The sequence below is a fragment of the Coregonus clupeaformis genome, chromosome 16 (genome assembly GCF_020615455.1).
Source record: "Coregonus clupeaformis isolate EN_2021a chromosome 16, ASM2061545v1, whole genome shotgun sequence".
NCBI classification, from domain to species: Eukaryota; Metazoa; Chordata; class Actinopteri; order Salmoniformes; family Salmonidae; genus Coregonus; species Coregonus clupeaformis.
In genome coordinates, this window is record NC_059207.1 from 41984045 (window position 1) to 42035832 (window position 51788).

General features: G+C 45.2%; 2 protein-coding genes across 3 annotated transcripts; one reads left to right on the forward strand and one right to left on the reverse strand.

The window, feature by feature from the left end:
• The first annotated feature begins 26953 nt into the window (after positions 1–26953).
• LOC121584701 (tubulin beta-1 chain) lies at positions 26954–29667 on the forward strand. Its single transcript, XM_041900753.2, has 4 exons — positions 26954–27090; positions 28019–28127; positions 28239–28349; positions 28447–29667. Exons 1-4 carry the CDS (start codon positions 27034–27036, stop codon positions 29505–29507), a joined length of 1338 nt encoding a protein of 445 aa, XP_041756687.1. The 5' UTR covers positions 26954–27033; the 3' UTR covers positions 29508–29667.
• A 2348-nt stretch (positions 29668–32015) lies between these two features.
• bcl2l16 (BCL2 like 16) lies at positions 32016–33882 on the reverse strand. 2 transcript variants are annotated; one of them, XM_041900751.1, is made up of 3 exons: positions 33726–33881; positions 32789–33424; positions 32016–32222 (listed from the first exon to the last, which is right to left on the reverse strand). In XM_041900751.1, the coding sequence occupies exons 2-3, from the start codon at positions 33266–33268 to the stop codon at positions 32067–32069; spliced, it is 636 nt and encodes a 211-aa protein (XP_041756685.1). In that variant the 5' UTR covers positions 33269–33424; positions 33726–33881; the 3' UTR covers positions 32016–32066. The 2 variants fall into 2 exon arrangements, with proteins under 2 accessions (XP_041756685.1, XP_041756686.1); XM_041900752.1 differs by having other exon boundaries at positions 32131–32218; positions 33726–33882.
• Between the last annotated feature and the right edge of the window lie 17906 nt (positions 33883–51788).

The window sequence follows — 51788 nt, forward strand, 5'->3', positions numbered from 1 at the left end:
AAACACATTGGAAGGGTGTTAGGTTAGTGGAGGAGTGGCGGAGAGAGTTCTGAGCATATTCTGCCCATGGCAGGAACACCGACCACTCCCCCGGCCGGTCCTGACAGTAGGTCCGCAGGAACCTACCTACATCTTGAGTCACCCTTTCCACCTGCCCATTACTCTCGGGGTGAAATCCAGAGGTCAGGCTGACCAAGACCCCCAGATGTTCCATGAACGCCTTCCAGACTCTAGACGTGAACTGGGGACCTCGGTCGGACACTATATACTCTGGTAACCCGTAGTGCCGGAAGACATGAGTAAACAGAGCCTCCGCAGTTTGTAGGGCCGTGGGGAGACCGGGCAGAGGAAGGAGGCGGCAGGACTTCGAAAAGCGATCCACAACAACCAGGATAGTGGTGTTACCTCGGGAGAGGGGAAGATCAGTAAGAAAATCAATACTAAGGTGAGACCATGGTCGTTGTGGAACTGGTAAAGGTTGTAGCTTACCCGCTGGGAGGTACCTAGGTGCCTTACTCTGGGTGCACACTGAGCAGGAGGAAACATACACCCTCACATCCTTAGCCAAGGTTGGCCACCAGTACTTCTCAGTCAGGCAGTGCATTGTACGACCGATACCTGGATGACCAGAGGAGGGTGACGTGTGTGCCCAGTAGATCAGACGATCACGGATAAGCGCAGGCACGTACTGCAGCCAAGCTGGACACTGCGGTGGAGATGGATCTGTGCATAATGCCTGCACTATATCCGCGTCCATCGCCCATACTACCGGCGCCACAATGCATGAGGCCAGGAGTATGGGGGTGTTGTCTCTGGGCCTCTCCTCTGTGTCATACAGCCGAGACAGTGCATCTGCCTTCACGTTCTTCGTACCCGGAATGTATGAGAGTGTGAAATCAAACCGGGTGAAGAAGAGGGCCCACCTGGCCTGGCGAGGATTCAGCCTCCTCGCTGCCCGAATGTAGGTTACGGTGGTCTGTCCAGACGAGGAAAGGGTGTTTCGCCCCTTAGAGCCAATGCCTCCACACCGTCAAAGCTCGGATAACAGCCAGCAGCTCCCTATCACCAACGCCGTGGTTCTGCTCCGCCGAGCTGAGCTTCTTCGAAAAGAAGGCACAGGGGCGGAGCTTGGGTGGCGTGCCCGAGCGTTGGGTTAAGACAGCGCCTATCCCTACCTCGGACGCATCCACCTCCACTACGAACGGTAGTGATGGATCTGGGTGAGCCAGTACCGGGGCGGAGGTGAACAGACCCCGCAATCTACTGAAGGCCAAATCAGCCTCAGCAGACCAGCGGAGCCGGGACGGCGCATCCTTCAACAAGGAGGTAATGGGAACTGCGACCTTGCCAAAGCCCCGAATAATCCTCCGATAGTAGTTGGCAAAGCCAAGGAAGCGCTGCACCTCCTTCACCATGGTAGGAGTCGGCCAATTACGCACGGCTGAAATGCGATCTCCCTCCATCTCCACACCTGTGGTAGTAATGCGGTATCCGAGGAAGGAGATTGTCTGCTGGAAAAACTCACACTTCTCTGCCTTGGCATAAAGATCATTTTCCAGCAGTTGGACCAGTACCTTGCAAACCAGGGACACATGCTCGGCGCGCGTAGAGGAATACACCAGGATGTCATCGATGTAGACCACCACACCGCGACCAAGCATGTCCCGAAACACAAAGGACTGGAAAACGGATGGAGCATTCATCAAACCGTAGGGCATCACCAGGTATTCATAATGCCCCGATGTTGTGCTGAATGCTGTTTTCCACTCATCCCCTTCCAGAATACGCACCAGGTTGTAGGCACTCCTGAGGTCTAATTTGGTGAAAAAACGGGCCCCATGCATTGACTCAATCACTGAAGGAATGAGGGGAAGAGGATAACTAAATCGTACCGTCACCTTATTCAGTGGTTGATAATCAATGTACGGGCGTAAACCGCCATCTTTCTTCTTCACAAAGAAGAAACTCGAGGAAGCAGGTGAAATGGAGGGACGTATATACTCCTGCTGCAGGGACTCGGTGACGTATGTTTCCATAGCCTCCGTCTCAGCCTGCGACAGGGGATACACATAGCAAGCACCAGTTAGCCTTGAGCTAGCCTGCTAGCTCCCTGCTAGCTGTGCTGAAGCACCAATTTGAACTGCTCTCGGACTCACATATTGCTGTTCACTGGACCTTATGATCACTCAGCTGCACAGCTGATGCCTGCTGGACTGTTCCTTTACACGGTACTCTGTCCTGTTTTTTCTGTTTAGTCTTAGCCCAAACGTTATCGCTATTTCCAGTTGTGTCTTAGCTCTCTCTAATAACACGTGACTGCTTTATGCCTCTCTCCTATGTCAATTATGCCTTGCCTATTGCTGTTTGGGTTAGTTCTTATTATACAATTTCAATGTAGAACCCCTAGTCCCTCTCAAACTGTCTCATATAGTTCCTTTGTTCCCCCCCATACACGCCGAGACCGGCTCAATCGATGCCTCCAATGATGCTATCTCTTTCATTGTTACCCAACACTTAGGATTACCTGAACTGTACTCATATCCTTCCATATCCTTTTCTGTACATAATGCCCTGAATCTTTTCTACAACGCCCGGAGAACTGCCCCCTTTATTCTATGTACCCAACGCACTAGAAGACCAGTTCTTAAAGCCTTTAGTCGTATCCTTATTCTACTCCTCCTCTGTTCCTCTGGTGATGTAGAGGCTAACCCAGGCCCTGCAGCCCCCAGTATCACTCCTACTCCCCAGGAGCTATCATTTATTGACTTCTGTAACCGTAAAAGTCTTGGTTTTCTGCACATAAATATCAGAAGCCTCCTTCCTAAGTTTGAGTTATTCACTGCGTTAGCACACTCCGCCAACCCTGATGTTCTAGCAGTGTCTGAATCCTGGCTTAGGAAGGCCACCAAAAATTCTGAAATTTCCATCCCCAACTATAACATTTTCCGTCTAGATAGAACTGCCAAAGGGGGTGGAGTTGCAATCTACTGTAGAGATAGCCTGCAGAGCTCCATCATACTATCCAGGTCTGTGCCCAAACAGTTTGAGCTTTTAGTTCTAAAAATCCACCTTTCCAGAAATAAATCTCTCACTGTTGCCGCTTGCTACAGACCCCCCTCAGCCCCCAGCTGTGCCCTGGACACCATATGTGAACTGATTGCCCCCCATCTATCCTCAGAGTTCGTACTGCTTGGTGACCTAAATTGGGATATGCTTAATACCCCAGCCATCCTACAATCCAAGCTAGATGCCCTCAACCTCACGCAAATTATCAACGAACCTACCAGGTACAACCCTAAATCCGTAAACATGGGTACCCTCATAGATATCATCCTGACTAACTTACCCTCTAAATACACCTCCGCTGTCTTCAACCAGGATCTCAGCGATCACTGCCTTATTGCCTGCGTCCGTACGGGTCCGCGGTCAAACGACCACCCCTCATCACTGTCAAACGCTCCCAAAAACACTTCAGCGAGCAGGCCTTCCTAATTGACCTGGCCCAGGTATCCTGGATGGATATAGATCTCATTCCGTCAGTAGAGGATGCCTGGTTGTTCTTTAAAAGTAATTTCCTCTCAATCTTAAATAGACATGCCCCATTCAAAAAATACAGAACTAAGAACAGATATAGCCCCTGGTTCTCCTCAGACTTGACTGCCCTTGACCAGCACAAAAACATCCTGTGGCGTACTGCATTAGCATCAAATAGCCCCCGTGATATGCAACTTTTCAGGGAAGTTAGGAACCAATATACACAAGCAGTTAGGAAAGCAAAGGCTAACTTTTTCAAACAGAAATTTGCATCCTGTAGCACTAACTCCAAAAGTTTTGGGACACTGTAAAGTCCATGGAAAATAAGAGCACTTCCTCCCAGCTGCCCACTGCACTGAGGCTAGGAAACACTATCACCACCGATAAATCTACAATAATCGAGAATTTCAACAAGCATTTTGCTACGGCTGGCCATGCTTTCCACCTGGCTACCACTACCCCGGCCACCAGCTCTGCACCCTCCGCTGCAACTTGCCCATGCCCCCCGCTTCTCCTTCACACAAATCCAGACAGCTGATGTTCTAAAAGAGCTGCAAAATCTGGACCCCTACAAATCATCTGGACTAGACAATCTGGACCCTTTCTTTCTAAAACTAGCCGCCGAAATTGTCGCAACCCCTATTACTAGCCTGTTCAACCTCTCTTTCGTAACGTCTGAGATCCCCAGAGATTGGAAAGCTGCCGCGGTCATCCCCCTCTTCAAAGGGGGTGACACTCTAGATCCAAACTGTTACAGACCCATATCCATCCTGCCCTGCCTTTCAAAAGTTTTTGAAAGCCAAGTCAACAAACAGATCACCAACCATTTTCGAATCCCACCGTACCTTCTCTGCTATGCAATCCGGTTTCCGAGCTGGTCATGGGTGCACTTCAGCCACGCTCAAGGTCCTAAATGATATTATAACCGCGATCGATAATAGACAGTACTGTGCAGCCGTTTTCATTGACCTGGCCAAGGCTTTCGACTCTGTCAACCACCGCATTCTTATTGGCAGACTAAATAGCCTTGGTTTCTCTAATGACTGCCTCGCCTGGTTCACCAACTACTTCTCAGATAGAGTTCAATGTGTCAAATCGGAGGGCCTGTTGTCTGGACCTATGGCAGTCTCTATGGGGGTGCCACAGGGTTCAATTCTTGGGCCAACTCTTTTCTCTGTGTATATCAATGACGTCGCTCTTGCTGCTGGTGACTCTCAGATCCACCTCTACGCAGACGACACCATTTTGTATACATCTGGCCCTTCATTGGACACTGTGTTAACAAACCTCCAAACGAGCTTCAATTCCATACAACACTCCTTCAGTAGCCTCCAACTGCTCTTAAACACTAGTAAAACAAAATGCATGCTCTTCAACCGAACGCTGCTTGCACCCGCCCACCCGACTAGAATCACTACTCTAGACGGGTCTGACCTAGAGTACGTGGACAACTACAAATATCTAGGTGTCTGGTTAGACTGTAAACTCTCCTTCCAGACTCACATTAAGAATCTCCAATCCAAAGTTAAATCTAGAATCGGTTTCCTATTTTGCAACAAAGCCTCCTTCACTCATGCTGCCAAACATGCCCTTGTAAAACTGACTATCCTACCGATCCTTGACTTCGGCGATGTCATTTACAAAATAGCCTCCAACACTCTACTCAGCAAATTGGATGTTGTCTATCACAGTGCCATCCGTTTTGTCTCCAAAGCCCCATATAATACCCACCACTGTGACCTGTACGCTCTTGTTGGCTGGTCCTCACTACATATTCGTCGCCAAACCCACTGGCTCCAGGCCATCTATAAATCACTGCTAGGCAAATCCCCGCCTTATCTTAGCTCATTGGTCACCATAGCAACACCCACCCGTGAGTCTGCGCTCCAGCGGGTATATCTCACTGGTCATCCCCAAAGCCAACACCTCCTTTGGCCGCAATTCCTTCCAGTTCTCTGCTGCCAATGACTGGAACAAACTGCAAAAATCTCTGAAGCTGGAGACGCTTATCTCCCTCACTAACTTTAGGCATCAGTTGTCAGAGCACCTTACCGATCACTGCACCTGTACACAGCCCATCTGAAATTAGCCCGCCCAACTACCTCATCCCTATATTGTTATTTATTTTGCTCATCTGTACCCCAGTATCTCTATTTGCACATCATCTCTTGCACATCATTCCAGTGTTAATACTAAATTGTAATTATTTTGCACTATAGCCTATTTTATTGCCTTACCTCCATAACTTGCTAAATTTGCACACTGTATATTAATTGTATTTCTGTTGTATTTTTTGATTTTTGTTTTGTTTTACCCCATATGTAACTCTGTGTTGTTGTTTTTATCGCACTGCTATGCTTTATCTTGGCCAGGTCGCAGTTGTAAATGAGAACTTGTTCTCAACTGGTTTACCTGGTTAAATAAAGGTGAAATAAATAAATAAATAAAAAAATAAACACATGACTCCTGGGAGGTACAGCGTCTACCTCAAGAATTTCCCTGTATTTAGCGCCATCCATCATTCCTTCAATTCTGACCAATTTCCCAGTCCCTGCCAATGAAAAACATCCCTACAGCATGATGCTGCTGCCACCATGCTTCACTGTGAGTTTTCTTGGGGTGATGAGAGGTGTTGGGTTTGCGCCAGACATAGCATTTTCCTTGATGGCCAAAAAGCACAATTTTAGTCTCATCTGACCAGAGTACCTTCTTCCATATGTTTGGGGAGTCTCCCACATGCCTTTTGGCGAACACCAAAACGTGTTTGCTTATTTTTTTCTTTAAGCAATGGCTTTTTTTCTGGCCACTCTTCCATAAAGCCCAACTCTGTGGAGTGTACGGCTTAAAGTGGACAGATACTCCAATCTCCGCTGTGGAGCTTTGCAGCTCCTTCAGGGTTATCTTTGGTCTCTTTGTTGCCTCTCTGATTAATGCCCTCCTTGCCTGGTCCGTGAGTTTTGGTTGGCGGCCCTCTCTTGGCAGGTTTGTTGTGGTGCCATATTCTTTCAATTTTTTAATAATGGATTGAATGGTGCTCCGTGGGATGTTCAAAGTTTCTGATATTTTTTTATAACCCAACCCTGATCTGTACTTCTCCACAACTTTGTCCCTGACCTGTTTGGAGAGCTCATTGGTCTTCATGGTGTCTCTTGCTTGGTGCTGCCCCTTGCTTAGTGGTGTTGCAGACTCTGGGGCCTTTTAGAACAGGTGTAGATATACAGTGGGGGAAAAAAGTACTTAGTCAGCCACCAATTGTGCAAGTTCTCCTACTTAAAAAGATGAGAGAAGCCTGTAATTTTCATCATATGTACACGTCAACTATGACAGACAAAATGAGAAAATTTTTTCCAGAAAATCACATTGTAGGATTTTTTATGAATTTATTTGCAAATTATGGTGGAAAATAAGTATTTGGTCAATAACAAAAGTTTCTCAATACTTTGTTATATACCCTTTGTTGGCAATGACACAGGTCAAATGTTTTCTGTAAGTCTTCACAAGGTTTTCACACACTGTTGCTGGTATTTTGGCCCATTCCTCCATGCAGATCTCCTCTAGAGCAGTGATGTTTTGGGGCTGTCGCTGGGCAACATGGACTTTCAACTCCCTCCAAAGATTTTCTATGGGGTTCCTTCGTTGCCCGGGCGGTGTGTTTGGGATCATTGTCATGCTGAAAGACCCAGCCACGTTTCATCTTCAATGCCCTTGCTGATGGAAGGAGGTTTTCACTCAAAATCTCACGATACATGGCCCCATTCATTCTTTCCTTTACACGGATCAGTCGTCCTGGTCCCTTTGCAGAAAAACAGCCCCAAAGCATGATGTTTCCACCCCCATGCATCACAGTAGGTATGGTGTTCTTTGGATGCAACTCAGCATTCTTTGTCCTCCAAACACGACGAGTTGAGTTTTTACCAAAAAGTTATATTTTGGTTCCATCTGACCATATGACATTCTCCCAATCCTCTTCTGGATCATCCAAATGCACTCTAGCAAACTTCAGACGGGCCTGGACATGTACTGGCTTAAGCCGGGGGACACGTCTGGCACTGCAGGATTTGAGTCCCTGGCGGCGTAGTTTGTTACTGATGGTAGGCTTTGTTACTTTGGTCCCAGCACTCTGTAGGTCATTCACTAGGTCCCCCCGTGTGGTTCTGGGATTTTTGCTCACCGTTCTTGTGATCATTTTGACCCCACGGGGTGAGATCTTGCCTGGAGCCCCAGATCGAGGGAGATTATCAGTGGTCTTGTATGTCTTCCATTTCCTAATAATTGCTCCCACAGTTGATTTCTTCAAACCAAGCTGCTTACCTATTGCAGATTCAGTCTTCCCAGCCTGGTGCAGGTCTACAATTTTGTTTCTGGTGTCCTTTGACAGCTCTTTGGTCTTGGCCATAGTGGAGTTTGGAGTGTGACTGTTTGAGGTTGTGGACAGGTGTCTTTTATACTGATAACAAGTTCAAACAGGTGCCATTAATACAGGTAAAGAGTGGAGGACAGAGGAGCCTCTTAAAGAAGAAGTTACAGGTCTGTGAGAGCCAGACATCTTGCTTGTTTGTAGGTGACCAAATACTTACTTTCCACCATAATTTGCAAATAAATGAATTAAAAATCCTACAATGTGACTTTCTGGAAAAAAAATTCTCAATTTGTCTGTCATAGTTGACGTGTACCTATGATGAAAATTACAGGCCTCTCTCATCTTTTTAAGTGGGAGAACTTGCACAATTGGTGGCTGACTAAATACTTTTTTCCCCCACTGTATATACAGAACACAGGAAACTCACATTGTAAGTAGGCCTCCTGTAGGCCTCCTGTAGCTCAGTTGGTAGAGCATGGCGCTTGCAACGCCAGGGTTGTGGGTTCGATTCCCACGGGGGACCAGTATGAGAAAAAATATATAATAATAATAATGTATGTCGCTCTGGACAAGAGCGTCTGCTAAGTGTGTGTGTGTGTGTGTGTGTGTGTGTGCTTGTAGGGTTGGGTAGGTTACTTTCTAAATGTAATCCGTTACAGTTACTAGTGACCTGTCCAAAATTGTAATCAGTATTGTAATTTTTGGATTAGCCAATCTCAGTAACATAATCTGATTACTTTGTTACTTTTGGATTATTTTCCCCTTAAAGAGCAATGAATAACCTTTGCAAACGGCATATGTGGCATCGATATGAGTCAGAAACAGTTATTCTAGTGTCAAGATTGACTACAAAGTGTAAATAGGATAATTCTGGTCATAAAGTCAGTCTTGTCAAAGATTTCCCAGTTCCGAGTTTCCAATTGTTTTGAACACTATCCTGTGTTACTGGGTTTTGTAATGTGGGGGGAGAAATGTCACCCTGATTTGTACATTGTCCTACACTATTGATTAAAGTGTGTATGTATTTAGTAATGTATTGATTATAACCTGAATATGTTTATTGTATTTCATGCCTGTATTTGAACCTGCTAATTGATAATTGGTTAATAATGGTATGGTCCACATTGAACCTGCTAATTGCAACATAACAGCGCCGGAAGAAGATGGCTGCCGTTTTACAGCCCTCTAACCAATTGTACTATTATGTGTGTTTTTCCGCGTTATTTGTAATTTATTTTGTACATAATGTTTCTGCCATCGTCTCTTATAACCAAAGAGAGCTTCTGGATATCAGGACAGCGATTACTCACCTCGCGTTGGACGAACACTTTTTCTTCAACGAGGCGTTCGCGAAGGATATTCTACAGACTCCCGACAAGGCCCAGATCCCCGTCATTCGCGTGAGGAAGAGACGGAGATATCGTGGGCGCAGATCCGGGTGCCTTGTAAGGATACGACGGCGAACGAGTAAACTGCCTCTCCCATCAATCCTATTAGCCAACGTTCAAGCTTTGGAGAATAAAATGGACGATTTAAGATTACGGTTATCCTACCAACGGGACATTAAAAACTGTAATATCTTATGTTTCACGGAGTCGTGGCTGAACGAGCGACAATGATAACATTCAGCTAGCAGGCTATACGCTACATCGGCAGGACAGAACGGCAGACTCGGGTAAGACGAGGGGTGGCGGTCTCTGTATATTTGTAAACAACAGCTGGTGCACAAAATCAAATACTAAGGAAGTCTCAAGGTTTTGCTCGCCTGAGGTAGAGTATCTTATGATAAGCTGTAGACCACACTATTTACCAAGAGAGTTTTCATCTATATTTTTCATAGCTGTCTATTTACCACCACAAACCAATGCTGGCATTAAGATTGCACTGAATGAGTTGTACAAGGCCATTAATCAACAGGAAAACGCTCATCCAGATGCAGCGCTCCTAGTAGCAGGGGACTTTAATGCAGGGAAACTTAAATCCGTTCTACCTAATTTCTACCAGCATGTTAAATGTGCAACCAGAGGGGAAAAAACTCTAGACCACCTTTACTCCACACACAGAGATGCATACAAAGCTCTCCCTCGCCCTCCATTTGGCAAATCTGACCATAACTCTATCCTCCTGATTCCTGCTTATAAGCAAAAACTGAAGCAGGAAGCACCAGTGATTCGGCTAATAAAAAAGTGGTCAGATGACGCAGATGCTAAGCTACAGGACTGTTTTGCTAGCACAGACTGGAACATGTTCCTGACTGAGTCCCTGACAACATGTCCCTGACTGAGTCTGTAATACCAACATGTTTCAAGCAGACCACCATAGTCCCCGTGCCCAAGAACTCTAAGATAACCTGCCTAAATGACTACCGACCCGTGGCACTGACGTCTGTAGCCATGAAGTGCTTTGAAAGACTGGTCATGGCTCACATCAACAGCATAATCCCAGAAACCCTAGACCCACTCCAATTTGCATACCGCCCCAACAGATCCACAGATGATGCAATCTCTATCGCACTCCACACTGCCCTTTCCCACCTGGACAAGAGGAACACCTACGTGAGAATGCTATTCATTGACTACAGCTCAGCATTCAACACCATAGTGCCCTCAAAGCTCATCACTAAGCTAAGGATCCTGGGACTAAACACCTCCCTCTGCAACTGGATCCTGGACTTCCTGACGGGCCGCCCCAGGTGGTAAGGGTAGGTAACAACACATCTGCCACACTGATCCTCAACACGGGGGCCCCTCAGGGGTGCGTGCTCAGTCCCCTCCTGTACTCTCTGTTCACCCATGACTGCATGGCCAGGCACGACTCCAACACCATCATTAAGTTTGCCGACGACACAACAGTGGTAGGCCTGATCACCGACAACGATGAGACAGCCTATAGGGAGGAGGTCAGAGATCTGGCCGTGTGGTGCCAGGACAACAACCTCTCCCTCAACGTGACCAAGACAAAGGAGATGATTGTGGACTACAGGGAAAAAAAAAGAGGACTGAGCACGCCCCCATTCTCATCGACGGGGCTGTAGTGGAACAGGTTGAGAGCTTCAAGTTCCTTGGTGTCCACATCACCAACGAACTATCATGGTCCAAACACACCAAGACAGTCGTGAAGAGGGCACGACAAAGCCTATTCCCCCTCAGGAGACTAAAAAGATTTGGCATGGGTCCTCAGATCCTCAAAAAATTCTACAGCTGCACCATCGAGAGCATCCTGACTGGTTGCATCACCGCCTGGTATGGCAACTGCTTGGCCTCTGACCGCAAGGCACTACAGAGGGTAGTGCGTACGGCCCAGTACATCACAGGGGCAAAGCTCCCTGCCATCCAGGACCTCTATACCAGGCGGTGTCAGAGGAAGGCCCTCAAAATTGTCAAAGACTCCAGTCACCCTAGTCATAGACTGTTCTCTCTGCTACCGCACGGCCAGCGGTACCGGAGTGCCAAGTCTAGGTCCAAAGACTTCTCAACAGCTTCTACCCCCAAGCCATAAGACTCCTGAACAGCTAATCATGGCTACCCGGACTATTTGCACTGCCCCCCACCCCATACTTTTTACGCTGCTGCTACTCTGTTAAGTATTTATGCATAGTCACTTTAACTCTACCCACATGTACATATTACCTCAACTACCTCAACTAGCCGGTGCCCCCGCACATTGACTATGCAACGGTACCCCCCTGTATATATAGCCTCCCTACTGTCACTTTATTCTATTGTATATATAGCCTCCCTACTGTCACTTTATTTTTACTTCTGCTCTTTTTTTCTCAACACTTTTTTGTTGTTGTTTTATTCTTACTTTTTTGTTTAAAATAAATGCACTGTTGGTCAAGGGCTGTAAGTAAGCATTTCACTGTAATGTCTGCACCTGTTGTATTCGGCGCATGTGACCAATAAAATTTGATTTGATTTGATTTGATTTGATTTGATTTGATTGGTTAATAATGGTATTGTCCACTTTGAGGGTTCTCAGGAATTGTATTTAAGCCTTGTCATTTCTGTATAGGCGGGGCAGGGGACAGGTATTAATGATGCCTGTTTTGTTTGAGTGCAACGGTCATGGGATTTAGCCCCAGTTCATGTTCCTATTGCAACCTTCAGCTTGTTACTTTTCTTGTTAAATGGCTTACAGAGACGAAAAAACAAAATGTAGACCTATCATTGCTCCACAATGTTCTAATTAATTGCATGGCTTCAATAGCATTCACACTGATATAGGGGCTAGGCCTACTTTAAACTGCATTATGGCTGAGCATGGTCATGCCAAGTATTATCATTAAGCAAGATTAAATTAATTATTGATAAGGCCTAAAAAGAGAATTAATAATTTTTATCAAATTCTAAACAAAACGAAACTTGTTTTAAATAGGCTTATGTCACACTTACAGGCACCATCATTTCTCCCCATAGGCATATAATATTATAACAATCGCAGTTGTCTAATCACAGTTGTGTCTGTGACTGAAACCCCCAGTTAGTTTTAAAATATAATTTGTATGAACAAGTACAAGGTTGCTGCAGTTTGACAGGGTTTTCATCCTCCCTATAGGGCCAGGAGTTTTTCCAGGAGTTTAAAAGTGTGACCTGACTGGAAAAACTGTTCTCATCAAAGCTCATATAAAAACGTTTTACAACTGATTAATCACTGTCATACCCCACACAGAGAAATGGGAAAATATTTATTTACACACAGAAATGCCATAACTTGTCGGTCTCTTAATAAAACAACAGTGAGGAAGTGGAAAAATCTGTTTTACTGGCCTGCTCCATCGGATGGAACTCATAGGCCTAACTTTTTTCAGAGCAAAATTTTAGTGTGAGCGCGCCGGCTCCAGGAGAGACTTGCGCTGCTACAGTGTAAGATTTCAACAAGCAGCTCACACCTGATGGGGCATTTACCCTTGAGATGGCATCAAGAGGGTAGCCCTTTCCTGCAGTCAAATGATCAAATCGCCCTCTAGTATCGTCATGGGTGGAATGTTACTAAGATTTTCCATAATTTCATAATTAATAAACATTATCTCTAAAAAAAACTGCTGAAAAATGTGTTCCTATGTCAAACGGTTTTGCTATATTTCAGTCTTCTGTGATGTACAGTTGAAGTCGGAAGTTTACATACACCTTAGCCAAATACATTTAAACTCAGTTTTTCACAATTCCTGACATACACTGCTCAAAAAATAAAGGGAACACTAAAATAACACATCCTAGATCTGAATGAATGAAATAATCTTATTAAATACTTTTTTTCTTTACATAGTTGAATGTGCTGACAACAAAATCACACAAAAATTATCAATGGAATCAAATGTATCAACCCATGGAGGTCTGGATTTGGAGTCACCCTCAAAATTAAAGTGGAAAACCACACTACAGGCTGATCCAACTTTGATGTAATGTCCTTAAAACAAGTCAAAATGACGCTCAGTAGTGTGTGTGGCCTCCACGTGCCTGTATGACCTCCCTACAACGCCTGGGCATGCTCCTGATGAGGTGGCGGATGGTCTCCTGAGGGATCTCCTCCCAGACCTGGACTAAAGCATCCGCCAACTCCTGGACAGTCTGTGGTGCAACGTGGCGTTGGTGGATGGAGCGAGACATGATGTCCCAGATGTGCTCAATTGGATTCAGGTCTGGGGAACAGGCGGGCCAGTCCATAGCATCAATGCCTTCCTCTTGCAGGAACTGCTGACACACTCCAGCCACATGAGGTCTAGCATTGTCTTGCATTAGGAGGAACCCAGGGCCAACCGCACCAGCATATGGTCTCACAAGGGGTCTGAGGATCTTATCTCAGTACCTAATGGCAGTCAGGCTACCTCTGGCGAGCACATGGAGGGCTGTGCGGCCCCCCAAAGAAATGCCACCCCACACCATGACTGACCCACCGCCAAACCGGTCATGCTGGAGGATGTTGCAGGCAGCAGAACGTTCTCCACGGCGTCTCCAGACTCTGTCACGTCTGTCACCTGTGCTCAGTGTGAACCTGCTTTCATCTGTGAAGAGCACAGGGCGCCAGTGGCGAATTTGCCAATCTTGGTGTTCTCTGGCAAATGCCAAACGTCCTGCACGGTGTTGGGCTGTAAGCACAACCCCCACCTGTGGACGTCTGGCCCTCATACCACCCTCATGGAGTCTGTTTCTGACCGTTTGAGCAGACACATGCACATTTGTGGCCTGCTGGAGGTCATTTTGCAGGGCTCTGGCAGTGCTCCTCCTGCTCCTCCTTGCACAAAGGCGGAGGTAGCAGTCCTGCTGCTGGGTTGTTGCCCTCCTACGGCCTCCTCCACGTCTCCTGATGTACTGGCCTGTCTCCTGGTAGCGCCTCCATGCTCTGGACACTACGCTGACAGACACAGCAAACCTTCTTGCCACAGCTCGCATTGATGTGCCATCCTGGATGAGCTGCACTACCTGAGCCACTTGTGTGGGTTGTAGACTCCATCTAATGCTACCACTAGAGTTCAAAAGTGTTCAAAAGTGACCAAAACATCAGCCAGGAAGCATAGGAACTGAGAAGTGGTCTGTGGTCACCACCTGCAAAACCAGTCCTTTATTGGGGGTGTCTTGCTAATTGCCTATAATTTCCACCTGTTGTCTATTCCATTTGCACAACAGCATGTGAAATTTATTGTCAATCAGTGTTGCTTCCTAAGTGGACAGTTTGATTTCACAGAAGTGTGATTGACTTGGAGTTACATTGTGTTGTTTAAGTGTTCCCTTTATTTTTTTGAGCAGTGTACTTATTATGGACACAGTATGCTTTACATTAGTTATCTTGTTGTTATTAGTTGTTGTTAGTTGTTATTAGTCCCATCCTTCAACTCCATTCAACACCTCCCATCTATCTCTTAACACCATCCATATTGAATTTCTATTTGCCATATATTTTTCAACTGTACTGTGATGTTTTACAAAAGTTCTGAACCCTTCTATTGTCATTGTTTCTACAGATTGTAAATTGAAAATAAACATTTTTGCTAAAAGTATTATTATATTATTGATCGATTGACTATGACTTTTCAGATCACCCAGTAGTGCTATCTGCAAGGTTAGCCTCAGGTAAATATTGCAATCCTTTAGCCATTACTGGACCTGTGTCCAAAAACAAGCTACAAATGGACAGAACCAAAACAAAGGATCTAATGATTCTGTGTCTTTGCAGCAAAATCTGCAGAGCTGGGAAGATTGTTTCCCCCATATACAGTGGGGAGAACAAGTATTTGATACACTGCCGATTTTGCAGGTTTTCCTACTTACAAAGCATGTAGAAGTCTGTCATTTTTAACATAGGTACACTTCAACTGTGAGAGACGGAATCTAAAACAAAAATCAAGAAAATCACATTGTATGATTTTTAAGTAATTAATTTGCATTTTATTGCATGACATAAGTATTTGATACATCAGCAAAGCAGATCTTAATATTTGGTACAGAAACCTTTGTTTGCAATTACAGAGATCATACGTTTCCTGTAGGTCTTGACCAGGTTTGCACACAATGCAGCAGGGATTTTGGCCCACTCCTCCATACAGACCTTCTCCAGATCCTTCAGGTTTCGGGGCTGTCGCTGGGCAATACGGACTTTCAGCTCCCTCCAAATATTTTCTATTGGGTTTCTAGTCTGGAGACTAGCTAGGCCACTCCAGGACCTTGAGATGCTTCTTACGGAGCCACTCCTTAGTTGCCCTGGCTGTGTGTTTCGGGTCGTTGTCATTCTGGAAGAACCATCCATGACCCATCTTCAATGCTCTTACTGAGGGAAGGAGGTTGTTGGCCAAGATCTCGCAATACATAGCCCCATCCATCCTCCCCTCAATACGGTGCAGTCGTCCTGTCCCCTTTGCAGAAAAGCATCCCCAAAGAATGATGTTTCCACCTCCATGCTTCACAGTTGGGATGGTGTTCTTGAGGTTGTACTCATCCTTCTTCTTCCTCCAAACACGGCGAGTGGAGTTTAGACCAAAAGCTCTATTTTTGTCTCATCAGACCACATGACCTTCTCCCATTCCTCCTCTGGATCATCCAGATGGTCATTGGCAAACTTCAGATGGGCCTGGACATGCGCTGGCTTGAGCAGGGGGACCTTGCGTGCGCTGCAGGATTTTAATCCATGACGGCATAGTGTGTTACTAATGGTTTTCTTTGAGACTGTGGTCCCAGCTCTCTTCAGGTCATTGACCAGGTCCTGCCATGTAGTTCTGGGCTGATCCCTCACCTTCCTCATGATGCCCCACAAGGTGAGATCTTGCATGGAGCCCCAGACAGAGGGTGATTGACCGTCATCTTGAACTTCTTCCATTTTCTAATAATTGCGGCAACAGTTGTTGCCTTCTCGCCAAGCTGCTTGCCTATTGTCCTGTAGCCCATCCCAGCCTTGTGCAGGTCTACAATTTTATCGCTGATGTCCTTACACAGCTCTCTGGTCTTGGCCATTGTGGAGAGGTTGGAGTCTGTTTGATTGAGTGTGTGGACAGGTGTCTTTTATACAGGTAACGAGTTCAAACAGGTGCAGTTAATACAGGTAATGAGTGGAGAACAGGAGGGCTTCTTAAAGAAAAACTAACAGGTCTGTGAGAGCCGGAATTCTTACTGGTTGGTAGGTGATCAATTACTTATGTCATGCAATAAAATGCAAATGAATTACTTAAAAATCATACAATGTGATTTTCTGGATTTTTGTTTTAGATTCTGTCTCTCACAGTTGAAGTGTACCTATGATAAAAATTACAGACCTCTACATGCTTTGTAAGTAGGAAAACCTGCAAAATCGGCAGTGTATCAAATACTTGTTCTCCCCACTGTATATAACATTCTATTGGTAGCAAGAATTTTGTATAATAATTTAAATTGAAAATGTATAGGTTTTGAATCCGGCGTCGTTTTGCGTATCAGTTCATAAACACTATGCCATGGAATCGGTACGTCAAAAATCTCTTCCCAACTATTTTGCAATCTATATGGGACGGCTGTCAATCCTTTGGTCCTTAAATTAAACTGGTATACTTTTTTATTTATCACAATTTTCTTTAACCAATTATATTCTTTAATGCAGGGCCGACAGACAAATTCCTTACTTTTTCCGCCTTCCACTTTCCTCTTCCATTTTTGTGGTAATGCTGCAATTATTTGGTTGTAATTTTGGGTAGAGCAGACATTTCCATATGTTTTTGTTAGCTGCATGTGCAACATAACTCCACCAGTCTTACCTATGATATCATTTACGAAGATTATAGCTTTTTTTTTTTTTTATTGTTGCGTGCTCAGTCCCCTCCTGTACTCCCTGTTCACTCATGACTGCATGGCCAGGCACGACGACAACACCATCATTAAGTTTGCCGATGACACAACAGTGGTAGGCCTGATCACCGACAACGACGAGACAGCCTATAGGGAGGAGGTCAGAGACCTGGCCGTGTGGTGCCAGGTCAACAACCTCTCCCTCAATGTGATCAAGACAAAAGGAGATGATTGTGGACTACAGGAAAAAGAAAAGGATGCCCCCATTCTCATCGAAAGGGGTTGTAGTGGAGCTGGTTGAGAGCTTCAAGTTCCTTGGTGTCCACATCACCAACAAACTAACATGGTCCAAGCACACCAAGACAGTCGTGAAGAGTGCACGACAAAACCTATTCCCCCCTCAAAAGGTTCTACAGCTGCACCATCGAGAGCATCCTGACTGGTTGCATCACTGCATAGTATGGCAACTGCATACGGCCCAGTACATCACTGGGGCCAAGCTTCCTGCCATCCAGGACCTCTATACCAGGCGGTGTCAGAGGAAGGCCCTAAAAATGGTCAAAGACTCCAGCCACCATAGTCATAGACTGTTCTCTCTGCTACCGTACAGCAAGTGGTACCGGAGCGCCAAGTCTAGGTCCAAGAGGCTTCTAAACAGCTTCTACCCCCAAGCCATAAGACTCCTGAACATCAAATGGGATTGTAAGTAAGCATTTCACTGTTGTATTCAGTGCATGTGACAAATACAATTTGATTTGATTTGTCTCTGACTGGGCCACTCCAGAAGGCGTATTTTCTTCTGTTGAAGCCATTCTGTTGTTGATTTACTTCTGTGTTTTGGGTTGTTGTCCTGTTGCATCATCCAACTTCTGTTGAGCTTGAATTGGCAGACAGATAGCCTTACATTCTCCTGCAAAATGTCTTGATAAACATGGGAATTCATTTTTCCGTCGATGATAGCAAGCTGTCCAGGCCCTGAGGCAGCAAAGCAGCCCCAAACCATGATGCTTCCTCCACCATACTTTACAGTTGGGATGAGGATTTGATGTTGGTGTGCTGTGCCTTTTTTTCTCCACACAAACAGTGAGGGAAAAAAGTATTTGATCCCCTGCTGATTTTGTACGTTTGCCCACTGACAAAAAATTGATCTATAATTTTAATGGTAGGTTTATTTGAACAGTGAGAGACAGAATAAACAACAACAAAATCCAGAAAAACGCATGTCATAAATGTTATAAATTGAATTGCATTTTAATGAGGGAAATAAGTATTTGACCCCCTCTCAATCAGAAAGATGTCTGGCTCCCAGGTGTCTTTTATACAGGTAACGAGCTGAGATTAGGAGCACACTCTTAAAGGGAGTGCTCCTAATCTCAGCTTGTTACCTGTATAAAAGACACCTGTCCACAGAAGCAATCAATCAATCAGATTCCAAACTCTCCATCATGGCCAAGACGAAAGAGCTCTCCAAGGATGTCAGGGACAATATTGTAGACCTACACAAGGCTGGAATGGGCTACAAGACCATCGCCAAGCAGCTTGGTGAGAAGGTGACAACAGTTGGTGCGATTATTCGCAAATGAAAGAAACACAAAATAACTGTCAATCTCCCACGGCCTGGGGCTCCATGCAAGATCTCACCTCATGGAGTTACAATGATCATGAGAATGGTGAGGAATCAGCCCACACCTACACGGGAGGATCTTGTCAATGAACTCAAGGCAGTTGGGACCATAGTCACCAAGAAAACAATTGGTAACACACTACGCCGTGAAGGACTGAAATCCTGCAGCGCCCCGCAAGGTCCCCCTGCTCAAGAAAGCACATATACAGGGCCGTCTGAAGTTTGCCAATGAACATCTAAATGATTCAAAGGAGAACTGGGTGAAAGTGTTGTGGTCAGATGAGACCAAAATTTAGCTCTTTGGCATCAACTCAACTCGCCGTGTTTGGAGGAGGAGGAATGTTGCCTATGACCCCAAGAACCCCATCCCCACCGCCAAACATGGAGGTGGAAACATTATGCTTTGGGGGTGTTTTTCTGCTAAGGGGGCAGGACAACTTCACCACATCAAAGGGACGATGGACGGGGCCATGTAATGTCAAATCTTGGGTGAGAACCTCCTTCCCTCAGCCAGGGCATTGAAAATGGGTCGTGGGTGGGTATTCCAGCATGACAATGACCCAAAACACACGGCCAAGGCAACAAAGGAGTGGCTCAAGAAGAAGCACATTAAGGTCCTGGAGTGGCCTAGCCAGTCTCCAGACCTTAATCCCATAGAAAATCTGTAGAGGGAGCTGAAGGTTCGAGTTGCCAAACGTCAGCCTCAAAAGCTTAATGACTTGGAGAATATCTGCAAAGAGGAGTGGAACAAAATCCCTACTGAGATGTGTGCAAACCTGGTGGCCAACTACAAGAAACGTCTGACCTCTGTGATTGCCAACAAGGGTTTTGCCACCAAGTACTAAGTCATGTTTTGCAGAGGGGTCAAATACTTATTTCCCTCATTAAAATGCAAATCAATGTATAACATTTTGGACAGCGGTTTTTCTGGATTTTTGTTGTTGTTATTCTGTCTCTCACTGTTCAAATAAACCTACCATTAAAATTATAGACTGATCATGTCTTTGTCAGTGGGCAAACGTACAAAATCAGCAGGGGATCAAATACTTTTTTCCCTCACTGTAGTGTTGTGTGTTCCTTCCAAACAACTCAACTTTAGTTTCATCTGTCTACAGAATATTTTGCCAGTAGCGCTGTGGAACATCCAGGTGCTCTTTTGCGAACTTCAGACATGCAGCAATGTTTTTTTTGGACAGCAGTGGCTTCTTCCGTGGTGTCCTCCCATGAACACCATTCTTGTTTAGTGTGTTACGTATCCTAGAGTCGTCAACAGAGATGTTAGTATGGTCCAGAGATTTCTGTAAGTCTTTAGCTGACACTCTAGGATTCTTCTTAACCTCATTGAGCATTCTGTGCTGTGCTCTTGCAGTCATCTTTGCAGGGTGGCCACTCCTAGGGAGAGTAGCAACAGTGCTGAACTTTCTCCATTTATAGACAATTTGTCTTACCGTGGACTGATGTACATCAAGGCTTTTAGAGATACATTTGTAACATTTTCCAGCTTCATGCAAGTCAACAATTCTTAATCTTAGGTCTTCTGAGGTCTGGCAATCAGGCAATGCTTCTTGTGAATAGCAAACTCAAATTTTGTGAGTGTTTTTATAGGGCAGGGCAGCTCTAACCAACATCTCCAATCTCGTCTCATTGATTGGACTACAGGTTAGCTGACTCCTGACTCCAATTAGCTTTTGGAGAAGTCATTAGTTCACATACCTTTTCCAACCTACACTGTGAATGTTTAAATGATGTATTCAATATAGACAAGAAAACTACAATAATTTGTGTTATTAGTTTAAGCACACTGTGTTTGTCTATTGTTGTGAATTAGATGAAGATCAGATCAAATTTTATGACCAATTTATGCAGAAATCCAGGTAATTCCGAAGCGTTCACATACTTTTTATTGCCACTGTATCTCTCAGATATAGGACAGACACTTCAGAATCAACCTTCTTTATTGGGGGACTATCTGTTTTTCCATGTAGTGAATCTGTTATTCAATGCATTTGTATGGGCTAATAGCAGTAAGGCCAAAAATGATTTAATAATATTAAATTGTTTTTTCATATATATATATATATATTTTAATTCAAAATCAGATAGCTAAATTATCCTTGGTATGACCTTCTTAAAACAATTCCATATAGCATTTGCATTTTTTCAATTCAAAATCAATGATCTACTCCTGAATTGAATATCACCATGCCATTCATGCTCTGTTACAGATGTTACGGTAAAGAGTCCTAGGGAACAGCGTCGGTATGCATGCTGCTCTTGCACAGGCTAAATCTACTAACCCCTTATTCCCATGTCAGCAGGCTCATGCATCACCATTCTCTGTTGTCTCTTTCCAGTGTAACAAAAGGCTGTGCATTGTCAGGTGGTGGTGGTTGCAAGAAGAACAACTCTGGTTCAGGCACCTCTACCCAACCACCTCGCACCAAGACAACATGCACTCAGCTATAGGAGCCATAATTATCAGTCTTCTACTTTCTGCATGTCGGACCCTCATCGTTGATCATGTTGGTCTGCAGCTACTCCACTACACAACAGGCCTACCAATCAACACAAATCATTCCCAATCACCTTCACTGTAAAAACGAATGATCTTGTCCTTGTGTTTTATCTTTATGACAAATAGGTACTGTTTAGTATATTCTAAATAGAAAATAAAGGTTTGCTTTTGCTTTATAAGACATCTGTGTTGAAATGTAATGTCGTCATAAGATAAACATACAATATTCACTATTGAGACAGTTGGAGTTTAGTTCACTCAAAACCAATATGATAGTCACTAGGCAACAAGATGATAGTCACTAGGCAACAACATTATAGTCACTAGGCTACAAGATGATAGTCAATAGGAAACAGGGACACTGCTAGTCAGAGAAACAGGATGTAAAACCCTACATCTAACATATTCAAATGATTCAGCATGCTCATACTCATGGTCTGTTCTGCTTTCTATGACCATTATCTGGGACACTTGGATAGTCAATTACATGAAAGAGGAGGATTGTTAACAGATATCTTCCACTTCTTCAGGTAAATAGAGAAACAACACAATGTTAGACAAAGCAAGTCCAACACACTGGAATTCTTGCATGTTCTTCAATTTTTCATCATAGTTTTTAATAGACCTTCATCAGGGTTTGTTCTGATGAACCAAAACACCCTAATGAGGGTCTATTGGAAATTGTGAATTCATACAAGATCGGCAGTGTCCTGGGACGTATTCTTCCAATAATCAATGAACATGACACTGGTTTTCAATACAGCCAGAAGATGGCAGTAGATGATTGGAATGTGATTGCTCTCTGGAAGTGTTGGGAGTTGGCCTGTAATAAGGGAGGGGTATTGAGTCGAACACACAGTGGACTGCTTAGCAGCTGCCGCCAGTGGCAGGCCTCTGAAAGAGATCATCATACCAAATGAGCATCTGTTTGGATGCTGTCCCAGAGATTGTAATCTTTTGGTAACAGTTTTAAGTCTGCTTTACCCATATCCCATTACCCACTGTGTCATTATGGGTGACTGTAGTAGTGTCCAATATGGTTCAATAAAACACTATACATTTATTTATTGAAATCATTGATTGATTGATTAAAATCAATGTCCCTACTACAGAGCTCATTTAAACCATTTAGAGATAATATCTGCCCTTAGAAAAAGGAAAGAACACCACAGAGAAAAACATGTGATTGGTAAACCAAATTCATTTGATTAAAGAATCACTTGAAAGAGTGCAAATGTAATTTATTAATGAATGGACACTCCCACAACGTCTCATAAATATCTCAAAATATGCTCTGTCACAACCAACCATACACCAGATATGAGCCTGTTGCTAAGTGCCGTCTAGTGGGACAGTATTTATTACAAGAGATCTTGAAAATGTATTTACATTGTCTTTGGGAAAGAACGCATCTACTCTAATCTCAAAATCCCTAAATTAGTGATGCAGTAGTATTACATCACCCACCTCCAGAAGGCTATAAATCCAAATTGATCCAGTGACTCATCCTTAATCAATATAAACCCATCCCCCATTTTGTTCTACCATCACCACACCCATTACCTTCCATCTCAGCCGCCATCATTATCCCACTCAGTCATTCAGCCAGTGGCAGTGATAGCCCACTACATAACCAGCATAGTATATTGTCTGTGATGTGATGCCTGTTTTGATAAGTGTCACAGCAGAAGTCTGGACTTCCCCGGGCCACAGCTGACCGTATGTTCTCTGTGTATGTATCAACATCATCATCAGTAAGCTCAGTGGATGTGCCGCATAGTATGGAGCTGAGTGTCTGGCAGCGTTAGCATCAGCTGTGCTTCCTGACTGACTGTTCTCCCAGGGGACCAGCCATGGAGACAGAGGGAGAAGAGAGAAAAGCAGAGAAGGCTAGCATGCATGGCCAATCTCAGGAAAATCTATGGAAGAATGATGCATTCCCTCTCTGCATCTGGGCACTGTTCTATTATTCACACTGTAGCCTAGCCTACTCCACCACCACTGAAGGAGTGCCCCTCCCCCTCTCTCTCTTACAATAATGAATCTCACCCATTCACACACAGATTGTTACGCTTTATTAGGGACAGATATGGTGATACACAGCTTACTACGCTATGAGAGATAGGAATCAGACACAACCATTTCTTGTAACAGCATTCCAGAGTAAATGTAAATACTGAGGAAAGTAACCTGATATGTCTAAATCACTGGGCTCCATCAGCAGACATACTGTACAGTACATAATCAGCGTGAGACACAGCTGTTCATGTCCCACACCTGGCCTGCATTATTAACCCCACCCCCATTCCACCCGCTCACCCACAATTCTACTGTATAGGCCAGGCCAGGGAAGACCACCTTTGATTTCTGCTGTTCTCCAATTAAACTTTACAAAATGTCAGATATTCACTGGAAAAATTTAATGTTACCCAAATGTTGCCCAAATAATTGTTGGGAGAACCCTCTTGTAGCGAGTAGACATCTGTCTGTACCAATATGCTGGCTAGCTGAGCAGGACTGGGCGTGACAAGTACTTTACAGTTCTTTAGAATTCTACTGTCAAGCTGTTGCAAATCAGCATCCATTTATAAATTGACTTGTGTGTACTTGTTCCACACTGGTAGAAAACACAGTGCTTGAATAGCATCACGATATGCCCACTGCAACACAGTAACTATTGTAGCCTACACTAGCTAGCATTTGCATTCTGCAGAGAGTATTTTTTGCATGGTCATGGTCTCTTTGTTATGTAACGTGAATGTGGAGCTAACTCTTCCTCACACTCCACCCTGAGAATAGTGTAGTCAAGTCATAGAGATACAGTATAATACTGATTCTGTTATATCTACAGTTGTAATCCTTTTTCTCTGGGTGTAGTGTATCACTGTCTGCCACACTATCTGGCAGTACAGAGAAGATGAAGTAGTCTACTGCAGATGTAGGGAAGATGCCAAGTCAGGACAGCGCAATTTAACCATCAACCTTCTGGGGAGCTCTAGTCTAGTGGGACAGCCAAGCTGCATGTTACTGTAAGCATATAATGAGGTAACATTATGTCCATAAATGAGTCCATAAAGAGCCGAGGCCAGCAAATGCCCTCAATTCGACTCGGAGGTGCTTTTATGCTGATGTGCAGTAGACACGCTCAGGCTCACTCAGCTTCACATGACATCACACCACTTAGTCAGACTCTATTCCCCTCCAAAGTTAGATGAATAATTCATTTACTGCAGAGGGATAAAAATGGGTTGAATCAAAAGGAAATCTCACACCTCCAGCCCTGTCTTGAGGCTGTCTATTGTTGGATAGGCCCAGCCCTTGTCTTTCTGCTACTTTTAATTTATATTAAATTCAGCTTTCTAAGGCTGAGATAGAAATAGAATGGGGATGTGTGTGCACAGACAGAGGATGATATGGGAAAGGTGTTGTGTGAAACCATAATGAGCTGCTTCCACTGTATAGGATGTTACTCATGGAAATGTATTTGTGATTGATTTCTTTTGTCTCTCCTCAGGCTCTCCTTCTGCCAGTTCTCACAAGAAAGCCCCACTCTCTCCCCTTTTGTTACTGTTAACCCACCCACTTCTTCCCTGTCCTCTGTGACTGGACACTACCGTGGAGGAAAAATGCAGGGGCCATGAAATTATAGTTGAAAGCACACTGTGGTTAAGATTCATATGAAATACTATGCTTTGGACATATTTGTCACCAGCCCAACTGAACAGCTCCCACGGTCATAGGCATATGTATAGACTAGTATTCTGTATATACACTGAGTGTACAAAACATTAGGAACACCTGCTCTTCAACTCAATATTAGGAAGGCGTTCCTAATGTTTTGTACACTCAGTGTATGTATACATTGAAGTGTACACACTGGGGGCACCACAGGGAATGTCATTGTGTGCTATATCAAACTGAGAGTACACTGTATGATGACCCAGTTATAGAGTGAACACAGCAGCGATGTCTCTGCAAAGGCAGCCTACGCTGTGAGAATGGACTGTATGCACTATGCTGTAATGAGATTGAAACTAGGCCCTTTGTTTCTGAGTATGGCTATTCATTCAGCACACAGAGCTCTTATCCCTACTCCCTGACTTCTCTATAGTCTTAATCTACATGAAAATGCATGTTATGGATACAGTGGTAAGAGCTGAATGGGCATTGATCACCAGACTCAAGGTAAAGCCCCTATAGGTCCTCCATAAAGGTCTGTTCAATGGATATCGGTCCTAACTAACAGAGAAACAGCTGGGTGTCTCTCCTCTGTCCTCCAGCGCACAGCTACTGTGCCCATGCAGGAGGTGAGCGCTGGCGTCTCGGACACATTCTCCTCCTGGCACACATTTTAACTATTAATAAGCCCCCTACCCTCATTCCAGCCCTCTCTGTCTTTAAAACAGACATGCACTGCTCCCCTCCCAAGCCCACTCTCTCACTCTCTCCTGCTGCTGCACCCCTCCCTGTTTTGTTCATCCTTCCAGACAGTGTCTGTCTCTGGTGTTGAGATCGATAGCCCAACCTCCCTGTCTCATGCTAAACTGTATTTGAGCTGTTTCATTGCACCATTTAAGTGTTGTTTCATATTATATAATGAAGACTATGCCAATACAAAGATTAATTTAACATAGCAGATTAAACATTTTATTGGACTGTCTGTCACTTCATGACTGGACCTATGTTGTGATCAGAAATACATACCAAGGAGCTGGTTACAATGGGGCCCCAGGTCAGAGTCGTCCGTTGGCAATTGTAATACATAGACTAATCAGACATGTATTCATTCACAACAATAGGCTATGTATATGCAGGATTTCTTCGAGATATAGTTTACTTATGATAATCCTGTGGTGAAGTTCTCACTGTGGCCTGTAAGGGCAAAGGAGCAGCCAAGCAGTCTGTCTGTAAAGCCCCTGACACAGCCCAGGCAGCCATGTTTTACAATGCGCAAAAAGGGAGGCACCCATATTCAGACATATGTAACAACAACGCAGAGAATTAGGGATATAAATGACACTGGGTACATATAATCTAATCGAAGGTTTCCGGCCCAGTACGAAAGGCTGTAGACTATGTTGTGTTATGATAACAAAACAACTGAAATATTTTCGATGACATATTAGATCCCTTTCTTGACAGAAAACATGTGACATGATGTTGGATACATTTCATGTGACAAAATGTACATCGAGAAACGAAATAGCTACGTTTCACCCCCAAGAAGCTGAAAGAATTCTGCCAGGAATGGTTACAAAGTAACAATGAGCCACGTGGACTTCGAATAAATTGGTGAGGTTGTTCGTAGTTCTACCATTTTATTTGAAAAGGTTTCACATATTTTAAAGAGTCAACAGGTGCTTCTCTTAATCATGTACTCTGTGAGGTTTATTGGATCAAAATATGGTGAAGAAAATATAGTTTAAAATGAGATATGATTTTAGCCGGCATAAAGTAAGCAGGACAAATCTTCAAGATTATGTGAGGATCACACGTTTTCGTTTAATTTGATTGATAGACAGAAGAGGCCAATGAAAATCATTCTTTGTGAATTTGATAGGTCTAGAAGTGTGTCAATAACTGGGTCTGATAAATATTAGCCAATAGATTTGTCAGATTTGGTGACATAGATGTAAGGGGCGGGCACCAAGTCCTTCTTATATAGTCAGGGAGCCCATTCTTATCGCGCACTCTAAGAAAGGAAGCCACTGGTTCGTGTTGGTATAAGAGTTGTTCTACCGCCAAAGTAAAAATGAGGGAAATCGTGCATCTTCAAGCTGGACAGTGTGGAAACCAGATCGGAGCTAAGGTTAGTCATCTGTTTTATTAATATGGTACAAATCGAGCGATAAATAACTGTGCGTAATATCGCCGTTTCTTTGTATGCGTGTCCAGTTAACCACACCCAAAGAACTGTATTGTTAATGGAAATGCAAGCAAAGAATATTCCTAACCTATATTGGTTGACGTTATTGTTTGATGGGGGAGAAAATTAAAAAAGTGTTGGTCTTTTTTATGCACTACTGTATATTTTTATTGGACCGGTTTTATTTGGTTTGGAAATTATCCTTACACTGTAGCCTACTGGTGAGTGAGACAATATACATGAGAATGGGTATTAAGAAATTGTTTTATTAAATATGTACAAATCCATTAAATGTGAATATGGGTATGGATTACAACAATTTACTCGACCTACTGCAATGCGCAAAAGGGGAAGTAGGCCTAAGAGATGTCAAATTAAATGGCCATATTCCAAGTAATCTATTAAGTAGTGAATACAAATCGGTTATTGTTTTAAAACAAAAAAAAATCCCGAAAAAAAAAGGGAAATTTGTTTAATCCCATATTATGACCTAAATTCGTCTCATTGATAGCGCGCCGCCCCCGGTTTTTTGGCAGATGTGGGCGGTGTTTCAGCAAGTGACGTTTTCGACATTTTCAAAACCATTGCTGATGGGTTTCAGCCAATCGGAGGTCATGCCGCGCGCGCGGAATTTTACAGGAGGGACATTTTCATTCCAGATACCTAACCATAAGTGTGTACCTATAATGAACCTTGCAATATAGTCGATTTGATCCATTGACGTGATAAAATGGGAATATTGAAACAATCTAATAACTGCATAGGCCTACCATGTATTTGATTAACGGATCACACTTTGAATGGCATATTAGCCTACCTGTTATGAATTCCATTTTGCGCTGTAAACTAAAACCGACTGCTCTTCTTCCAGTTCTGGGAGGTGATCAGTGACGAACATGGCATTGACCCAACTGGTACATACCATGGGGACAGTGACCTCCAGCTCGACAGGATCAACGTCTACTACAATGAAGCCTCAGGTAAGCCTTGTTTGTCTAATGTATAACCACATTTATCAAATTCCTTATCCTTCTCAATTGAATATATGTGTGGTTCTGACATTGACCTTTATTTTCCTCCTGGTTGTCTAGGTGGTAAATACGTGCCTCGTGCAGTGCTTGTCGACTTGGAGCCAGGGACCATGGACTCTGTGAGATCTGGACCCTTCGGCCAGATCTTCAGACCTGACAACTTTGTGTTCGGTAGGTCCCTCTGCTTCATATTTCAATATGATAAAAATACTGTACATAATGTCGCCAAAGAAAGGCGAGAGGATTTATCCAATCTCTTGTTTTGCAGGCCAGAGTGGTGCTGGAAACAACTGGGCCAAGGGCCACTACACAGAGGGAGCTGAGCTGGTGGACTCCGTCCTGGATGTTGTGAGGAAGGAGGCTGAGAGCTGTGACTGTCTGCAGGGCTTCCAGCTCACCCACTCCCTGGGAGGTGGAACCGGCTCTGGCATGGGCACCCTGCTCATCAGCAAGATCCGTGAAGAGTACCCCGACCGCATCATGAACACCTTCAGCGTGGTGCCCTCACCCAAAGTATCAGACACTGTGGTGGAGCCCTACAACGCCACCCTCTCAGTCCACCAGCTAGTGGAGAACACTGATGAGACCTTCTGTATTGACAACGAGGCTCTCTATGACATCTGCTTCCGTACCCTCAAACTCACTACTCCCTCCTACGGCGACCTCAACCACCTGGTGTCGGCAACAATGAGCGGTGTCACAACCTGCCTGCGATTCCCAGGACAGCTCAACGCTGACCTCCGCAAGCTGGCCGTCAACATGGTGCCCTTCCCCCGTCTCCACTTCTTCATGCCTGGCTTCGCCCCCCTCACCAGCAGGGGAAGCCAGCAGTACCGCTCCCTCACTGTGCCCGAGCTCACCCAGCAGATGTTCGATGCCAAGAACATGATGGCCGCCTGCGACCCCCGCCACGGCCGCTACCTTACAGTGGCTGCCATCTTCCGCGGACGCATGTCCATGAAGGAGGTGGATGAGCAGATGCTGAACGTGCAGAACAAGAACAGCAGCTACTTCGTTGAATGGATCCCCAACAATGTCAAGACCGCCGTCTGCGACATTCCTCCCCGTGGCCTCAAGATGGCTGCTACCTTCATCGGCAACAGCACAGCCATCCAGGAGCTGTTCAAGCGTATCTCGGAGCAGTTCACAGCCATGTTCAGGCGTAAGGCTTTCCTCCATTGGTACACCGGAGAGGGTATGGACGAGATGGAGTTCACTGAGGCTGAGAGCAACATGAATGACCTGGTGTCTGAGTACCAGCAGTACCAGGATGCCACCGCTGAGGAGGAGGGAGAGTTTGAAGAGGAGGGAGAAGAGGAGCTGGCCTAAATGTTTGTAATTGTGCACATCCAAGCTGTATAATTCACTGACATGTCAGTCTCGACCTTTCCAGTGTTCCATTACCTGTCCTTTTTTGTTTTGTCACCTCTGCTATTCCTGTCATTTCTTGTCTGTACAGAAACATGTCAATAAAAGTTCTTTTGTTTAATGTGCTGTATCCCTCGATTTAATGGTTGCTTCAATAAACTATGGTTGGGCTTCAATAATAGCCAGATCAGTTGTCACGTCACACCATTATTCTTACAACCACCAGTTCTTCAACTAGGCAATAGGTTTCAGTGGTGAAATCATCATTCAAATGACATGAGTATTTATTGTATTGTAACCAGTTTTTTATATATATAATTGTAGTGCAGCTGTTCCTGGTGGTGCATTTATGAAATCATTCCTGTATGTTTTCTATACATAGTACGAAGAAGGGCTACACTGTTGCCCAGCACAGTCATGTGCTAGTTTTCTGAGGCATAGCTCAGGGGTTTACATGTTTTGGCGTGCCTCTGAAATCTGATTAGTGAGCTAAGCTCATGGTAAATCTGTTTTGCAGGTGAGTGATTTTAGCCACTCAAGCTATGATTTAGTCTGACAACATGCACTGTAGTGCTAATAACCCTGCTGGTTATCCAATAACTTCTATCCCGTGTAATGTTAACAGACCAAATTGGCAAGTGAAGTGATGTTTCATAAACCCTTTTTAGTTTCTTATATCCCCATTTCGATGTTAGCGCACACATAAGCATACACATGTAGTCTATACACCTTTATTTAACTAGGCAAGTCAGTTAAGAAGGCCTCCTGCGGGGACGGGGGGCTGGGATAGAAAAAGTAAATATAGGACCAAACACATCACAACGAGAGACCTAAGGCAACATAGCATGGCGACAACACAGCAAGGTAGCAACCCAACATGGCAGCAGCACAAGACATGGTACAAACATTGTTGGGCACAGACAACAGCACAAAGAGCAAGAAGGTAGAGACAACAATACATCACTCAAAGCAGCCAGAACTGTCAGTAAGAGTGTCCATGATTGAGTCTTTGAATGAAGAGATGGATATAAAACTGTCCAGTTTGAGTGTTTTTTGCAGCTCATTCCAGTCGCTAGCTGCAGCGAACTGAAAAGAGGAGCGACCCAGGGATGTGTGTGCTTTGGGGACCTTTAACAGAATGTTAAAGAACGGGTGTTGTATGTGGAGGATGAGGGCTGCTGTAGGTATCCCAGATAGGGTGGGACGGGGGGGGCCTAAGAGGGTTTTGTAAATAAGCATCAACCAGTGGGTCTTGCGACGGGTATACAGAGATGACCAGTTTACAGAGGAGTATAGAGTGCAGTGATGTGTCCTATAAGGAGCATTAGTGGCAAATCTGATGGCCGAATGGTAAAGAACATCTAGCCGCTCGGGAGCACCCTTACCTGCTGATCTATAAATTACGTCTCCGTAATCTAGCATGGGTAGAATGGTCATCTGAATCAGGGTTAGTTTGGCAGCTGGGGTGAAAGTTGAGCGATTACGATAGAGGAAACCAAGTCTAGATTTAACCTTAGCCTGCAGCTTTGATATGTGCTGAGAGAAGGACAGTGTACTGTCTAGCCATACTCCCAAGTACTTGTATGAGGTGACTACCTCAAGCTCTAAACCCTCAGAGGTAGTAATCACACCGGTGGGGAGAGGGGCGTTCTTCTTACCAAACCACATTCCCTTTGTTTTGGAGGTGTTCAGATCAAGGTTAAGGGCAGAGAAAGCTTGTTGGACACTAAGAAAGCTTTCTTGTAGAGCGTTTAACATGAAGTTTATTGCTAATTTGGCTGACAAAGTCAAATGTGTATATGAGTAATATTAAAATATGCCTGTCCAGTCACCATTATGTAGCCATGACATGGGTTGAACTTGACAAACCAAAGGCTGTGTTTACACAGGCAGCCCATATCTGGTCATTTTTTTCACTAATTGGTCTCTTGACCAATCAGATCAGCTCTGAAAGATATCTGATGTGAAAATATCTGTTACCAATAAGTGGGGAAAAAATCTGGATGGGGAATTTTCATTTTTTTAAAAATAAACCCTGCTGGATGGGGCATTTTCTGTTTCAATTGTGCAAATATCCTTGGCTGACACCTGACACAGTGAAAAGCTTATCTCTACTGAATTATGATTCAGTTGTAAACTAGCTGGCTGGTTAATACTGGGAGCCTATTGTATGTTTGTTGAGCCCTGAAACTGTTATATGTCAATGTCTAGAGCAAAGTCCCATAACTGCCTGGCAGGCAATATTATCGCTGTCTGACTTGTTCATCTTGCCCTCTGACACATTATTACTGATGTAATGTTTCTACCAGCATGATTCAGAGGTTTTAAGTTACACAGTATGATACACATCATGTGAATGTATGTAAGTTGTGCATTGTTGATGTATTGTTACAAAACTCTTTGTTATTACACACCTCAATGGTTTAAAATAGGCAATAGTGGGACATTGAGATACAATTGGAAAAGAGATGCTTTGGGAAAATATTTATTCACAAAGCAGACTTTTGGAGCAATCTGATTTTAGTCACCAGGTCGGGGTGTTGTTGAAGATATTATTCGTTTCCACAGGAAATAGGACAGGATACTGGTGACCAATAGCAGTAGAGTCCAGCAACATACCTTCTTCACCTGGCCCTCCAAGTCCTGCTTCTGCCCAAAGCGGGACACAAAGCCTGTCTGCCAACAACAGAAAACATGATTAGATCCCAGGAATTAAACATAATTTAAGATTCACAACAACAACAGGACAACCTAACCACATTTTAAACTGTAGTCTAGTGCTCTATTCAATCAGATCTGCTTTTTCCGACATCCTTAAAGCGGTTCACAAGCAACTCCTGGCATTATACCTAAAGCGGACATTGCCATTTGCTGCACAGAGTCGCATTAATATAAATCCCATACAGCCTTGTTTACAAGTTGGAACACTGGAATGTGAGATGTAATCTACACCTCCATTAGGATGATAGAAATCATCATTATTTCATTTAATTATGTTTCAATTTGAGTGTAATTATTCCTATATAGCTTACACTTTCTCGTTCTGAACTTCTAAAGGGAGTGGGGCGGGTGTGGCTTCGTGACAATGATTGCAAGAGCAGCTCCTCGCCGATTCGACGGCTCCAACGACTGCCAAAACATCCGTTATGTGGCTGTCTGCTATCGCTGGTTAACGCTTGATCTGATTGAATCTAGGCCTTAGTCATACTATGCCAGCAAAGAACCTTGACCAGTGAACTTACCCATCCACCCTTGTCCCTAATCTCTGGACAGATGACCCTCTCCACGTAAACCCCCACACACTCCTTAAGCTGGGGCAGAATTCCCCCCATGCCCCTCTCGTGGCAGTGCAGGGCCATCTGGCCAGCCAGCACATACACCGACAGCACTGCACTCCAGGCCAGGTCTCGTCGGCGCCCCCCGGGGGTGGTGGTGGCAAAGTGCTCATCCAGGATGGCAGTGAGCATGGGGCAGGCTGTGGCCTCAGTCACATCCTGGAAGACGCGTGGCCAGCGCCTGAAGAAGATGGGGAACCTAATGAGCAGCTCGTCCCCAGCATGGCGCAGGGCTGCTGCTGTGGCAGTAGGGGGTGGGTCTATGTGGCCGTCGGGCCCTGCGATCACATAGTTGATATAGTCATGTAACATCAGATAGGCTTCTCGTACCAGGGGGTCAGGGCTGTTTATGCCACTCCTGCTCTCTAGCCCCTCTGACTGACCCATCGCCTCTGGCTGACTGACTCCCTGTTGCAAATCACAAAGCTGTGACTTGTATTAGAGCAGTGATCCGGTCACAGATAAACAGTCCCTGTGCCAAGTTGCCGTCAGCCATCCTCTCAGCAATGTCAATTCCTCATAGAGTGTTAGAGATCCAGTCACCTGAAACCAAAAAGAAATCATCAACCTCTGCACTGTACATGTTGAACAGCACAGTGGGTAAAAAACATGTAGCACTTATTATACCTTTTATAAACAAAACAAGTGGAATGATTTTCAGTTAATGTTAGTAAAATCTGTGCAATTCTCCAACTCCATTATGATGTTTGTTAGACTAATGTCATATTACACAGACATAACATACAATATTTGAGTATAACATATTCTGAAATGTCAACTAATACAGCAAATGTGCACATTTCCAATAAACAACACTAGCATAGAGAAAGTATTTAAAACTCACCCCTTCCCTTCCAACAAAACACAAGTGGTACGAAGACACACACACACACAAAAAGGAAACAGAGGAGCAGAGGAGCAGGTGACGGAACAACAGCGGGTCCAGAGCAGTATGTAGTTCAGTAGGAGTAGGTCACCACCCGGTCCGCTCGTTGCTGCCTTTACCCAGGCTAAATTTAGAGGCCTTGTTGGAAACTGACACTGAACTCCTGCCTCATATGCACAATCCTCTGGCACACATCCCCATTCCAACACAAGCAAAGTTAAATATAGATCTTAGAGTGTGTGTGTGTGTGTTGCTCAGTGTAGAAACAGGTTAACGTTAACAGTCTGTGAGATCATGCAGACTGGTGAAGACAGACAGAGGAGGCAGACCAAAATAAATTAAAGTAATCAGTTGATAGGTTTAATCTTTCACTGAGCTATTGCCTTTGAAAACCATTCAGAAATGTTTATTTTGGATTCTTCCCTCATCAAAACCAGATTTCATACTGTGATGTGATGCCGTACATAGACTTACAATTATACAGTTTTAGCTCTGGAACATTTGTCATTGATGTTTGATTGTGATATTTTAATTCAGAGATCACCCACAAACACATACACACACACACTCACACAGCATCACGATAAACATACAACAACAATCCTACTCCTTCACAAACAGATATAGCATAGATTGTGCTTCTTCCAGTGAGCTTCATTCAGCCTGTCAGTAATCTGTGTGGTGCCAGTCAGGGGAATGTGGTGAGGAGGTGTAGGCTGTAGGAGCTGCAGAAGGCTTTCCTCTATTGACCATTGTTTTTCCTCCAATGGGAGTCTGCCAATCTACCCATCTGTTCCTCCACCAGGAATAATGCTGACCAGTGGAGTGCAAGGCAATAATAGTCACATGCAAGCACTTGGACTTCCACTAGGGTGCAGTGGTGTGTCACTAAACAAATTTGATGCTTGTGAGTTGCAGTCAGTATTTGAACTGGAAATGATGGTTTTGCAATACTGTGGGTTAGTAATTTATTGAAATAACAGACACCAGGAATTGGTTTCCTTTGTACTCCCTCCCCTGCAGCTCTGTATATACAACCAGTATATTGTATGGCCATGGCACCAGCAACATGGAAACAATCATTTATCTTTAACACATTGTCAAGCAATTTGAGTTTCAAGACATTTGTTTTTATTCTTGTGATTATGCATATTGCAACCAAGTGATTGTCTGTTGTTTTAAAGAGACGAAAAGCAAAGTGTTCTTATTGCGACAGTGTATGGCTTAATGACACACTCATGTTCATGTGTGGATCTACACTGGCCTGTGTGTTAACTATCTATTTACACGTTCATCTGACGGAGCACTTGGGGACCAATCAAATGCACTCATTTACATTGACATTTTAGTCATCTAGCAGATGCTCTTATCCAGAGCGACTTACAGGCACAAGTAGGGTTAAGTGCCTTGCTCAAGGGCACATCAACAGATTTTTCACCTAGTCAGCTAGTGGATTCGAATATTGCGACCTTTAGGTTACTGGCTTAACCCTCTTAACTGCTAACCTACCTAAAATGTACTCCTGTTTACTCCATTGAATTATAAGTGAAGACAAAGACCAGCTCAAGTAGCACTGTCAGCAGCCTGTTGTCTGGACCTATGGCAGTCTCTATGGGGGTGCCACAGGGTTCAATTCTTGGGCCGACACTTTTCTCCGTGTATATCAATGATGTCGCTCTTGCTGCTGGTGACTCTCAGATCCACCTCTACGCAGACGACACCATTTTGTATACATCTGGCCCTTCATTGGACACTGTGTTAACAAACCTCCAAACGAGCTTCAATGCCATACAACACTCCTTCAGTAGCCTCCAACTGCTCTTAAACACTAGTAAAACTAAATGCATGCTTTTCAATCGAACGCTGCTGGCACCCGCCCACCCGACTAGAATCACCACTCTTGACGGGTCTGACCTAGAGTATGTGGACAACTACAAATACCTAGGTGTCTGGTTAGACTGTAAACTCTCCTTCCAGACTCACATAAAGAATCTCCAATCCAAAGTTAAATCTAGAATCGGCTTCCTATTTCGCAACAAAGCCTCCCTTCACTCATGCTGCCAAACATGCCCTCGTAAAACTGACTATCCTACCGATCCTTGACTTCGGTGATGTCATTTACAAAATAGCCTCCAACACTCTACTCAGCAAATTGGATGTAGTCTATCACAGTGCCATCCGTTTTGTCTCCAAAGCCCCATACGCTACCCACCACTGTGACCTGTACGCTCTTGTTGGCTGGTCCTCACTACATGTTCGTCGTCAAACCCACTGGCTCCAGGCCATCTATAAATCACTGCTAGGCAAATCCCCGCCTTATCTTAGCTCATTGGTCACCATAGCAGCACCCACCCGTAGTCTGCGCTCCAGCAGGTATATCTCACTGGTCATTCCCAAAGCCAACACCTCCTTTGGCCGCCATTCCTTCCAGTTCTCTGCTGCCAATGACTGGAACGAATTGCAAAAATCTCTGAAGCTGGAGACTCTTATCTCCCTCACTAACTTTAAGCATCAGTTGTCAGAGCACCTTACCGATCACTGCACCTGTACACAGCCCATCTGAAATTAGCCCACCCAACTACCTCATCCCTATATTGTTATTTATTTTGCTCTTTTTGCACCCCAGTATCTCTATTTGCACATAATCTCTTGCACATCTAGCATTCCAGTGTTAATACTATTGTAATTATTTTGCACTATAGCCTATTTATTGCCTTACCTCCATAACTTGCTACATTTGCACACACTGTATATATATTTTCTGTTGTATTTTTGACTTTATGTTTTTTACCCCATATGTAACTCTGTGTTGTTTTTATCGCACTGCTTTGCTTTATCTTGGCCAGGTCGCAGTTGTAAATGAGAACTTGTTCTCAACTGGCTTACCTGGTTAAATAAAGGTGAAAAAAAAAAATGAAAAAAAGAACATGAAAAACCCCTTATCCTTCCCCATTGATAGATGCAGCATGAGAGAGATGTTTTTTATTATTCTTCAACAAATTATTATACAAGTGGCAGCAACCAGCTGAATTGCGAGTACAACTTATATATATTTTTTATATCAAAATGAGACAATGCTATAACGTCACAGTAACATGGTTCCCCTCCTCATAGAGGAGACAGGGTGCAGGGGAAGTGACATCGTTGATAGTACCCGCTATCAGGGCTCTCATATGTTCATGTGGCAACATCTGCAGGGGGGGAACTTCCTGTCTAGAGTTTTACTGTAGGCTACAGGGCCCTTTGAAGTTGGTTCAGTCCCTGCCAGGGAAAGTAAAGTGTTTAACCAGATGAAACAAAATACAATCTGACAGTTTCATCTGACAAGCTGATTACAAGATAATTGCTTTCCAACACTAGCTTTTGTTGAGAGCTGAAGTATTTGAGAGTATGTTGCTTACTGTAGTTTCTATGGCCTTGGCGAAACAAGATACACTACATGACCAAAAGTATGTGGACACCTGCTCGTCGAACATCTCATTCCAAAATCATGGTCATTATTATGGAGTTGGTCCCCTTTGCTACTATAACAGCCTCCACTCTTCTGGGAAGCCGTTCCACTAGATGTTGGAACATTGCTGCAGGGACTTGCTTCCATTCAGCCACAAGAGCATTAGTGAGGTCGGGCACTGATGTTGGGCCATTCTACTGCCAATCTTTGTCTATGGAGATTGCATGGCCGTGTGCTCGATTTTATACACCTGTCAGCAACGGGTGTGGCTGAAATAGCCGAATCCACTAATTTGAAGGGGTGTCCACATACTTTTGTATATATAGTATGGATATACAGTGGGGAAAAAAAGTATTTAGTCAGCCACCAATTGTGCAAGTTCTCCCACTTAAAAAGACGAGAGAGGCCTGTAATTTTCATCATAGGTACACGTCAACTATGACAGAAAAATTGAGAAAAGAAATTCCAGAAAATCACATTGTAGGATTTTTAATGAATTTATTTGCAAATTATGGTGGAAAATAAGTATTTGGTCACCTACAAACAAGCAAGATTTCTGGCTCTCACAGACCTGTAACTTCTTCTTTAAGAGGCTCCTCTGTCCTCCACTCGTTACCTGTATTAATGGCACCTGTTTGAACTTGTTATCAGTATAAAAGACACCTGTCCACAACCTCAAACAGTCACACTCCAAACTCCACTATGGCCAAGACCAAAGAGCTGTCAAAGGACACCAGAAACAAAATTGTAGACCTGCACCAGGCTGGGAAGACTGAATCTGTAATAGGTAAGCAGCTTGGTTTGAAGAAATCAACTGTGGGAGCAATTATACGAAATGGAAGACATACAAGACCACTGATAATCTCCCTCGATCTGGGGCTCCACGCAAGATCTCACCCCGTGGGATCAAAATGATCACAAGAACGGTGAGCAAAAATCCCAGAACCACACAGGGAGACCTAGTGAATGACCTGCAGAGAGCTGGGACCAAAGTAACAAAGCCTACCATCAGTAACACACTACGCCGCCAGGGACTCAAATCCTGCAGTGCCAGACGTGTCCCCCTGCTTAAGCCAGTACATGTCCAGGCCCGTCTGAAGTTTGCTAGAGTGCATTTGGATGATCCAGAAGAGGATTGGGAGAATGTCATATGGTCAGATGAAACCAAAATAGAACTTTTTGGTAAAAACTCAACTCGTCGTGTTTGGAGGACAAAGAATGCTGAGTTGCATCCAAAGAACACCATACCTTCTGTGAAGCATGGGGGTGGAAACATCATGCTTTGGGGCTGTTTTTCTGCAAAGGGACCAGGATGACTGATCCGTGTAAAGGAAAGAATGAATGGGGCCATGTATCGTGAGATTTTGAGTGAAAACCTCCTTCCATCAGCAAGGGCATTGAAGATGAAATGTGGCTGGGTCTTTCAATATGACAATGATCCCAAACACACCGCCCGGGCAACGAAGGAGTGGCTTCGTAAGAAGCATTTCAAGGTCCTGGAGTGGCCTAGCCAGTCTCAAGATCTCAACCCCATAGAAAATCTTTGGAGGGGAGTTGAAAGTCCGTGTTGCCCAGCGACAGCCCCAAAACATCACTGCTCTAGAGGAGATCTGCATGGAGGAATGGGCCAAAATACCAGCAACAGTGTGTGAAAACCTTGTGAAGACTTACAGAAAACGTTTGACCTGTGTCATTGCCAACAAAGGGTATATAACAAAGTATTGAGAAACTTTTGTTATTGACCAAATACTTATTTTCCACCATAATTTGCAAATAAATTCATAAAAAATCCTACAATGTGATTTTCTGGATTTTTTTTCTCATTTTGTCTGTCATAGTTGACATGTACCTATGATGAAAATTACAGGCCTCTCTCATCATTTTAAGTGGGAGAACTTGCACAATTGGTGGCTGACTAAATACTTTTTTTCCCCACTGTAGGTGTTTACTGTTTTGTCTTTCTCATACAGCACCTGATTGAGTGTAACAACTGTCTCCTCCTTTTCAAAAACAAACAAAGGATATTGTGGAAACACCTTGCCAGTTATGGCCAATTTGATGAGAGCAAGAAATTATGATATTATTGTTTTTTACAGTGCCCATTTTTGTCCACTTATATATGCCCCCCATGACCACATGTACAGGTATATCTCTCTCTTTCTACTCGTTCATTGTTTCTCTCCCTGCCGAGAGGTTTTCAGAGCTTTCCCAGCGTCACGCACACATTAACACATGAAATTGGTCTGAGACCAGAAATGTGGAATACTATAATTTGACTGCATGTTGTTTCTCTGGAACCATTCAGGCCTTTGCTGAAACCTGAAAGAATCATGTAGAGCTTCACATGACTTTCATTGTCGATGTAAGAACATCCAGCAACAGGAAAGCTGTAGTAGTAATGCAAAGAATAGAAACAGCATACAAAGATAACCCAATAGCATCCCCACAACTCATCCTCAAATAACCTCCCAGTCAAGACAGGGACAAAGAAGGAAAGGGAAACATTAGAGTCTTGACCAGTGGTGAAAATGAACAAAGAGTCTATTGGAGGCTTTAAGATGGAAGACTAATCTTGTGACCTCTGCGTGCTACACATTGTAATGACTAGAAAAAGCAGAAACACAAATTGTTTTTTGCTCTATCAATTGGAACAATATGCTCCATCCATCCTGTCTGTCTGTTATCTGTAATGCATAAGTACGTATATCTCTCGTGTTCAGGAAGTTTCTTATCTACACAGAACTTGAAACACTGAAGTTTTTGACCTTTTCTATAAGAACACTCAGCTCAATACAAAGCTGCAAGATGACTAAGAAAGGTAAAACGAGACAAGCAAATGAAAAAACACCCCCTCTATACCTTTCTTTTGTGTGAGCCTCCTATCACCCTCACAGAGGGAGGGCTGAACAGAAAGAGGAGAAATTGCTCTGAATTTGCCAGTAATTGAAAACACCTATACCTCCCTATCTCTACCTGGCCTCAAACATCCACACCCCTCTCCCTCCCCTGCTACTGCCTTTTATTCCAAACCAGTCTTAATGGCTTCCCTACCCCAACCTGTTCTCAGTCTCCCACCGGACTGAATTGATGCAATCGATTGGGGTCCATTTAGTGTCTGGAAGAGAGGTGACCCACTTGTGCTCTGTGCCCCGCTGTCTCCCACCCCACCTCCATTCCCCCAATTGCAGGTATTGATGCCCAGCTATTGTTTCCCCCTCTGCCCGGGGGTCACCGGACCCCTCAGGCGTAGATGGAGGAAATTGGGGGACCCCTCAGGCGTAGATAGCAGTTATCGATTTCTGCCTTCTCCTCTGATTGTTCTTGTGCTGTACAAGCTTTTCAGATACCAAGCCAAATCCGAGAAGATGTTTGCAGTTAAAGCTAGAATCCTTAATTGAAAAAAGAACAAAGCGGCTCCCCACCCGTTTCGCTAAAAGCTAAGGGATGTTGCTGGAGAAATGTAACCACTCCTAAAATCATAGACAGAGCTATGGATGCAAGGACTGACCAGTATACATTTAACCATGTTTTGAGGCTATACAGTGTTTGTTTACATTTACATCGTTTACAAGCAAATATTATGGGTTCTGATAGGGTACGACAGTTGAACTAAGCTCATGAGGCATTTATAAGTTATATTATTCAAGAATCAATGGGTATATATAATTAATTTATAGGTCAAAAATAGATGTAGGAACTAAGGATTCTAGTTTTATCATTCTAGGTTCTTTACTTTAGATGCAGAAGCCACATTTCCTTCATGCTGGGGACGATGACAGTAGAGAGATGAATGATGAATGTGTCTCTCTGAATGGTTGTCTGCCTGTGATCGCTGTCTGACTCGGCCTCTGCTTCTGAAGTTAACTTCCACAATCTTCTAATTTTTCTTCATAAAGTTATACTGGTGATCATATATAATATAATATATAATATTGGTGATCTATGTATCTCAGATATGGTGAGCTCTATGGGGGACTGTAAATTATATGGATAGAATACAGTGTTGAGGTCCAGGTCAGGTTAAGGTAGAGTGGGTGCTGAGCTCCCTAAAGTGGTCAACTGATATTCAAGTGTCCGCACTATTACCCTACATTAGCAGTTAGACCCATTGGACCAACCAGCGTTAAACCTCTTCTCCCTCCTAAACCTCTACAAACCTGGATGAATTTAGTAAGCTATTAAAATGTAAAACAGTCTCTACCAATGTGCTAGGACCTCGGCATACAGAAATAGAGCTGAGAGGATGTTCTGTTCATTGTTGAGAAGGAGGGGTGAGAGTTGACTCTCCTGTGGAATATGAGCTGTCTCTCCATACCAATAACACCCTCTCACTGTCAGACCTGTGACATGATGAGAGCTCACCCACTGGAATATGTATCACTCTCAACCAGCACTGTTCTTCACCATATTAACATTTTCAACTACAGATATACCTTTTGTTTATATAACGAAAGCCTCTACTCAATTAGAGCACTGGGGGTGAAAAGAAGAGCAGGCACACACATAAATACACAAACACACACTCTCGCTCTCTCGCTCTCGCTCTCTCTCTCGCTCTCTCGCTCTCTCTCTCTCTCTCTCTCTCTCTCTCTCTCTCTCTCTCTCTCTCTCTCTCTCTCTCTCTCTCTCTCTCTCTCTCTCTCACTCAATGACAAGAGATACAGCATGTGATTATCCTGCTATCTGTATTTGAGGTAATGAAATAACATTTCTAATTGTGACAAAGATACAACAGAGTACTGCATCAGTAGATACTTACAGAAACACCACAGTCATTAGCTCTATCCCATAGTTACTCTGACAGCTTTGTTCCTCACCTCCATCTATTTCTGAATTCCCACATCAATTACTGCTTACTTTTTGACCTTTAATCCTTTCTATTGATCATATAGGGCATTACATTACAATGCATAATAACTGAGGTTTAGCCTATAGTTCCAGGCCTATCAACAGAGGTAGAATATAGTTAGTGAGGGAATTCGAGTGCTATGTAAGGCTAGCCACTCTCAACCCCAACCTACAGGTACTGTGGCCTCCCTGCCACTACCACAGAGCCAGTAGAGCAGGGATCATGGAGCTCACAGTGAGTATAAAGACCACATTTAGGGCTCGATTCATTCCCTAGCGTTGAAGATCAGCGCTGTAGCACGATTGAAATGTAAAGGTAATTTCCGATTGAGCCGACATATGCATAATTTACCGCAAATGCAGTCTCGGCGAAGGCGGGGACGTTGCCTTTACATTTCTATCACCCTAGTGCAGGTCTAGTGCAGGTCTTCAGCGCTACGGATTGAATCGAGCCCTTACTTTGTATTTGCTTTATGAATCCCTCCCATGGGGCATGTCCACAGCCTGAAGGCATACTAGGACCTAGGTGTGTGGGACAAGCTGCATCCATCCACACTCTGATCCAGTAGAGGCCCGACAGTTTGATCTGCTCTGAGGTCATAATAGACATGTTGATCAGCAAGCTGTGCAAACACACAGAACCCGATTAGGCTTTGGGAATTCTGAGATTGGAGGTCTGTGGATGCTGCCAACAGGTCTGGACCTGTTGGAGTGGAACCAGTCAAATTTGAGTCTATACTGAGCAAAGGTTAAAGGGTTATTACAACGTTGTGATACGTTAATGTCCCTTTATTTTAGGAGATTATGGAATTGTTGCATGATTGTATTGAGTGTTTATCTAATGGAGGGCATTAAGAGGTATGCTGTTGAGCTGTTGATGTTATACTGATCCAGTTTGTATTTCTGTTAATTGTAAACACAGGACATACAAACACCCTGTAAACATAAGACATACTCTTTCCACTGCTGCTGTAGCTGGCTTTTTTGGGGTGACATGGAACTGTGAGCTATGGCATCCTGAGACATCCTGTGTATTACGAGGAAGAATGCTCTGAGGTTGTGTAGTAGAGTAATACGGTTGTGGTCACAGACGGTGAGGCCAGGCCAGGTGGTCCTCTGGGGCCTGGCAGTGAGGTGGGGGGCGAGGAGGGGGGCGAGGAAGGGGGCTGGTCCGATGGAGACGTTATCCTGCTGCCTCACTGAACTCCAAATAAAACCAGATGGACTCATTTATGGCCAATTAGCTCCAGTATTGTGAGTGGAGTCTGACTCACCTAACACAATTAGACCTTTTATCTTTATTCAGAGGAAAGCCAAGAGCTATAAAGCTAGCTATGTTTTGGTGGGGATTTAACCACACTCCCCTAAGAGAGTTAGAGTCACGATCGTGAGCATGCTCATGGAGGCAGAAGAAGGGACTGGAAGACAAATAACTGAAGTTTGAGAACTGGAATAAGCAAGCAGAATATGTGTGGGGTGCGTGTATATGTGTGCATGCGTGGGTGTATGAGCATGGGTAGCCATAGATACAGTGCATTCGGAAAGTATTCAGACCCCTTCCCTTTTTCCACATTTTGTTACAGTACAGCCTTATTCTAAAATTGATTAAATTATATTTTTTCCCTCATCAATCTACACACAATACCCCATAATGACAAAGTGAAACTAGGTCTTTAGAAATGTTTGCTAATTTATTACAAATAACAAACAGAAATACCTTATTTACATAAGTATTCAGACCGTTTGCTATGAGACTCGAAGTTGAGCTCAGGTGCATCCTGTTTCCATTGACCATCCTTGAGATGTTTCTGCAACTTGATTGGAGTCCACCTGTGGTAAATTCAATTGATTGGACATGATTTGGAAAGGCACACGCCTGTCTATATAAGGTCCCACAGTTGACAGTGCATGTCAGAGCAAAAACCAAGCCATGAGGTTGAAGGAATTGTCCGTAGAGTTCCGAGACAGGATTGTGTCGAGACACAGATCTGGGGAAGGGTACCAAAACATTTCTGCAGCATTGAAGGTCCCCAAGAACACAATGGTCTCCATCGTTCTTAAATGGAAGAAGTTTGGAACCACCAAGACTCTTCCTAGAGCTGACCGCCCGGCCAAAGTGAGCATTCGGGGGAGAAGGGCCTTGATCAGGGAGGTGACCAAGAACCCGATGGTCACTCTGACAGAGCTCCAGAGTTCCTCTGTGGAGATGGGAGAACCTTAGAGAAGGACAACCATCTCTGCAGCACTCCACCAATCAGGTCTTTATTGTAAAGTGGCCAGACGAAAGCCACTCCTCAGTAAAAGGCACATGACAGCCTGCTTGGAGTTTGCCAAAAGGCAAACTCTCAGACCATGAAAAACAAGATGATCTGGTCTGATGAAACCAAGATTGAACTCTTTGGCCTGAATGCCAAGCTTCACGTCTGGAGGAAACCTGGCACCATCGCTACGGGGAAGCATGATGGTGGCAGCGTCATGCTGTGGGGATGTTTTTCAGCAGCAGGGACTGGGAGACTAGTCAGGATCGTGGGAAAGATGAACGGAGCAAAGTACAGAGAGATCCTTGATGAAAACCTGCTCCAGAGTGCTCAGGACCTCAGACTGGGGCGAGGGTTCACCTTCCAACAGGACAATGACCCTAAGCACACAGCCAAGACAACGCAGGAGTGGCTTCGGGACAAGTCTCCGAATGTCCTTGAGTGGCCCAGCCAGAGCCCGGACTTGAACCCAATCGAACATCTCTGGAGAGACCTGAAAATAGCTGTGCAGCGACGCTCCCCATCCAACCTGACAGAGCTTGAGAGGATGTGCAGAGAAGAACGGGAGAAACTCCCCAAATACAGATGTGCCAAGCTTGTAGCGTCATACCCTAGAAGACTTCAGGTTGTAATCGCTGCCAAAGGTGCTTCAACAAAGTACTGAGTAAAGGGTCTGAATACTTATGTAAATGTGATATTTCAGTTTTTCTTAAATTATAAATTTGCAAAAAAATCGAAAAACCAGTTTTTGCTTAGTCATTATGGGGTATTGTGTGTAGATTGATGAGGGGGAAAAAACAATGTAATCCATTTTAGAATAAGGCTGTCAGATGGCGATGGTGAAATGCGGTAGGCGAAGTCAAACGCAGGACACAGAGCTTACTGGAAACGTACTTTACTTGAAAGTAACCAGAGAAGAAAACCATCTCCATACAAGGAGGAAAACAACCCACACACTAACACTGCCGAAGACGAATACAATAACACACAACACACAATGCACGACAGAGGGTTAAATAGGGGAAACAATACAACATAATGGGGAACAGGTGTACACAATCAGGACAAGACAAGTCAAACACCGAAACATAGATCGGTGGCAGCTAGTACTCCGGGGACGACGAACGCCAAAACCTGCCCGAGCAAGGAGGAGGAGCAGCCTCGGCTGATTCCGTGACAGTACCCCCCCCCCCTTGACGCGCGGCTCCAGCCGTGCGCCGACCCCGGCCTCAGGGACGGCCAGGAGGACGCGGAGCAGGGCGAGTCGGATGACTCCGGTGGAAGTCCCTCAACATGGAGGGATCTAGAATGTCCCTCCTGGGGACCCAGCACCGTTCCTCCGGACCGTACCCTCCCACTCCACGAGATACTGCAGGCCCCCCGTCCGACGCCTCGAATCCAAGATGGAACGGACTGAGTACGCCGGAGCCCCCTCGATGTCCAACGGGGGCGGAGGAGCCTCTCGTACCTCATTCTCCTGGAGTGGACCAGCCACCACCGGCCTGAGGAGAGACACATGGAACGAGGGGTTAATGCGATAATACCTGGGCAGTTGTAACCTATAACATACCTCGTTCAATCTCCTCAGGACTTTAAAGGGCCCCACAAACCGCCGACCCAGCTTCCGGCAGGGCAGGCGAAGGGGTAGGTTTCGGGTCGAGAGCCAGAGCCGGTCTCCCAGTGCATACACCGGAGCCTCACTGCGGTGGCAATCGGCGCTCGCCTTTTGACGCCTGATGGCCCGCTGCAGATGGACGTGCGCAGCGTTCCAAGTTTCTTCCGAGCACCGAAACCACTCGTCCACCGCAGGGGCTTCGGTCTGGCTCTGATGCCAAGGTGCCAGAACCGGCTAATACCCTAACACACACTGGAAAGGCGTAAGGTTAGTGGACGAATGGCGGAGGGAGTTTTGGGCTATCTCTGCCCAGGGAATATATCCCGACCACTCCCCATGCTGGTCCTGGCAATAGGATCTCAGAAACCTACCCACATCCTGGTTAACTCTCTCCACCTGCCCATTACTCTCGGGGTGAAAACCTGAGGTAAGGCTAATCGAGACCCCCAGACGTTCCATAAATGCCCTCCAGACTCTAGAGGTGAACTGGGGACCCCGATCAGACACTATATCCTCAGGCACCCCATAGTGCCGGAAGACGTGTGTAAACAGGGCCTCAGCAGTTTGTAGGGCAGTAGGGAGACCTGGCAGGGGAATGAGATGGCAGGCTTTAGAAAACTGATCCACAACGACCAAGATCGTAGTGTTCCCCTGGGAGGGGGGAAGGTCCGTGACAAAATCTACCGATAGGTGAGACCACGGCCGTTGTGGAACGGGTAGGGGTTGTAACTTCCCCCTGGGCAGGTGTCTAGGTGCCTTACACTGGGCGCACACCGAGCAGGAGGAAACATAAACCCTCACGTCCTTAGCTAAGGTTGGCCACCAGTACTTCTCACTAAGGCAGTGCACTGTCCGACCAATACCCGGATGACCAGAGGAGGGTGACGTGTGAGCCCAGTATGTCAAACGGTCGCGAACCTCGAGCGGCACGTACCTCCGACCCTCTGGACACTGTGGAGGAGTAGGGTCGGAACGTAACGGCCGCTCGATTTCCGCATCCACCTCCCACACCACCGGTGCCACTAAGCAAGACTCCGGGAGTATGGGAGTGGGCTCAATGGACCTCTCCTCTGTGTCATATAGTCGGGACAGGGCGTCTGCCTTAGCGTTCTGGGACCCTGGTATATAGGTGAGCTTAAATACAAAACGGGAAAGAAACATTGACCACCTTGCCTGGCGAGGATTCAGCCTCCTCGCTGCCCGGATGTACTCCAGGTTACGATGGTCAGTCAGAATGAGAAAAGGGTGTTTAGCCCCCTCAAGCCAATGTCTCCACACCTTCAGGGCTTGAACCACAGCCAGCAGCTCCCTATCCCCCACATCATAATTGCGCTCCGCCGGACTGAGCTTCTTAGAATAGAAAGCACAGGGGCGGAGTTTAGGTGGCGTACCCGAGCGCTGAGACAGCACAGCGCCGATCCCAGCCTCGGGAAGCGTCCACCTCCACCTGGAATGCCAAAGAGGGATCCGGATGCGCCAGCACCGGGCCGAGGTAAACAGGTCCTTCAGACGTTTAAACGCCCTGTCCGCCTCAGCTGACCACTGCAGGCGCACCGGACCCCCCTTTAGCAGAGAGGTAATGGGAGCTGCTACCTGTCCAAAGCCCCGGATAAACCTCCGGTAGTAATTGGCAAAACCCAAGAAGCGCTGCACCTCCTTTACCGTGGTGGGAGTCTGCCAATTACGCACGGCAGAAACGCGGTCAATCTCCATCTCTACCCCTGACGCGGACAACCGATGTCCCAGAAAGGAGATGGACTCCTGGAAGAACAGACATTTCTCCGCCTTCGCATACAGGTCATGCTCCAACAGTCTACCAAGCACTCGACGCACCAGGGACACATGCTCGGCTCGTGTAGCGGAATATATTAGAATGTCATCAATATATACCACAACACCCTGTCCATGCAAGTCCCGGAAAATCTTGTCCACAAATGATTGGAAGACTGAAGGAGCATTCATTAACCCGTATGGCATGACGAGGTACTCATAGTGACCTTAGGTGGTACTAAATGCTGTCTTCCACTCATCTCCCTCCCTAATGCGCACCAGGTTGTACGCGCTCCTAAGATCCAATTTTGTGAAGATTCGCGCCCCGTGTAATGACTCCGTCATACTAGCAATCAGAGGGAGAGGATAGCTGTATTTGATGGTGATCTGATTTAGACCACGGTAATCAATACACGGGCGTAAGCCCCCATCCTTCTTCTTCACAAAAAAGAAACTTGAGGAAGCAGGGGAAGTAGACGGCCGTATGTAACCCTGTCTCAAAGATTCGGTGACGTAGGTTTCCATAGCGGCCGTCTCCTCCTGAGACAGAGGATACACGTGACTACGTGGAAGCGCAGCGCCTACCTGGAGGTCTATCGCACAATCCCCCTGTCGATGAGGTGGTAATTGAGTCACCTTCTTTTTACTGAAGGCGAGAGCCAAGTCGGCATACTCAGGTGGAATATGCAAGGCGGGAACTTGGTTCGGGCTTTCCACCGTCGTTGCCCCTACGGAAACGCCTACACACCGCCCAGTACACTGATCAGACCATCCCTGGAGAGCTCTCTGCTGCCATGAAATGTTGGGGTCATGAGCTGTTAACCAGGGAAGCCCCAACACCATGGGAAACGCAGGAGAATCAATCAAATACAAACGTACTGTCTCCTCATGACCCTCCTGCGTTTTCATCCGGAGAGGCACCGTGACCTCCCTAATCAACCCAGACCCCAACGGGTGGCTATCTAGGGCATGAATGGGGAAGGGCACATCAACAGGTACGATAGGAATCCCTAACTTATAGGTGAACAGGCGATCAATGAAATTCCCAGCTGCGCCTGAATCTACTAGCGCCTTATGCTGGGAGTGAGGAGAAACCTCGGGAAACACCACTCTACTACACATATGATCAGCAGAGAGCTCTGGGTGAGTTGGGTGCCTACTCACCTGGAATGACTCATCAGTGCGTCGCCCACTGCCTCGATTCCTAGGAGACCCTCCCCAGCACCGACCAGCAGTGTGTCCTCTGCGGCCACAGTTGGTGCAGGGGACGGCCTCCCTCCTGGTCTCCCTCCTGGTCTCCCTAGCACCAGCACCCCCGAGCTCCATAGGGGTCGGCTCAGAAGTGCTGGGGGATGGAATGGACGGCCCCGAATCTGGACTTCCGCGGGTAGCCAACAGGGCATCCAGGCGAATCGACATGTCCACCAGTTGGTCAAAGCTGAGGTTGGTGTCCCTGCAGGCTAATTCCCGATGCACATCCTCCCTCAGGCTGCATCTGTAGTGGTCGATGAGGGCCCTCTCATTCCATCCCGTGTTGGCTGCTAGCATCCGGAAGTCCAGCGTGAACTCCTGCGCGCTCCTCCTCCCCTGTCTAAGGTGGAATAGATGCTCACCCGCCGCTTTACCCTCTGAGGGATGATCGAATACTGCCCGGAAGCGGCGGGTGAACTCCGCATAGCTGACCGTAGCGGCGTCTATCCCACCCCATTCGGCGTTGGCCCATTCCAGCGCCTTGCCGGACAGACAGGAGATGAGGGCGGACATGCTCTCGTATCCCGAGGGCGCCGGGTGAATGGTTGCTAGGTAGAGTTCAACCTGGAGTAGGAAACCCTGACACCCGGCCGCGGTGCCATCATAAGCCCTCGGGAGCGAGAGCCGAATCCCACTGGACTCCGGAGATGGACCGATGGGTATGGCTGATGGTGGTGGTATCGTAGGATGAGGTGTGGGCAAACCTCCACTCTCCCATCGCCTCAAGGTGTCCATCACCCCTTGGATGGTGGTACCCAGGTGCTGGATCACAGCCTCTTGTTGGGTTACACGCTCCTCCAGTGCTCCCCTGAGCGAGGACGATCCTGCTGACTCCATCGGATGGTGTGTTATTCTGTCAGATGGCGACGGTGAAATGCGGTAGGCGAAGTCAAACGCAGGACACAGAGCTTACTGGAAACGTACTTTACTTGAAAGTAACCAGAGAAGAAAACCATCTCCATACAAGGAGGAAAACAACCCGCACACTAACACTGTCGAAGACGAATACAATAACACACAACACACAATGCACGACAGAGGGTTAAATAGAGGAAACAATACAACATAATGGGGAACAGGTGTACACAATCAGGACAAAACAAGTCAAACACCGAAACATAGATCGGTGGCAGCTAGTACTCCGGGGACGACGAACGCCGAAACCTGCCCGAGCAAGGAGGAGGAGCAGCCTCGGCTGATTCCGTGACAAAGGCTGTAACGTAACAAAATGTGAAAAAAGTCAAGGGGTCTGAATATTTTCAGAATGCACTGTAACTGAGCTGATTGGGATAACTGTTTGAAATGGGGTTTACAGAGTGTGCGGTTTGGATTCGGGATATTGGGGAAAGGGTCAAATGGATTGATTGGGTTGAATGTACATATAAATGTGGGATTATAAAAGGAAAGACTTGATATGAAAAACCACAAGGAGCCTGCATTTACAATAGTGAGTGGCCCCACACACACAAAACAAGGGATAGTCTGGCGTTGGATATCCCATTGCTAAATGCTTCTTTCCATTGTGGAGGCAGAGGGATTGGTGAGTGTTCTGTTACTGAGTGCAGTTGATGAGAGTGATTTAGTCCTGCATTGAGTCCTCTTTCATACCTCTCTCTCTCCTCTAATTGCTCTCTGTCATTACTCTGCCTTTGCTTGACTCCTTTTCGTGATGGTCCACTTCACTTAACCCATAAACAACGCCCCATCCCCCACCACACCTTCATATTTCTTCCTCCCTACGAACACATTTTTACATTTTAGATTTTAGTCATTTAGCACACGCTCTTATCCAGAGCGACTTACAGATTTTTTCATACCGGGCTCTGCTGTCTTTCTACCTCCAAGTCATACTGGACAGTTTGCCAGCACAATTATAATTAGTTGAGGAGCTGCAGCACAGCAAGACATTTCCCTAATACGTCTTCATCCGAGCCGTGTGTGAGTACTGTAAGTAGGTTATTGAGACTACTGAAATTATAATGTGCTCATTATACACTTATTCAAACAAAGTGGGATGTTATCCTGAGTATGATTACCGCTATGTTCTAGACAGAGTTGTCTAAATTGAGCTATCATAATAACATTGCTGGGCAGAATGTAAAACAGAGACTGAGACATATGATATTACCAAGCTAAAACATGTAGTTTGCAGAATGTGCACATATAGTGGCTCTCTCACGAGCTGAGCATATCAGTACAGACAAATGTTTACCTCACTGGTTTGTTACTGCACTATTGGACATTACCTCCTAATGGTGGGGATGTTTGAATTGAATTTAGGAGGGGACCTTTCAGTTTGTTGCAGTTGCACAGTCCCATGAGTATCAGCCACCAACCACAGCTGAGCTTCATTTGAGTGCCTCTCAATGAAACCGCCTGTAATTGTCCCTGCATTGCTTATCAACACTGCCAATCCCAACTAGAGCGGAAAGACAGACCAATTTTCCCATTATTACAGGAGCAGAAAATGGAGGGGAGCCGAGGGGACTAGGGAGTCCTGCCTCTCATGAGAGCCCTGCAGATGGCTTCATCTCCAAGTTCAAAAACACATACAGGAGGGATGGGGTGAGGGGCGCTCACATATATACCAGAGGAGGCTGGTGGGAGGATCTATAGGAGGACAGGCTTATTATAATGGCTGGAATGGAATCAATGTGTATGATGTGTTTGCTACCATTCCATTGATTCCATTCCAGCCATTAAAATGAGCCAGTCCTCCTATAATTTCTTTACTTGCTTATATGAAGGAATGTTTATTCAGACTATCAGATACAATGACAGGGTAGAGTGGATTAGAGTGTGTGTGTGAGGACGTGTGGGGACCAGAA

Excerpts from the sequence above, each read along its gene's own strand:
- LOC121584701 (XM_041900753.2), top strand. The coding sequence starts at position 27,034 with ATGAGGGAAATCGTGCATCTTCAAGCTGGACAGTGTGGAAACCAGATC. Across the intron at positions 27,091-28,018 it reads GAAACCAGATCGGAGCTAAG|TTCTGGGAGGTGATCAGTGA; the intron begins GTTAGTCATCTG and ends CTCTTCTTCCAG. Across the intron at positions 28,128-28,238 it reads CTACTACAATGAAGCCTCAG|GTGGTAAATACGTGCCTCGT; the intron begins GTAAGCCTTGTT and ends CTGGTTGTCTAG.
- bcl2l16 (XM_041900751.1), bottom strand. The coding sequence starts at position 33,268 with ATGGGTCAGTCAGAGGGGCTAGAGAGCAGGAGTGGCATAAACAGCCCT. Across the intron at positions 32,223-32,788 it reads TTAGGGACAAGGGTGGATGG|ACAGGCTTTGTGTCCCGCTT; the intron begins GTAAGTTCACTG and ends TGTTGTTGGCAG.